This window comes from Musca autumnalis, unplaced genomic scaffold, assembly GCF_047663935.1.
Source record: "Musca autumnalis isolate F117 unplaced genomic scaffold, ASM4766393v1 scaffold_4, whole genome shotgun sequence".
Lineage (NCBI taxonomy): Eukaryota > Metazoa > Arthropoda > Insecta > Diptera > Muscidae > Musca > Musca autumnalis.
The window spans coordinates 175,588,130-175,660,218 of NW_027411977.1; the positions used below are offsets into that span (position 1 = coordinate 175,588,130).

General features: G+C 34.6%; 1 protein-coding gene across 13 annotated transcripts; it reads left to right on the forward strand.

The window, feature by feature from the left end:
* Positions 1-6,565: 6,565 nt before the first annotated feature.
* On the forward strand, positions 6,566-55,419 carry LOC141402391 (uncharacterized). 13 transcript variants are annotated; one of them, XM_073983499.1, is made up of 6 exons: positions 6,566-6,656; positions 11,681-12,632; positions 39,381-39,928; positions 45,222-48,174; positions 48,233-48,386; positions 55,159-55,419. In XM_073983499.1, the coding sequence occupies exons 2-6, from the start codon at positions 12,245-12,247 to the stop codon at positions 55,226-55,228; spliced, it is 4,113 nt and encodes a 1,370-aa protein (XP_073839600.1). In that variant the 5' UTR covers positions 6,566-6,656; positions 11,681-12,244; the 3' UTR covers positions 55,229-55,419. The 13 variants fall into 13 exon arrangements, with proteins under 13 accessions (XP_073839600.1, XP_073839605.1, XP_073839614.1 ...); XM_073983504.1 differs by lacking the exon at positions 55,159-55,419 and adding an exon at positions 52,258-52,639; XM_073983503.1 differs by lacking the exon at positions 6,566-6,656 and adding an exon at positions 6,658-6,745.
* Positions 55,420-72,089: the final 16,670 nt, after the last annotated feature.

Genomic DNA, 72,089 nt, shown 5'->3' on the forward strand with positions numbered 1-72,089 from the left:
CACAAAATGGACGAAAAACCGAAGAAAAAGTCGAACACTGACAACACTAAATTAAAAACTGTGAAAAGACGAAAATTGATTTTTTATGTTTTTTTCTGACATTGCTGCCGGATCTACCATTTTTCCGTTCCTTTACTTTTCTGGTAAAAATGTTCATGAGAGAGCAATTTTGACACTTTTCTCTTTTAACACTCTTACCATTAAAAAAGTAAAGGAACAAAGCTCATGTTTAACCCGGAAAAGGTCCCTAACCCCAAAAAGTTGTAAAGCTGGAAGAAATTTTTAAGAGAGTGAAGAGAGTTTTACTACTTTCTGCTCGACAAATTTCGTTGTGTAAAAAGTGGAAAATCTGTCAAACTGCTGATTTGACATTTATTTGACAATTAAGGCAAAAGGAAAAAAGAAAACTACGCGCTTTGTCAAAGCAACATAAAAAGAAATAAAATAAAATGAAATAATAACAAGTAAAAAAGTATCAGTCGGCTTTGCCGACAGAGATATACCCTCAGCCTGTGCAAATTGAAACACTTTTTTTCACAAAAAACTTATGTATTTAGGGGGTTTCAAAATTTTGGTCTGGTATGAACCGACAAAAATGTTGATTAGGATTAAAGTTCAAAAATTTTGCTGAAAAGGTACTTAAAGGAATGGACCGACATAGACCATGGGGTGCCATAGGGGGTTTTTACACCCTTCGGGCTGTTTTCTCAAGAAGTATGGACTTGCCCCTGAAACAACTTTTACCATCGTAATTGAGGCAGCGAATATAAGTTGCTTCAACAAAAATCAAAGTGATTCAATAGCAGGTCTTAAAGTGAACTTATCCAAAATTTTGTGTGGGAGGTACGGGATGGAGTGGACAAATATAGTCCATATTCGAACCTGATCTATATCTGGTAGATATTATGAGAATGTGCAAAATATGGACCAAATCGGTCACTCCCATCAAGTGTTATCGTGCCCACAAATTTTCCGAATATTTTTGAACTTTTGTGGGGTAGGTACCTGAAGGAGTGGACCGATATGGCTTATCTGCGAACTTAAACTAAGTTTGGAAACAATATTAAGAAGGCCAAATTTTGGCCGGAACCGGCATTTCCGTTCGAGAATTATCTTGCGCTTCCACCCATAAACATGCTGTCATAGGGTTTGTTTTTCAACTTTCAGGCTATTTTTTCAGGAAGTATGGACTTGCCCCTGAGGAAACTTGTACCTTCGTATAGGGGACAGTGAATACAAGATGGTAAAACAAAAACCAAGGCGATTCGAGAACAGGTCCTAAACTGAACTTTTCCGAAATTTTGTGTGGGAGGTACTCGAAGGAGTTTACCGATTGAGTCCATATTCGAACCTCATCTAAGTCTGGTAGAAATTTCATAATGTGCAAAGTATGGACCAAATCGGTTACTCCCTTTAAGAGTTATCGTACGCACAAATTTTCCGAGCATTTTCGAACTTCTGTGGGGGAGGTACCAGAAGGAGTGGACCGATATAATCCATCTTTGAACTTGAACTAAGTTTGGACAAAATATTACGAAAGCCAAATTTTGGACCGATTCGGCAGATCCGTTCGAAAGTTATCTTGCGCTCCAACCACTGCACACGGTGTCATAGGGTTTTTTGACACTTTCAGGCTATTTTCTCAGGAAGTATGGACTTGCCCCTAATGAAACTTACAGCGTCGTATAGAGGACAGCGAATACAACTTGCGTAAACAAAAATCAAAGCGATTCGAGACCAGGTCCTAAACTGAACTTTTCCGAAATTTTGTGTGGGAGGTACCCGAAGGAGTGGACTGATTGAGTCCATATTGGAACCTAATCTAAGTTTGGTAGAAATTACACGATGTGCAAAGTATGGACCAAATCGGTTATTCCCTACAAGAGTTATCGTGCGCACAAGTTTTGCGACAATTTTTGAACATTTGTGGGGGAGGTACCTGAAGGAGTGGACCTATAGGGCCCATCTTCGAACTTAAATCGAATCTGGACAAAATATTTCGATACCCAAAATTTGAACCGAATCGATTGATCCGTTCGAGAGTTATCGTGCGCACCAGCCAGCCAGACAGACAGACAGACGGACGGACATTGCTAGATCTACTCAAAATTGTCTGAAACGCATATCGTACAAACATACTTGGGGTCTAAAACCATTATTTCGATGAGGCACATTTTTGGCCGTATCAAAGTGTAAATACCCTCTTTAGCCTATAGGCTGAGGGTATAAAAAATTAAACCAGTGAAATAAAAAATAAAAAACAGTAACATTTATTTTGTTTGTTATTTTTTTAAGCAGCCATGTTTGTTTTTTGACATTGCTACCAGATCTACTATTTTTCCGTTTCTTTACTTTTGTGCAAAACTTGTTACGTGAGAGCAATTTTCACAGTTTTCTGAGAGAAGAGAGAACTTCCCTCTTTTGCTACTTTTACTATTTAAAAAGTAAAGGAAAAGAGCTTACCCTTACTAGGCGTCTACACAAGACAGTATGAGGTGGTGATTATTAGCGTGGGTACCTGCCTTGCCTTGACGGCTCAACACCACGGTGTTCTAAGCACCAGGTTGATTACAGGCGACCAACCAATGCCCCTTGCACCATAAAGTGTTTGGCCCTGTTCACCACCTTGGTTTGGTTTCAAAACCATATTCCATGGTACAATAATTCATAGGTAGGCCAGGTATGAGAATCGCCAAAAAAGTACAACCCTGTCGCTATGGCTTAAAACGTCAAAATTGTTTTGATGAATGATAACGGATGAGTAAACAAAGAAGAAGAACAAAATGTTGAAATGAAAACAAAACCGAGTTGAATTTTTTGATCAATAATAAATATCAACTCTGCATGTCAACACAGATTAAGCCATAACAAAAAAATTGTAATCAGCTGTTAGCTGTGGCCTACCTAAGAATTATTGTACCATGCCATATTCGATCCAAATCACAACTTTTGATGTAGTGTTTTGAATTGAATTAAAGGCACTTTTCGGATTTCATTTTTACCCTGCGTTTACACATGACAGGACAGTTGACTTCATGTATTGATTGTCAAAATCCCAAAACTTGCCTGTGTGACGTAGGCGTCCCGACAACGGCAAAAACAGTTGTAAAATTATGAATGAAAATCATCGATTTCTTTTTGTTTTCCGTTCACATATTTTGTTTTTGTTCATGTTTCTCACTTTTTTACAAAAATGTCAAAAATTTATTAACCCGACTGTCTATGAAAAAATGATGGACAGCTGGAAGACAGCCGACAAATGTATGTCTGTATGTGTGTTCGTTTACTCATAATTTGTACGAATTGTTACTGGATGTTGTTCGTTTACTCTACAGTACAATGCAAAAGACCTTAGCCAATTACAAGAAGTTACTGAACTTGTACATATTTGTACAAATTGTTGAGTAAACGAACACACCATGTGTTAGTAAATCAGGGTTGTATTTGAAGACAAACTGTCTGGTGTAAACGCCTAGTTAGTCAATCTAATGGTCTGTTCCTTTACTTTTGAAAATGGTAAATCCGGCAAAATTAGTAAAAGTTGTAAACTGCTGCCATATGAATTGTATGGTTTCTGACGTAAAGGAACGCTTTTCGAGTAAAAAGTGGTAAAACTTGAAGATTCTTGCAAGGAACAGAGCATAAAGATGCAATAAAAATGCAAGCCATTGCGGAATATCCCAAAATAAATAAAATGCATTTATTATTTGTGTAAAACAAGAACTCAAAGAACTTTATTATATTTATTATATAATCACAATTTTATTATATAAGCACAAATTTAAAAAAAAAATTCATTAAATTCAATCACAATTGAGCTTACTTCCTCCGTTCTCAATTTAATACAAGAGCATCTGAGGTTTTTTATTTTGCCTTCCCATCACTAGTTCAGCCTTCGACATGGACTCCAACTCCGCTCCATTAAAAATTTCCGTCTCGTGAATTACCGCAAAAATGTTCGCAACTTAAGTTTTTATTTCTTTATTTTATAACAAATTCTCCGAAATGTATACACTCTTGTTTGTCTTTTGAAGAAATGTGTAGGGATCTCCACAGCAACTGCTTATAAAATGTATCGAACGGAGTGCATTTTTCATAACTCTGTTGGACTACATCGAAAGATGTTGTGAGATCATAACTCCAATTGCACAACTTCCAATTTTTTTTTGCTGGGGATTATATGCAAGGGAATTGAAATTTGCATGGTTTAATAAGAAAGGTTAGCTAAAGCTTTCTGTGAATTTAAATTTTTTCTTTCGACCGTTCCTAAAACTTCAAAACAAAATGCACAATCTGGGTATGTGTGTGTGCTGTTTGAAAAATATGCCAAACAATTTTAAAAACAATCGAATTCAATGGTTTTTAAAATTGTGTTTAGAACATTTGTATGGAAGAAATTCGTTAGCTTTGCATTGAAACACACATTTTATAATATCCACAACTCGATTATGTAGAGAAACCTTGACATTTCATTCATTTTTCGCGTTTTTTATAAAATGCTCAAAAATGGTATCGTAAACAAACCCACTTGTTGCATTTGAGTTTACTAATTTTGACGTTTTAGGAATTCAGGAAAAACAAGGGTTCTATAGATTGTTTTCATTTAAATCTACCTCTTTACTTATACCATGGAAATTTGTATTTTAAACGTCAATTCGTGCAAACGGAGTTTTAACCTTCTTTATGCGGATTTATTTGAATTGGAATTGATATTTGAAATCAAATGAATTTATTAAATCCGGTTAAAAGTAAACGTACTATTACAGCCAGTTTCTGTATGTCGAAAGAAGAATGTGAGCGAATGAAACACGCCCGAACTTTAGTTTTCGAAATAATTTTACCTTTGCTTTTGCTTCAAAACAAAAAACAAATTTGAAAAACACACAAGAGTTTGGACGTGTTTCTTTCGCACACATTCTTCTTTCGACATACAGAAACAGGCTGTTAGGTTTAATTTTAACCAAGGCATATTTACATAAGGTAGAAGCGACAATCAGCTGTTTTCTTACTTGTAAACTTAATTTTCAAAATGTAATAGGGTCTACTCATGAAATTTGAAACTTCGAAATTTGCTACCATAAAATACTGATTTTCATCCTAAACGTGTAATAAAAATGACCTACGACAATTCTGAATGCTTTATATCTACATTTTGATTCAAATTTGTTCTATTTTAGAGGATTTTCAAAATGTATTTATGTTTTACTAAGAAAATTTTTGGAACGACCCTATTATTCAATATTTTCTTTGACAATTAACTTTCAATAACAACAATGTTGTTTTTGTAAATTTGTTAGTTGTTGTAATTCATGCATATACCTTATGCTACGCATGGTACAAACACACAGGTAGCCGCATCGGCAATTGTTGGCAACATAAGATGTCAAAATTTGACATCAATTCAATGCAATTGACACATTATTGCTCTGTTCCTTTACTTTTGAAAATGGTAAAACCGGCAAAAGTAGTAAAAGTTGTAAACTGCTCCCATATGAATTGAATGGTGTCTGAAGTAAAGGAACGCTTTTCGAGTAAAAAATGGTAAAACTTGAAGATTCTTGCACGTAAAGGAACAGAGCTTATGTTACCATCAGCTGGCATGATAATGCTACCTGTATTATTGTACCATGATGCTACGTTTATGCTAATACTATGTTTACATTTACGAAGCCCACACGATTTCATCTGTCAATTCCTTTGCGTATACGTCAAATGAAAACTCATCTGGAATCGATTGGATTTCATTTGACGTTTGAGCAATGGAATTGACAGTTGAAATCGAGTGGATTTCGAAAATGTAAACATAGTATAAGTTTACATTTACGAAATCCACTCGATTTCAACTGTCAATTCCATAGCTCAAACGTCAAATGAAATCTCATCTGGATTTCATTTGACGTTTAACCTATGTATTTGACAGTTGAAATCGAGTGGATTTCGTAAATGTAAACCAAGCATTATATTTACGACATCCACTCGATTTCAACTGTCAAATCCATTGATTTCAGATGAGTTTTCATTTGAGGTATATGCAAAGGAACTGACAGTTGAAATCGAGTGGATTTCGTAAATGTAAACAAAGCATATATAAGCTGTGTTCCAGAACTAAAAAGTTTTTAAAATTTTTACGACTTTTACACATTTTACTCCAAAAACCGTTCCCGTACACAAAAAAGTTGTAAAATGTTCACTTCTCTTTAAACAAAAATGGCGCTAAATGACGCTCTCCTTAAAAACTTTTTACACGACAAATTTGGGCGAGTAAAAAAATAGTAACATGGTTGCCGGCGTCTGATTGGCTGATACGCCGACTTTGACATTTGTTCCAGTTTTTTTTTACGTATTTTCCATTTTTCCGTTCCCGAACTATTTCAAAAAACTTGTGTGTGACAACAAATTTTTTGCAGTTCTCTCTTTTACGAGTTTTACTATTAAAATGTACGGGAACGAAGCTATAAATTTGCTTGGTTTTAACGGTAAATTACATAGTTGCCAGATAGAATTTGTGAAAATACGTTCAAAGAAGAATGCGATACGAAAGTACGAATGGGTATAAAAAGGAACTAAGTTGGGAATGAGAATGTTGATAGAATAGAAGCAGCAGAACTGTCAAGTTAGAAAAAAATCAACTTCATAATTTTGCGAGCGAATTAATGGTGGGTGTTTTCTTTTCCAACATAAATTGAAAATAAGAATTTTGTGAAAAAAAACAACAAATCAAAAAATATGTTTATACAATAATGTGGTGAATAATATTACTGGAATGGAAGAAGAAAATTTTTATAGTAATCTACCAAAATGAAAAAAATTGCAAATCAAGTGCAATAGACGACAAAGGAGCGACAAATACCTTCACAACAAAAATTAACAAATTGTGATGACTGAGAGCTAAAGAATCCAACCATTGCCAAGTGAAGTGTTCTGTTCTTCATATGGTATTTATTGTGTGAATGTGCAAAATCCAAAATCAGTATTCTGTATGTTTGTGTGTGATGACTTTTGTGCAAGTGGAAAGTGTATACAGAGTGGACACATCCAAAAAACAGAAACGATGGTGGTTGAAAACTTCTATGTTGACAGGAGGATACTACATTTACTGTCCGCGATGACATCTGTTTGGTGACGAACTTTTTTCCATGTAATGTGTGCGATTCTCTGTTCAAGGTGGAAGCACCTGTAAACACCTGCTATGCAGACTTTTTGAAATAAACAAAAATATATAAGATGGTGACAGAAAGTTTTGCAAAATGTCATTAATAAAAATACATTTATTTAGAAAGTTTTTAATTGTTAACAAAGTATTAATTACATATTAGTTAATACATTTTCGGTCAGTAATTATCTGTGGACAGAAAGTGTTTTTCCTTGTCTTTCACACGTTGGAAAAATTCTCATTTATTTTTTATCTTATTGGATTTGTGAATATTTCCTAAGAGCAAAATAAAGAGAATGAGAGAGAGAGAGAGGGAGAGAGAGCAATAGGAACATAATTTAGTTAGTGCTGTACAAAGTTATCCGGTTATTGTGAACATATATGGCATATATTATATGCTATGTTCCAGAACCTGAAAACTGTAAGACTCTGGTACGCAAAGGAAAACAACTTTGATTTTGGAACAAGACGGGAATACACGTGCACAACAGCCTATCTCGTGAAGAATGGACTTCCCCCAGACGACATACGTATATATATTTGTGTTCAGGACAACGAGAATACTTGTGGTAAAAATGTCAAAGAAATCGGGTGTGCGCGTGTATACCCGTCTTAAGCCAAAGCACTATATCTTGGGATGTATAGACTTTCTAACTTTCACCATGTAAGCATTTCGCAGAGCATACTGATAAATCTGTCAAATTTTTCATTGTGTTTTATTTGTAAAAAACGACCTAACCCGTTAAAAGGGATCCAAAACAATTCTTTGTGCCCATCACAAGTGCTATGGAATAGGGATTAGAGGACAAAGCCTACCCCCAAGGATCACGGTTAAGTTCGAAATCAGAATGCTACTACCTTCGTTTAAGACTGGGACGGTAGGTAGCGTTTTCGACGTCATCCGCGAAGGACTTTGGAAAGACATTCGACCCTAGCTGTTTAAGTATCTGTACTGGAAAAATCTTTGTCCCTGTTGCATTACTCAGTTCGGCATTCTGACAATTTTGAATATTTTTCCATCGCGTTGCACGTATGTTCGCGGACTATATTGGCGCCGCATAGCTTACCACAACAAGGTTCCTTTATCTGCACCCCAAGTGCTGCCGGCTTGGGACTTGAGGATCTTGTTCCTACATCTGAGCATGTCGCAGATATCTGGGGCATGCCCCAGAATTTTGTGGTCGGAATTCTGCTACCATAGACCATGACATTCAACTCTGTTCTCACATCTGCCGTCCATGTGGAGGAGAGAGTGATCGTAGATTTAGTGGCGAATATTTGCCTATCGCGTGGAAAATGGGAAGATCAGTCAGATAGGAGTTCAGACTTTCAAAAATGATATCCCATATCTGACGCCAAGGTCGTACAATCATCCTCATACCTACGTTACGTTTTCAATGTCGTCTGGAGGTCGGAGTACAGGAGAGTTAGAGGTTAAACAATTCCGGAGATATAACCCACCTTGAGGAACTCTCTGTTTCACTATACGAGACCTAGACTTCTTGTTGCGGAATTCTAGGTACGACTAGCGTCCATAAATAACATTGATTTCCCAACGTTTCAATCTTGGCCGCAGGGAAGTCTGCTTGATGTCCTCAAACAGTGTGGAGTGCCTGATAAGTCAAGCGCCACCATCACTGTTCTATCACGCTGCTTGCTCTGGTTGAGTCTTCGACTAATATGTGTGGCGATGGCGTGCAGCGCAGTTCTCGTGCTGTGCTGCTTTCGGAACCCATGCTCATGATCGGCAACTAGATATCTATTTCCGACACCGGGAAAAACTAAAGCCTCAAGGGTCTTTTCTACGGACAACAAAAGCGAAATCGGTCTGTGCGATTCACTGACATCCTTGTCTGGCTTCAGTAGCCGGAAACGATGTGGGTTGCTAGCGACAGGTTGAGAAATTTAGTGATATACTCGACATCCAGCATATCTAGCTGTTTCAGTATTACTGTGGAGATTCCATCAGGGCCCAACGCTTTAGATTCAGCAGTCACATTTATTCTTGATATCTTCGCCCTGTATCTACAGGGGTGTTCGACAAACTGTTGATTGAAAAAATTTGCGCACCTCCTCGGATCAGTCAGCGTAACGTAGCCAAATGTGACAGAGGTCCTATCTTTCATCTTTCCAAGGTTCGAGAGTGATTTAACCGTTGCACACAATTCACTAATTCCGGCTGCAATGTTGCAACTCTTCAGATGATTTAACCACTTGTTCCGCTTATGCTTACAGACCAACCTGTAAATTTCCAGTGTCAGCTTCCCGACCCTGGGGTCACTGGGGTTGGCACGACCAAGCTCATCACGCCTCTTCGGGTAGTCCACCAGCAGACTAGCGGCTGCAGCAGTTATGATTCATCCCTATGAGATGATGATGATGAGACTTACCTATTTGTTTGAGGTCATGCAGGGCTGTGGAGTCGAAGTCTAGCAAATGTTGCTGGAGTCGGTGTCGTGAAGAAAGCTCGACTCCGACTCGTGGCAAAATTTTTCTATATTTATAAAAAAGGTAAAAAAGTATCTATCGGCCTTGCCGACACCTTCACATTTTATTTAAGATTCGACGAAAATTATGATACATATTGTGTAGGAGGTACCCGAAGAAGTCGATATATAGTCCATATTATAACCTGATCCATGTCTCGTGGAAATATTACGATGTGCAAATTATGGACCAAATCTGTTACTGCCCTCGAGAGTTATGGTGCGCACCATTTCAGTTAAAAGTTTTGAACTGTTGTGGGGGAGGTATCCAAAGAAGGAGTGGACCGATATGGCCCATCCTAGAACTTGATTTAAGTTTACGCAAAATATTCCGACTGTCAAATTTTGGATTGAATTGGTTTATCCGTTAGAGCGTTATCGTGTTCTGCATCCACTACACATGTTGCCTTAACGGATTTTTACAGCTTTCCGGCCATTTTCTCTGGATGTATGGACTTACCATCGTAATGGGCGCGGCGATTACAAGTTGTTACAGCACAAAATCAAAACGATTCGGGAGATGGTCTTAAACTGTATCTTTCCGAAGTTTTGGGTGGGGGGGACCTCGAAGGAGAGGACCGATATAGTTCATATTCGAACTTGATCTGTCGCTGGTAGAAATATTACGATGCGCATAGGGACCAAAGCGGTTAGTCCCTTCGATCACAGATAATATTGATGTTGAAGAATTTATCCGAATGTTCGCTAGTCTTTCTAAGAACGGAGTGAAACTGGAGACGAGATGTTTTAGCCTCCAGCTAACTTCAAACCCACAACTAAACCATTACTTTATGTTGTGTCGCTGTTTACGTTCCTCCACACTTCCTGTAAGGCGAGACAATAATCATTTTTGGTTTCAGGTATTTAAGGGAATCATTTGCTCCAACAATTTCATTTTGTTAATTATTTGCGATGTACCCCATTCTTTCTGAAAACAAGTTTTTTGATGAAATACTTTCCCACTTTGCTCCGAATACTTGATGCATTGAACCGTTTGTTAAACAGCACTAATTTCAAATCAAATAAGAATTTTTTTCCCAACAAAATTCTCTTTCGCTCTTACACTCGCTTTGTCGGAGAGTCGTTTATGTTATTGGCTTTGACACAACACAAAAACTTGGCTAAAACGATTTGGCTATAGTTGCTTGTCGACCACTATAGTTTCACACTCAAGTGCCTTATATCGATAGTGACGCATACATACGGTACAACGAACGGACCACGGTCGGCTAACAAAGGTGCGGATAAATAAATACGTTAACAAGAATAGAATAATAAAAGAAAGAAAAAACAACAAACAGAACGTCGTCAAATGCTAAGTTCATTATCATTGTAACACACACATTCACTCACATACTACTTGAGTATGTAGATGCCAATCAAATACAAGAATGAGCCAGAAAAGCAGTTTCTTAAAAGAAAATTCCCCAAAAAATCAATTTTTGTGAATTCGGAAATAAAAATAACGTGAAGAAAAAAACGCGAAAACAAATAAAAAGCGAAAATTTGTGTTGTGCGTACAAATGTGATGAGTTTCATGATTTTAGCCAGTTTAGTGCCCTTGGTCGCGATATAGTACATTTGTGCCGATCGAGATCGATTCGCAACGACAACAACGACGACGACTCATTGAAATCGTAAAGAATAACGGACAGATATTGCCAGTCAGCCTGTCTTGTTTTGTGGCCTGCGGTGGCCCCTCAACGTGTTTGCGCTGTTTAATGTTAAATCAGCACACATGATATGGTGGTTAATGGATTAAGAATTCGTCGAATTCAAAAGCCTTGAATGAATAAAAACACAAATATTTTTTGATTTGTTGTTGTTTTATATGAAAATGAATATGTGTATAATTAATACAAATTATTATCGTAATAATAAGTGAAATCGAAATAGAATTGTTAATGTTGATGGTCGTTACGCCAAATGTGTTTTTTTCATTCCTTCTCAATTGAACTGAACTGTGAATGCAATTTTTGCCAAAGTGTTGCATTAACCTTTTGTTGTTATTAACGAGTTTTTAATTTCTAAATGGTTCCAGCACATTTCCTATTTCCGGTCCAACTAAGGAGTTATGAATAACAACAATCACTACTAAAGCGACATCTATGAATGGCTATGCCAGGCTAATGGTTCCTAACAACTAAAAAGCCTGCTAGCCGCAATGTTGCTGGACGAAATGTTGCATAAACATTGAAGGACCATTGGAAACTTGTTGCCAGAAATTCTAGACAACAACCCACTGCACTCAAACGGATTGTGCTAAACAAAAAATAAAACAAAACGAACGAATTGGATACATTTAAGCATAACAAAAATCATATCAGAATAAACATAAATTTATTTGGCGAAAAATATAACCCAATAAAGAAGGAAGAAAAATTTATGGATTTGTGGCAAACCAAAGTGATATAACCATAACTGCAACCAAATTACTAATTAGAATAACAAACGCACAAAGGATATTTTTGTTGTAGCTTTGGTCACGTCAAACCCTTGACACCTTAACATTTTTACACACACGCGCTTTACACATTCTCAAAGAGGCCAACACCAAATTCCATAGACTAGTGGTATCTTTTACCATTAAAAAACATCAAAAACTATGACATCATATGCCACGTTACGCGATAATTTAAAGTCGCGTGAGGAAGACCTTACATTAAATTCAGCAACACCTTCAACACCACCACGAGAAGATTTGGCCACAGCGGCACTCATCAAGAAAATGGCTGCACCCCTGACACCAGATTCCTTTTCGGAAAGTGAACGCGAAAAAATGGACTCAACGCCAGAGAATATAAAAAAGATCGATGATGTCATTAATGATCAGCATCTCCATAACTCAAATCAACAAGCGGGCGGCGGTGGTTTGTCACCCCGTTCAGAACGTTATACTTCAAGCTTCGTTCCAATTGGCCTGGCCGCAGCTGTAGATGACTCAAATGCTAAACTGTGTCTTGCCAAACCACCAGTCTGCATAAGTCCAAAAGGTAAAAAAACAAAACTACCTATATATGCAAATCAGTTGTACTCACAACTGTTGTTATAGCTCTTGTTGTTGTTGTCGTTTGAGACATTTAAATAACACCACTTTTTCTAACAAATTTATTATAATATATTTCGTGTGTTTTGCTGTTCCTGTTCATTTGTTGCTATTGCCAATTTCAAAGTTGGCTTTTTGTAACTGTTGAATATTGTGTCGACTATTTGTTTTGTTTTATTTTTTTCTAATGTTAATTATCTATGCATGCCACACATACAATCCCACCATTGTCAGTTGTCAGTCTTTTTGTTACTGTTCAAGTTGGAATTCCATCCAATCCTTTTTTCTTTGTGTCTTAAAACTGTCATTGTGAAATTGAAAGGGCTTATAGTTTTGTTATTGTTTTTTTTTTTCAATACGGTAGGTAGTTTATGTGATTGGGAATTTTCTGGTTTGTTTTTTTTTTTTCTTATTAATTTATTAATACATTAGAATTAGTTATAAAGATACCGGTTTTAAAATATTGATTATTTAGGTCATATCACGTTGCAGAGTTATTCTGAAGATTTATGGACGTAACTATTTACTCTTTTTTATATAGGAGGAATAATTAATGTTATAGAGGTGCAGTTCTAAGGAAAGTAATGTGTATATTTAACAATAGAATGTTCAATTGTGGGGAAATAAGATGACAAATTTTTTTTTAGCGATTTTATTACAATATTTATTTTATTTATTTATTTTAATTCACATATGCCTAATGTCAGATTTGGTGGAAAAACGTTGAAATTAATTTCGCGAAAGGCAGAAAAGACTATAGTATTTTTTTATGTTTTTATCCCCGGAAGGCGTTGACCAAAATTAGTAATGGTCAGTCCTATCCAACTATAATCTAGTATACATTTAGTTAGGTTTAAAGATGCGCATCCATCTAATAGTATACGTAACTGTAGACTGTTGGTTCACTGTGTTCATCATGGATAGGTTAGAGATGGTGAAGATGATGATGACGTTGATGAAGTATGATAGGATGAGGTAAAGATGACTATCAGGTGGAGATAATAGTGTTAAGAGTTATTGCTCAATGGGTTGAGGACGAAGAAAGCTATGAAGTGGAGATTATGATGAGGCTTGTGGTTATTGCTCGTTGGTTTGGAGATCAAGAAGAGTATTAGTAGATTACTAGATTGTAGCAGTATTGGTAGTTGATTGATTGCCTTGCTGGAAGTAGAAAGAAGGACCTATGCCAAGTCAGGATAAGTGCTTGACAAAGTTAAGTAGGATAATTGGATCTATTAGATAGGAGGTGATAGTAACTATCTCAACCCTACCTAGCAGGGGGGGTAAACATCGCTACAGAAAAGTTGTGTTAAAAATCACCACAAATCTCTACTGACTAAGACCAAAAACACTACGAAAATGTGTAAAAACGACAGAAATTATTAACTGTTACACAGAAAGAAAGAAATTTAAAAAATCGCACATATGTACATGTTTTATCCATTTTTCAATCACTACACTATCTGGTCTCTTAATGTATGAATATTTCACTCGCTGCACAATATACTATATTTCGTTTGCTTGAAAAGTGATGATAATAAACAATGTTGCGTAAAAATCGCTACAACCGCTACATTAAACAGCCAAATTCGCTACTACAGCGATTTAAAATAAAAAATCGCTAGAACTCCGTAAAAGTGTATTTTGTACTTCAAAAATCACCACAAGTAGCGGGAAAACCACCAAATTGTCATCCATGCTACCTAGTATTCGGTGTATTCTTGTTTGCAACAAGGGACGCCTATAAAGTAGATGTTCCTAAGTCTCTATCTCCTCTGCATCTTTACATAGCTTGCAGTAGTCAATGTCACTATCATCCCATTATTGAGTTAGATATCTCACACTGCAGTGACCCGTTATAAGTCCCACCGTGATTTTCTGGTTCTACGGCGAGAGACCACAGGCCAGATTGCTTTGGATGTCCAGGTTCCAGTAGACATCTTTGATGGCCGGACGGCATCATCAACTGGTAGGACTTGGAGCCGCCTCAATCTAGTTCATCTGCTACTTTGTTTCCCATTATATTACTATTACCCGGATCCCAACATAGTTTAACAATTTTGCATAAGACATGCTGAGCTTTCTGTGACTTGAGAGCCTTGAGGGCCGCTTGACTATCGACATATAGTCACCGGTCCTGTAAGATTACCTTGAAGTCCTTTCTGCAGCTTTCCTGATAGCAAGAATCTCGGCCTAAAAGACGCGGCAGCTATCATTAAGCTTGTATGAGTCTTTAATTAATGGATTCTCTCAGTAGACGCCGGCGCCAGTGCCTTTTTCCATGATGGAACCGTGTGTGTATATTACCATACCGTTCAAAGGAGAAATGACTTTAGCCCATCAAACCTGAGGCGGAAATATGCACAATCCTGTAATCTAATTCAAGCTGACTGTCAATATTGCCGCTTGAAACTGGATTAGGATACCCAAAAAGGTTGGAGATCCAAATTAACGTTCAAGGCGGCCATAGGGATGCTTTTAATTTAGACCGTAATGAATAATGACGCAATCTTTTGTACACTTGATAGTTTGGGCAGTAACTCTTTGTTCCCAAGTGCTTGCCACCAAACAAGTCCCCCGTGGGTTAGAATTGGTAAGATGTATGATTTTCGGTCTCTATCCCTTGCATTTCTCGATAGAGTTCTTACAGATTGCAACGAGTCCTTTCTTCGTTCGATCCACCCTTTTCCATATCAAGCGATGATCCAGGATAGTTCCGAGGTATTTTGTTTTCGTAGAAAGTTCAAGACTGGTTTCTGGAAATCGGGCATTTTGCGTTCCCTTGTGAATAGTACAAGTTCCAAATTCCGGATTAACTGCAGTATATACATACTTGTTTTTAATAGTTGAATAAGTGACCCCACATATCTATTTTTATTAAAATCTTTTAAACTTATTTTGTGTTATTTGATTTTAAATCTCTATAAAAACAAATTTACTCTAAAAGCAGACAATAAGTACTGTTTATTTCATTTGTATTTGTTTACATAAGGTAACTGAACTTATTTATTAATAAAAATGGCAACGATAAGATTATCAGTAAATAATAATTAAGAGCAAGTTAAAGCGATAACAAACTATAGAAATAAATATAATATGGGCTGTTGAACAATAAGCAATTTATTGATATGCATCGAATCCAGAATCGTTATGGCAAAAGTTAAAAATGTTGTAGCTGAAAAATTAGATTTTTGTATTGCAATTGAAGGTGATTTGAAAATTTGCAAGTTTTTGAGAATATTTCCATATTTTGAGCATTTGCTGTCTGTCTATATTCCTATTTATTAGGTATTCATGTGTTAATAATGGTGTGTCAAACATGTAATCAATACTGACTATCGAAGACCAAAAGCCTGAAACTAAATTAAGATTTCTAGAGGTTGGAAATTCAGGATTACGTTTAAGGCGGTAATCGGTATTGATGAAATTACTTGCACAATTGATAGTTTGGACAGTAACGCTTTTTTTTCAAGTGCCTGCCACCAAACAAGTCAACTGTAGGTTAAGATGGGCATCACAGTGGCTACATACAGCCAGTGTATGGCTTGTTGTCTCAGTCTCCAACTTTTCCCGATTGAGTTCTTGAGTATAATAAGTCCTTTCCTTTGCCTACTCCTCACAAAATTGCTTTTCTATGTCAAAAGGTGGTCCAAGATTGTACCGATGTATTTTGCTTCCGGAGAAAGTGTCAATGACCCTCCGTCCAAAATTAGAAGCTGGAAATCGGGAATTTTGTGTTTCCAAGACCATTCTTCTGGGCCTAGCTTGAAAGTTGTGCAAAAGAACTTGCAAAGGGTCAGACACGTAGAAATTTGAAACTTATCAGCACTACCATAGGCCATCACCTAGTTTTCAGCCGGTCGAAACATACAAGAATTTCAGTCTCATTTCAGAAACTCCCCTCGCATCATGCATTGTACCTCTGTTAACAGTTATCCTAATTCTTTCCACTAGGATACAGAAAAATGCTTGTTGTGCTGAGAGCAAAACCTCCAATGTGAAGTTTAAATTCTCTATTTTCTTCTCAACGTCTCCAACCACCTCATGTAAGGCTATTTCCACTTATTTGCCCTTCTCCTAATTTTCGTATAGAAGAAATACTATGACGCACGAGTTTGAACTAAATCGACAACTTTTTTCGACAGTTATCGCGCTCACATTTGAAGACTAATTAAACAGAATACCATTAGGAGGTATTATGCAATGCGGGGGCAATCAGCCCGAATGGTTAAAGACTTTCTTCAATTGAGATGTGATTTATGTGAGATTTAGATCAGATTTATAAATCCGAGTGGAAATTGAAGTTGGAATATTATGCCTTATTCGCTTGGCTAAAGCTTTGGATAATAATTGTTATTTATATAAAAATAACTTCTAGCACTATCAATGTCGCTAATCAGTCCGATATAAGCTACAGGAACATCCATTGCATTGTGATTAATATATCTGGATGCTCATAACTCGGATGATAACTTCAATGTGTTGTAGAAAATATAAAATGTATTTGTATGACTTTGCCATTTACTTATTTTATGCAGTGTCAGTTTGTTCAACAAATTATTTATGGGTTAGTAAAATATTTTGGAAGTCCCAAATTAAATGCACGATTTTTTAGCAAACAATGATGTAATGACTGTCAATTATTTTGCGAATAACATAGTGACTAATGCATTTTATTTAACACATTTTTTATTTTAAAGACGATCGAGTACAAATTTGTACAATTAAACAAAATTTTGTTTAAATACATTTTGTTCACATAAATTAAACAAATTTAGTTAGAATGCATTTTTTTTGCAAAAATAAACTTTGTAATTAACAAACTATTAATGGTTTCTTCTCAAAAAATAAGTTAAGAAACTTGAAAAGAGCAACGCACTCGCATTCATATTTATCGCACAAATAAATCACTTATTGCTTCCATATTATTCATTCTATTGATGCCGTTTAAGCTAATAACCACAATTGTCCCCGCTTTTTATTTAAATATGCGTATATCACCATCACTGCGACCACCACCATGTACGGACACAATCGTTTTTTATTTGTTTATATTGTTGTTTGGATTCGTATATCTCCTATTACTTAATATGGTTCACATACTCAGCTTGGAATAAGGTAATCGGCCAGAGCCAACGAACGACATTCATTACCGCCACTTGTTTCATTCTAAGTAAGCGACAAACAAACAGACACAGATGTGCTGCTTACCTGACAGGTTTTATTGTTTCGTTGTTGCATCTTTTTTCATGCGTACAATTTTGGTCACATAGTGGTGGTGGTGATTACATTAGGATGTCAGAAATGATTTGATATGTTATTTAAAAATATGGTTAGCGTGGATCGAATCTACAAGTACTGGAATTTTAATAATAAAAATACATGTTGCCCAACGGAGACTTCTATAATATCAATAAGTGATGTCCGATTCAATTTAAGGTTAGTGGTCTGTTGTGTACAATCGGTTTTTCCATACCATGATTTGTTCTTAGATAAAAGAAGTATAAAAGCATAAAAATCTCTTCTAAAATAAGTCCATTTAAAATGACTCAGAATTTTGAAGACAAGATTTTTATACCCTCAGTCATTAGGCTATATATACTTTGATACAACCAAAATTGTGCCCCATCCAAATAACGGTTTTAGAAGTAGGTATATTTGGACGAAATCTGTTGCAGACAATTTGTAGTCTTTCTGACTGGTGCGTACGATAACTCTCGAACGGATCAACCGATTTGTTATCGTAATTTTTAGTACAAACTTAGTTTAAATTCGAATAGCCAGCTTGTAAAGCCCAAGGTTTTTTGGCTCAAGTGACTCCCAAAATAACCTCAACAACAGGTTGCAGCACTCTAATACATTAAAAAAATAAAGCCGTACGAACATTCACTGAGTTGTCACTTTTTGTTGGTATTTTTTATTTTGTTGTTATTGTTCGTTGTACGTAGAGTTTGTTTTTTGCCGATTCCAACTTAGTCATAACATAAAAATGTTTTTGTTATTGCCATCCCCCTTCACTTCCTCCCCTCCCTCCATTATTTGAGTACAGCTATTGTTTGTTACTGGTTGGCTAAATGCTACATTTGGACTTGTTATTTGCATTAGCACAGTTGGTCAACAGGGGTCGACTTGATCGTTGACGCAAGATCGTTCATTGTGACGACCATTTGTGACCCATTTCCTTCATGGTATGGCAAACAATTTTGTTTGCTATACTCTGTTTAGCCTTTCGCAGCGAATTAACCAATAAAAAATTGTGAATGAATGACAGGAAGTCGAAGTGAAATGTTAACAAAAGAATTTCAGAATTTTATGGAAATAGTATATGGCCATTATAATACTGTGACCATTTGTATGTTATTCGTATGTTCGTCGTGTTGCTATGCGCCACTGCACCTTTATGTGAACTGTATGTAATTTATCTGAGCAAAGTATATTAATTTGTTATTAATGAGTAACGCACGTGCATTTTAGAGATACAAAATGCAACCAGAGATAGGCGTATGTACTCATAATATGTTTATTTGTAGTTGGTATACTTGAAATAGTTTAAATTAGGGTTTAGATTGAGTAGCTGTTTCAGGAAAAAATATAAGGTACAGTAGGCTGCAAAGGTTGATTGTTTCTATATACCGGTCCAGTTTGATTTTGACGTCCTTGGCCACCTCTATTATACGGGTTTATAATTCATTCGACCACAATGAATAATTACATTGCAAAATAAATAATTGCTTCAATCATTTATCATCACTTAAACTTCCCATTAAGTACTTAATTGTTATAATACAAAAATGCCCTGTAGGAAATGCCGATAGTAAATCACTAAATAAAAACCTGTCGGCATCAACGAAAATGGGTGATGAGAACGATAACTTATGAATTGAGTATCCCATTTGTCCGAAACTTGGCACATCGCAAAATTTGTTCCAAACGTACATCAAGTTCCCAGGAGGTCTATATTACGCCTAAGTGCGCCTTTCGCTTAAATGTTTTTAAAGGTTTTTTCGAGGATTCCTTGATAATGATCTAAAAGCTCAAAAACATTCTACAGAGACCAACTAAAATAGCTGGGTGGCACGATAACTATGAAGAAATGACTCCCAAAATTAGTCCTTCTCCGAAAAATTACAACACTTTTGCGCTGTAACCCAGTTTAATGTAATTTCTCGGATCGTTGGCTGAGGGTATATCTCGGTCTGCAAAGCCTACTGATACTTTTTTACTTATTTGATAACAAACCATTATTGGGAACAACATTTAACCAAAGTCATAGAACTGTAAAGACTGGAAAAGATGCATAATGCACAAATGTTTATGAAACAAAGTATATAAACATTTTACCAACAACAGGGGTATGTTAATGATAAAAAGCTCATTAAAGCGCAATTCGGCTTATACAAATTGCAGGGAAGCAAAGATTTGGGCTCAGGATTGTATTCCATAGCAGTTTCCAGTTCATTGAGTATGAATTTAGCGGTTAAAATCGCCTGAAATGGTTAACTTGCTTAACAGAGCTCGTAACAACAGAGCTTAACTCCATCTATTGACAAATGTTAACAATTGAGTTGTCCAATCTTAATGAATTTACATCTTGAGTGTGGTGAAATTGAAAATAAATTCACATCAAAAGTTCTAAAAATAGAAAATGTTTTTTTTGCTTATTTGCCGACTACTAGTGGCCATAGAATAACGAGATTGGTTTGTAGTTGATGTAACAATCTGGGTCTGGTTCCTCTGTGCAGATTAAAAAAATCTGCAATCTGAACTGGCCGCGTCAATAAGGGTTCTTTCGTACGGGATTGACCCGAAACCGTAGTGTTTCGGCATGCGGCTGCCAACCCAGGATCAAACCTATGCTTCTACTTAGGTTTCAATCTGCTACAATAATATAAATAATACGGAGAGAGGTGAGTGGGTTCAGCTAGGCAATTAAATAAATGCAGAGTATCGTGCTGTCCAAATCAACATGCAGGGTATGTGTCGGTTATCGTACCACCAATTCGCACCCATCAATTCTAACTGGGCTCAAACCACACGCCTTTTCAGCTAGCCTTTTTTTGCTGCGATAGATGGATGATGGTCTCCAGGTACGCCATTCACCTGTACCTTTGTACTGCCTGCGCAACTGTATCATTGTGAATGCTATTCAAACCTTTGGACCTCTCCCTCCAGCCTTTCCACGAGACCGCGGGGGCAAGGATGCGCTTTGCTGGGGGAATGTTTTGTAGCCCCAAAGAAGATCAAACACCAAATTTCACCCATTTCGGTATGATAATGTGGCTAAAAAACAGTCAAAATACTAAATGTCGAGAGGTACCGGTTTATGGGGGCTATATAAAAAAGTGGACCTATACAGACAAATTTCTGGGGGAAAGTTTTGTAGCCCCAAAAAATATCAAACACCAAGTTTCACCCATTTCTGTTAGATAATGAAACTGTTTAAATATCGGAAATCAGGTGTACCGTTCTATGAGTGCTATATCAAAAGGTGGACCGATAAGCCCATACCAAACATCCTGAATCTTGATTTGATTTCAACAGACCGGCGGACGGACATGGTTATATCGACTTAGAATTTTATGCTGATCAGGAATGTATATGGAGATTTCTAAGTAAATTGGACACTTTTTAAGATGAGGTTTTTGATTTCAATCTGCTACAACAATATAAATAATAAGAGGTGAGTGGGTTCAGCTAGACAATTAAATAAATGCAGAGTACCGTGCGGTCCAAATCAACATGTAGGATATGTGTCGGTTATCGTACCACCAATTCGCACCCATCAATTCTAACTGAGCTCAAACCACACGCCTTTTCAGCTAGCGTTTTTCTGCTGTTATGGATGATGGTCTTCGGTTTGCTGGGAGAATGTTTTGTAGCCCCAAAGAAGATCAAACACCAAATTTCACCCATTTCGGTATGATAATGTGGCTAAAAAACATTCAAAATACTAAATGTCGAGAGGTACCGGTTTATGGGGGGCTATATAAAAAGTGGACCTATACAGACAAATTTCTGGGGGAAAGTTTTGTAGTATTTAACTACGATTAATTACAAAATTTTTAAGTCCTATTTTTACAATTCGATAACCACTACAAAGGTTTCGAATGATTACTATTTTTTTTCTTGAAATTTTAAAAATTTTTCAATAAAATTTTTTTTGGTTGGCGTAGTCGTAGACGCTGTCGTAGGCGTACGCGTAAGTTACATTTTTTATATGATGAAAAATTATATAGAACGAAAATTTTTGTCTTTTATTGCATGTTATATCCTTCAAAAACTAAAGAAATACATTCGTAATTCTCAGAACGGATTTCTTGGTTCAAATATAATATTTATATTTTTCGATACGACAGATCGGTATTACTTATGGCGTAATACGAAAAATCGGTATTACGTATGACATTAAAATACGAGGAAAAGGTCGTGACCGATTTTGTTAACGACAGCATATAAAAATAAAAACAAATCAATTTCAAAAGAATTTTTTGGCACTGTGCAGCAGCATTTTTGGGGGGTGGAAAATTTCATATGGAGATGAAAGCCCTTGATGAATATACTAAGAACCCAAAAGGAAATTTTCGCCATAGGTCAAGTTTCTGAGATATCGCGCGATGAAGTTTTTAATTTTTTCCCTATAATACTTGGGAAAATAGCTCCATATCTCCGTTTGGCGTTGTTGTTCCTCCGTTTTGAGGTGACTTTCTCCAATTTAAAAATGGTTTAGCTGTTATTGTACCAGCCGGACAATAAACTAACTAATCATTCCAATCACACCAACAAATAGGACAATTTTTGTGATTAATCGCAGTTTACTACAAAAAATTTCAAGAAAATCGAAGAGTACAAATTGATAAAAATTGATTTTAAATTGTAAATGGCGAAAATTGCATCCAAGCCCACTGTGCATTTTTTTTCTATTTTTTATTAGATAGCTGAACAAAAAATTAAAAAAAAAGATTTTTTCTATTTGGACCAATATTACAGAATTTCTTAGAATTTCTTTGCACATTCATATCTCTGGAACCGTTAGTAAAAAAAATCTCAAAAAATAAAGAAAATCCAAAACCTCATCTTGAAAAAGTGTCCGATTTCACTCAGAAATCCCCATATACTTTATAGGTTTTCCGACGAATATTTCGATGACGGAATGACAAATTTTATTATACCCTCCATATTACGGTGGAGGGTATAATTGTAAAGATTTCCTTCTTTTCTCAACGTTTTTCATCTCAATTGGCAAGGATTGTTTCTAGGTATTTCCTTCAGATGATAGATTTTAGATAAATCCGTCTAGTATTTGGGGTACAAATTAGCTACACTTTCGATTTCTGGGAAACAAGTTTTGTTTTTGTGAAAAAGGCTGCACAGATGTTTTGCCATAAGTTCTCTACAATATTGACAACAATGTTAACCATGGGCATAATTTGTGAAGGTTTTATTTTACAAAAAGTGACGGTGCATTTACTCCTCTCGTTTGTTCCTTACTATTTGTGCTATTTAAAAATAAGTCATAAAGCCTCTATTTCCCTATTGTAAGTCCCTCTTACAAAGTGTTATGTTGCCGCTTTTAGCCCGTGGGAAAAACTCTAATATTTCATACCAAAACAAAAGGCATATTTAAATCTTTGAAATTGCATACTTATTTTCTTTCATAGTAAGACATGATGAAGACGCTTGTTAGCGAACATTACCTATATTATTCCCTGTAAACATTTATCTTGTTTCCTCTTTAAATCTGATTACGTATGACGGCAAAATGCGTGTAAACGTTGTAACTTACCTTTAGTATGTCAATTGGTCTTGGCCACACAACATTATAATCTCTTGTTTTGTTTTTGTGTTTTTACTCCTCTGAAGGTCGTTCACAAATGTTGAATGGTCACGAAACCTTACACATTTCCCACAACTAATTTTAATAAATAAAAGAATGAAGAAAAGTGGCATAGATAATAACTTTGTATGCTACGTTGTGTGTTATATTTTTGCTTTTGCAAAGCAGTAAGAAGAAATTGTATCCTTACATTAATGAAATTGGCACTCGAGTTAATAATTAATGTTATGACAATCCCTATATCACGGAGTCTAGAATATACTATGTACAAATTGTAAATAGTAATCGTAAACTGCTTAATCGAAACTTGCCTTAAATACAGAGCACGAAAATTTACTTCAAATAAATCGAGATGGAGCAATTAACACCATATTGGGCGCCAATGTAAACGTCTTAGAGGAAAAGGTATTTGTTTTTCCCATAATCACGAATTGTTTAAAAATTTGAAAGCTTTGATCTGGATAAATTTTTTGTGTGTTTTCATTCAATCACAATCTACGTTATTTTCGTTTCATTTTATAATAAACTTCTTCGGACTACTTCAATCTGTTTGTTTCTATACTTGGTGTTGTGCTTTTGGCGGACGACCTTATTCATTAACATGTACACAACTAATTTGTCACATCACGTTCCCATTTTTTTTTTTACAAATTTTGGTCATCATAAATTCTCTTGACACTAATTTCGCTATGCGGTTGAATTTCCTTATTTATTATTTGAAATAAAAAGTAGAAACAAAATTGTGCGTAGCCGTTAACAACTAAACGAGAATTAACACTTCTACATAAAATCGATGAAAATAGGGACCATGACACCGACCCGACATGAGATACTTACGATAATAGTAAAAACAAGTACCTATTCATAAGGCCTTATTTGCGAAATTGTTCAATAATCTGTACGGAAATTCGGAAGGTACATCCTATTTTCATATGACATTATTTCCAAAGAAGAAGAAACAATTTCCCTTTCGAATTTCCCAAGGATTTTCAATTCGATTTCGTTCCGACATATGTCAACCAATCCATCTTCGAGTAGACAAGATACTTCTCAAATATGGGTTCAACCCGATTTAGTTTTAGGTTCTAACGAATGAATGAATGATGACACTAACGGATACATTGATCATTAAATACAAATCTCTAAAGAATAAAATTTAACCCACAGATTGCAATAGGATTGTGGCGTTTCATTTTGAGTCGCATTTTTTGGAAATGAATGACCTTCATCAGTTGAAGTCTTAGATTCGAATAGATTTACTAGATTAAAAAAAATATATTGTATATTCCTATTTAAGTACAGTTGAACCTTGATTATCCGTGAATCGATTATCCGGGAACCTCCATTATCCGTGATAGAAAAGAAATGTTGGACTTTTTTCCATTTCTTCTATTTTTCGTTATAAGCTTCATTGCCCGGGAGTAAAAACACACTTTCCAATTAATCTGATTAATCAAAAAAAGGTAATGAAACGAGAACTCGAAATTCTCCCGTATTACACAATTTGTGTATTTATGGTATCACAAAAACCATGGGGCAAAGTCAATTCAGATGAATCTGATGATGATGATATTATGTATCCTTTTAAAATTTGGTGGATTACCGTAACAAATTTAATAAAAATTGCAGATTTTCATATTATTGTACAATAATATGTAATTTTTACTTAAAAATATGTTCAAAAACTGCATAAAAGCATTGCCTCCATTATCCGGGAAAATCGATTATCCGTAATGCCTCCGGTCCCGACCATCACGGATAATCGAGGTCCGACTGTATACATAATAGCCGTTCTACCACACATGACTAGTAAATTGTCACATCGCGTCGCTTTGTTGAAAATTTTGGTGGTATTATTCTCTTTAGTTGCTTATATAAGGGGACAAAAGAAGTAAATAGATGTGAATGGTTCAAATAAAGAATAATACATTTAAATATCGCACCTGTTCAACAAAAGGGTAGTAACTCAAAATTTTCTACTTTTCAGTAGAGACAAAAAACGATTTATGTTAATGTTAAAGGTTTAATACACAAAAAAAACTATGCCATCGTAAAGATATATTTTTTACTACACTACAGCACTGGATTTCTTTTCATTTCATTAAGTATTTGGTCATATTTCTAACCATTTTTTGAGTTACTACCATTTTGTTGAAACAAATGTTTGTTTTAGTAGAGAAATTATTTCGACTTGTGCCCCTTTAACTGAAAAAATGGGCGGCGATTGATAACATAAATAGGGAACAATTCAAAATACTACTCTTTTGCTGAAAAAATCGCGATGTAAATGCCTAAAACATGTGGGCGCAACTTGAAATAAGTCTCTTTTGTCGATACAGAGTAGTTATTCTAAAGAGATGACAATTGACATATCGGTATTTTTTGACGAAAGAGTAGACAAAACAATGGGAATTTTTTACAGTGGGTGGAGTTGATTATTATGTATCTTTTTTTAATGAAAAGTGAAAATTTCAAAATTTTGAGTTACTACCCTTTTGTTGAACAGGTGCGATATGTGTACATGAAGATACTTAGAATTATCAGTCATGTAAATGTTTCCATATATGTTTTAAGGGGTTACAATGAGGAAAGGATCGAAGTCGGGCAAGGCCGACTGCCACGACATCAATATCATTTGGCGAAATTTTTTCTAGACCATGTTGAGTCACATTTTCCAAATTTCATTGGAATGTCCACCCAATTTTGTTTTTGGGTCGTCAACTACAAGAAATCGGGCGAACATATATTGGAGCTATATCCGAATCTTAACCGCATTGAAAATACTTTGGCGAACTTATTTCTAGTAAAAATTCTGTCACACATTTAACATTTCATCAAAATTGGACATACATAGCGAGATTGGTGCACCAAATACCTCAAATGGGGCGAAAATATATATTTGAGCTATAACCAAATCTGAACCGATTTTAATATAATTCGACAAACTTATTTCTAGTCCGAATTCGGTGACATTTTCCAAATTGTATCAAAATTGGACATAATTTGCGTGTTTGGTGCACCAAATACCCCTAATCGGGCGAAAATATATATGGGGGCTATATCCAAATCTGAACCGATTTTTACCATACACACGAAAAAAAATTGTCAAACATTCGACAGTGATTGTCGTTTTCGAAAGTTGTGCCGAAAATTCGAATAAATCTGTACATATGTAGTCTCTTTTTTTCTATAACGTATTAATTCTTCGTCGCCAGTAGCTACGTTGTAGAAAATTATGCTTCAATTTGAGATAGACACATCAACAAAATCAAATGAACAAATTTCATGTTGACCAGCTTTATTAACGATTTAATATACATCTTTTATTTTGAGTATCAGTGTTCTAACTTCAAACAAGATGATACACGAAATATTTATATAAACTATCTCTAAATTATAAATTAAATATTATTGTATTTTTTTCTTTATAACTGTATGTTTAAAGTTCAATGGCCTTGTCTTTTAAGGAACACATTTTACCAATCATATTGATGTAAATACATATATAACATTGAAAATGTTTTCCTATATTTGTAATGTATGGCTTGGTATTAAATACCGTATTCCATAAAAATAAGTTGGTCCGTTTTATATCGCTGCTCCTATTGGTAAAGACAACTCATTGTCTTAATAAGGTAAGTCACAGTGTTTTAAAAAGATTTAGTCTCCAATGTTTTATGGATAGGGACCTAAACCTAATTCCGGACCATAATGTAATATTTTAAGTACAATTGGTTTTTAAACATTAAGTTTTTATCAAAAGATATGTTCATATATGTATAGATAAGCAATGATTCGTCATTTGGAATATTACATTTCAGCAAAGTTGATATTGGAAATACCTGTTCATCGGTTTTACGTGACTATTTGTTGTCTATTTATGTTGGATGATAGCATAGTGTGTCTGCCTGTTTGTACTGTTTTCAATGGAGCATTAAACCATAGCAAATTGTTAATAATTGTCTTTGATTTTGTTACGTTAGCTAACGCAATTAACAACAAGTAACCACCATGAGAAGACGTTAATAAACTGTGACTACATAACAACTAACCAATATCGCCAATATTTGTGTATGTATTTTTGTTGGGTTGTTGTCGTTTAAAAACAGGTTGTGACGTTAAAATACATATATTGCGGATTGTTTTTTACAATTTCCTTAAGATAATATGAATCAATATATATTTTTAAGGAATATAATTGTATGCGATTTTTTATGGACAATAATTTGTGACCGAAACGGGCGAAACCGCTATATGAGTGGATAATCATTTTATTATTTTATCCTCTGAAAACAAAATACCAAAATATGGATTATTATCATTCCTCCTTTTAAAAAACAAAGTAGTCCTCATAGATAATTTACTTTTAATTCTAACACAACCCGTGTGGCCCCATCAAATCATTCTGTGTGGAATAGGGTTATGACTTTTTTACAACCTCATATCCCTGTGTCAAAGCATGATGAGCTTCTACATAAGATTACATAAAATCTTGAAAAGTTTTTAAAGCTTTTATTTTTCAGAATTTTAGACAATATTTTGAAGTCACTATAAGCAGATATTTAACTGTAAACAAGGTATAGGGACACACGAAATAAGCGAAATGACATAACCATTGGTTTCTCACTATTTTATCGTCGTATTATTACATACGAGTATATATCATTTTATATTATATATAACATTATTTCATATATCATAAAAATTAAAAGTGGTTTGTGAGGGACCTTTTTCAATATTTATGTATATGAAATAAAAGTTATTTTAGTCATTAAGGTCATTCATTCGTGCAACAGGAAATATTTTTTTGAGATTTTTTTTTGCTTAAGTCTGGAGTATTCCCCCATTGGCTTAACTTCATCATTACTTTTTTTCATTTCATAGTATTTTTCATTATTCTCACTACAGGAAATAATTTTTGAGAAAAAATGTCAAAAAGTCATAACCCTAGTGTGGACCTAGACACAAATAAGACACATATGTAGTCGGCTTGTTGGATTACACATTCAACGCTTTTAAAAGAGTATTAAGTGTAAAATATTTAGTTTTGTCCCTAATACCATTTTCAGACTAAAGCATTTTTACAATTTCTTTTTCCACCTTTTTCGATGTTATATTGGTCACTATTCTACTAATACTATTGTTGTTGTTATTGTATGCGAATTTTATTTCACTTTCCATTGAAAATGTTTTTTCTTGAACTTTAGCCTTCACTTTTATTTTCTTATATAGCAACGTTTGTTTCTATGTGAGAAGGAAATTGATAGGATTATTGAGGTTTGTTTGAATAGCATATTTGGCATCGAAAGGTTTGCAGGAATATGATACAGAGAAGCAAGGTTGTGAAAAAGTTATTACCCCAACTTTTGATATAGACCTCATATTTTCGGTATTTTCAATGTTTTCGCCGCATTATCCTACGGAAATGGCTAACATTTGATATACGTATAGTAAAGTGGGGCGATTTGAAAATCTTAAGGGGCGCTTCGGCTTTTTGATTCCTGTGATTGTACTGAGCAAAACAGGCCACTAGTCTAAAAGTCTATGTGAAAATCGAGCCTCCCGATTTTCACTTGAAGTTTTTTTATCAGACTTTTGTCACGTTTTTTTTTTTTTTTTGATATTTTGGCATATAACAGCCAAACCATTGAGAATTTTGATCCAATACTAAGACAAAAATTGTAGCCAAGACAATAATTAAGAACTCTATAGTACATCGCAAAAGCATTTTTGAACATTGTTGAATCCTTTATTTGTTGTTTTATTGTCATATATGTATTTATAAAATTCTGGAATTTTATCCCCACCGGCGTATGATTTATAACAATTATTTTATTTATGATATGGTAGTTATACGCAAGGGGGTATTACTATAATTAATTCACCTTATTTCAGATGCAAGTTCATTGTTTTGCTTCTAACTTTTATAATTTTTCATCGATTTCATTCATCCAAAGACCATTGTAATCTTGACTTTGTAAACTAGGGAAACCTATAGAGAACATATCAAATCCGTATATAGGAAGATTGTATTTTGGCCGACGAAAAAAAAACCCAGTTGTTCAAGTCAAAATCGGGAAGCTCGATTTTCACCGTATATATATGGTCTCGTGGACTTTTTTTGCTCAGTACAATTTCAAGAATCAGAAACGCAAAGCGTCCATTAAGATTTTTTCCCTTCAATACAAATCGCCCCATCTTAACGTATAGTCTTCTTTGGGGGTATAACACCTTCCAGATAGATGTATAAAATCTCTTCATAAAAACAGTATACACATATTTCTTTGCATCACTGTACATTTATGAAAACGTCCATTATTAAGGAAGCTTTATAATGCAATAAAGACTCTTAATATGGGTCAAAATTAAATACATACTCGAAATAATAAAAGTCAATGAAACCTAGTTAAATGCATTCGGCGTTATCAACAATAAGTAATCTTCATCTCAGTCATTTTTATTTGTATAAATATAAGTAGAAGAAGAATACTTAAAATATGTTTGTATTGATGTGTCCGATTCGTACAGATTATCGGGTATATGACTAAGGTGGAAAAAATAAAGATCTACTTTAATCAAATCACTGCTTAACGATGTGTGAATGTGAAGTTCAATGCACACTATGTGCTATTTTTCTTCCTCCTAAATATCTTCAAAAGAAGCGGTGAATCTTGTACATTAAAGGGAATATTTCGAATAACAAATTTAGTACTAACATAATGTAATAAAATTTAAAATTTATTGTAAAACTGTTCCTATTTATAAAGCGAAAAATTGAAAAAATTACATAACTTTAAGATTCTTGCAGGTTCTGCAACAAAGTTTTAAAATAAACTTTCTTATTTTTTGTTGCTTTTTTGCTTTATAAATGTGTAGATGCAATTATATATGCATTTATGTGTGAAACCCTCATAAAGTTTGAGGGCATTGTTTGCCCATTAAAGCTTTTAACTCTTTTATATTTTTTTTAAATATTTACCAAACCTTCTCGTCTTTTAATATCTTTGTGATAAGCAGTTTACATAGAATGTCATAATATTTGCTTTAACGGTAACTTAAATGTGAACGCTAGATGAGGTGGTATGGTATACAGCGGTACTACCATGTAATGATTTCATTATTAACAGGAGAAGAGAGCATGAACATAAAGCTTTAGATTATTGAAATAACAAGTAAAAAAATATCAGTTGAAATACAGACTATGACTGTACAAAACTAAATAGCATTTTCTAAGTTGACAATAGAAGTTTTGTAAGTTTCCTGCGTACATTTGTAGACGTATGTAATTATACCCTACACCACTATGTGGGGAGGGTATTATAAGTTGGTCTTGGTCAAAAAGTTTGTAACGCATCGAAATAATGGTCGTAGATCCATACTTATATACATCAAAATGTATGTCTCGACGAGCTGAGTCAATCCGGCAATGTGTGTATGTCCGTCCGTCTGTACATCTAAACCTTGTAATCACGCTACAGGTCGCAATTTTGTCGGATCGTCACCAAATTTTGGTGGTTAATAGGGCTCCAAGATAGCATATTGGGTTTGATGATGATCGAATAATATTCAATAGTCGGAATGTGCAAAAAACTTATGTGGACAAAAATGCAAAGTTTTATTGTTATGTGAACATCTCCGCTTTTAGTAGTCGTATTCCAAAAGGGAAGCCCGTCAATGGAAGAGAAAAATATCACCTTTATTATGATGAAACATCCCACTTTCCCATTTTTTTATTTGAATTGTAGTGACGAATACCTCAGCTTTGGTTGGATGTATTGCAACAATGAAGATATTCTGAGCTTTAAAATGTTCCGAATTGCATTACCAAAATTGGTGAAATGGTTGTAATGTTGAAAAAAAAAATTGGGATATCCCAATTTCCAATTTATGGAAATTTATTTCCATGTCAGATATTTCTGCTTCTGTTGGACATATTTCAAGGAGGGAGCTTGATGATGAAACTAAACACTCTGAGCTTTAAATTAAAACAAAATGTGGCATTTATGGTAAATTTTCAAAGTTATTGCAAAAGGCTCTAAGCTATCACAATTTTAATATTTTGAAGTTTTTACTTTAATGACAAATACCTCTACTTTTATTTGGTGTATTAAAGACACGTAAAATGCTAATCAAGAAGACCAGGAAAGCTTTCAATCAGTACCAAGTAGATGTCGACAGTAGTCAAATATAAACTTAAATATTAATTATTTTGGTTCAGTTCGCCTTAAGTCCCTTTTTATAAAAGCCAGATAGGTTAAAACTTTAGTATCTCCCTTAAGTAATTTTTATAAAAGCCAGATAGTCGGTCCCGTCCCGACTATAGCCTTTGCTCACTTGTTTTACTTATATATGCAATCAAAATAGTCTACACAAAAAACCACAGACCCTTTTATATTGCAAAAATACGAATTTTGGGAATTCGGTCATTTCAGGAAGCATGGACATGCCCACGAAAAAAATATATCATTGTAATGAATGAATATATCATTGTAAAGAACATTTTATTTGTTGTTTGTGCATCTTGGAAATTGATTTAAGTTTGAGAGAATTATTACCACGTTTTACGGTTGGAACAATTGTCAGTATCTCCTTTCGCCAGTTATCGTACCCACCGGCCATTTTAGTTAGCCACAGTGGAACTTTTAAATCGTTTGGGCCATTGTGTTTGACGGCATGAACTTGCACATGAAAAACATTATATCACTGTAAATAGAACCACGGTCAAATTTTAAAAAAGATCTTCGCACACACCTAAAACAGCACTTAAGTGTTCTCGGCGCGGCATTCTGACAAGTTTGAATATTATTCCATTATATGTGATCAACAAGGTTTCTTTATCTGCACCCTAGTGCTGCCGGCTAGGGACTTAAGGTCCTTGTTCCTACTTTTCTGTTTGTCGCAGATAGCTGTGGCATGCGAGGACGACGTGAACGTGCTGTCGAATGTGAACCCTAGAATTTTTGGGTAGTTTGTGGTCGGAATTCTGCAATCATCGATCACGACATGCAATCTCTACCTGCGCCGTTCATGTGGTGAACAGAGTGGCCGTAGATTTAGTGGCGGATATCTGCATATTCCTCGTGTGGAAAAATATGGTAAGGTCGGTTAAATAGGAGTTCAGTCTTTCATAGATGACTTCAGGGAAGGTAACTGACACCAGGATCGTGCAATCATCCGCATACGTTAAGATCTCGATGCCGTCCGGAGGGGCGGAATACAGGAGAGCTAGAGGTTAAATAGTTCACCCCACCGTGGGGAACTGTTTCACTCACGAGGTTTGGACTTCTTGTTCCTGAATTCCACGTACGACTGGCCTCCACACATACAATTGATTATTCAATGTTTCAGACTTGGCCTGAGGGTTGTCTACTCAATGTCCTTAAACAGCGTGGAGTGCCTGACAGTATCAAAGGCTTTTGATAAGTCGAGCGCCACCATCATTGTTCTTATTATCCTGGCTTATCCTGGTTGAGTCCTCGGCAAATATGCGTGGAGATGGCGTGCTGTGCTGCTTACGGAATTCATGCTGATAATCGGCAACTGGATAACTATTTCTGACGCTAGGGAGGACTAAGGCCTCAAGGGCCTTTGCTACGGGCCACAAAAAACTAAATCGGCATGTCACTCCCGGGGGTGCTGGACAAACTGTCGATTGAAATAAATTGTGCGCCTCTTCAAGTTATTTCAATCGACAGTTTGTCGAGCAGCACGTGAGTGACAGGGCGAAGAGAAGAGGACTATTCAAGTAAAAGTCAGCTTCCACTAACAATTGTTATAAAATATCAAGTAAACATACACACATAATGTATTCGAAATTATGTAGTTGTTTTTAACACTTAAACATTCTAAGTGATCTATAAATATTACACATATACGATAGATATTTCAAAATCTTACTTAAATTTTAGCACAATGTTAATTACATTTTTTAACATTCATCAACAAAATGTGTGTCTTTATTTGAAACAATTTGCCTCTAATTGACATTCATATGACGATGTTGTAAAACACAATGTTCAGCTGTATATATATGTATGAATTTTTGAAATATATACATTTGTTATAACACATGTGTATATTTAAAGAAATACTGTCTCATTTATATTGTTTTTTGTTTGTTGTTGCATTACAAGAACAATCTGGCTATTTTTAATCAAATGATTTACTTGTACGCAACAAATTTATTTTGTAGGCCGGCCAAGGTTTTGTTTATTTTTAGTTTGATGGAATATATTTCAACAATATTTTCAAATATGTTTTATTTAAGCTTTTAATTTATAGACTATTAAATATTTTATCTCATTAAGGGATTTATGACAGGTACAATCGGTTCCAGATTATTGTAACTTAGGCAAATGAAAAGGTAATGGGTTTAACAAGACCCGTTGTTGTTTTCTTATTCTATTAGAATACAGTGTATTTATTCACTTTTCATAATATTCTTTGCACAAAAAGACACTTAAAAGATTGCAGTTTATAAAAATAAAATATTTTATTTTTGAAAAAAAAAAAAAATAATGGGTACATTGCATAAATTATTTTTTAGAAACCTTGGCAGAGCCTTAATAGTTTCTTTCAAAAAATGCATTCTCTCCATTTCATCCAAACACCCAATAGTAGTACACAAAACTAGTAGACAAGTTGAGATATAAAAGAATACTGGATAAAAATAAAATAAATATATGAAACTGACACTCATTGTCTGAGAATAGAGCCATATATGAAAATCACCCATAGCTTCATTTATCTTGTTATTGTGACTAACAGCAAGTTTGCAAAACAACAAAAATGTATCTGTGTGTGATTCAGTTATCTGGTTTAAGAATAGAAAAGCTAAGTTGTTCAGTTGTTGCCGTAGCTTCTTCTTGTTCATATCAATTTCTTCGCTTTAAAAATTTATATTTTATTTATCACTTTGATTAAACAATTAAGTTCTAAACGGTCATTGCGGTCAAATGAAAAAGAAAAATAATGTTTCATAAACTAAAAGGTATACAAAATAAAAGTTTTTACATGGCTTAAGATAAACTTGAAAACAAAAAAAAAAAAAAAATATTATTCTTCTAAAACGTTACTGCACGCAAAATCAATACTTATTGGCCAGTTGTGAATCATCAGTAGTGAGAATAAAAAAGAGTTTTGTGGCAAAATAACTATTATGTCAACATGTATACATATATAGAATTTTTGTACTAAAATTATTCTAGTGCAAATAACAGATTTTGTGTATCAAAGACATACTACATATTTGTACATCTCAGTACAGTAATTTGTTAGGCATTGTTGTTAGCTTGCAAGTATCCAATTTCACATATCCGCTTGTGTTTCATTGTCAAATTCAATGCCAGACGAAAATTTGAGTTTTTGGGAGAGCGGAGGCAAAGGAATTTCCTTAAAAATGTTCAACACGTAGCACAAGAATAAGCTCTTATTGGAACTTAATGAAAGCTTTTGTGGTTTGTCTTTCCTAAAGTAAAATACATTCTTTAAATTTCGAAATTAATTGATAACCCCTAGTCGTGCAGCCCAAAAGACTTCGTTTTTCATTTCTTTTCAAGAAGACGACCAGTCCTTTTTACCAGTAACCTGAAAAGCGCATCTTGATAAACATTTAATAATTTTTTGATGAAAACTACTGTTTAGTTTTGTGACAAATGACCGCCTACGAAACACTGCTAAAAAGCACAAAAGTAATAGCGGATTTTATTCTCATATAAAATAAAAATATTTAAAAATGTCTTACTTGTTATGAGAAAATTTATGCATAAATCGTTAACAGCATCTTAACATCACCGTCAGTCTATCTTTTAGTTGCAGTTTTATTAAACTTTTTTCATAAAAACTTGTTTTTTCATGGCCTCCATTCTTTTATTCTATTTATTTTTCCCATTTTTCTACCACAAAACAAAGCTACGACATAAAATAAAACTCACAACATAGTGTTCTACATCCTTGTAAAAGTTCAGTGCAATGTTTACAATACTTTTAGGTCGAGCAAATTAACAATTGTTAATTTATATGTTGCAAGCGCCAAATTTTCTTTTGTTCGTTCTGTCTGTCTTGTCTGAATACCGAAAAAAACTCCAAATATAATTACAAATGAATTTTTAATAACATAAACATCGTCATTGCGAAACAACGTGAAAATGTCGGAAGATTCAGACTATCTGTACGCATTGGAAATGCGAAAACGTCTCAATGCCTTGGAAGGAGAAGGTGATAGTGACATCGAGGAAATTGATTTTAAAAAACCACCAGCAAAGAACTTTAGCATCAAAAACAAAAAACCACTACAGATCAAACGTAGTAATCCACATTCGAATTTGGATGAAGAATTCCTGAATCGCACCCAGAACCTGGTGCATCCTCAATGGAAAACACTCGATCCAACACCAGATATTTTCTCATTGTTTGGGCAGTTTGATACGAAATTTTTCCAAGGGCGTTTGAAATGTGTCACCTTGGAGTGGAGTAAACGTATGTACAGCTGTGCTGGCATTTGTTACTCGCGTCGTAATCGCTTGGCATGGATATTACCATACGTCTAAGTGAACCACTGCTAACGTTAAGGACTCGCAAGGATTTGGTTGAGACAATGTTGCAATTGTTAGGGTTAACCCTGTGGTAAATCAAACTTTCATGTATTTTGTTGTTGTGGTATTGTAAACAGTTGTAGATCTATAATATTAACAATATGTATAAGATCTACTTTACCACCATGAGTGAATACCGCTAATGTTGCAAATATATTTTTTGGTTTGATTCCAAAAATTAGAAAAAAATATTTGAAGTTCTCCAACTATTTCGCTAAAATCCCATACGATAAATAATGTACTCTACTAAAACTACATCAAGAAATGTGGTTTACCATCGCAAAAGCTTAGTGGCATTCTTTTATAACTTATAACGATAGGAAATTAAGAATAATATTCAACTTACAACAGTCAGAAAATATGAAAATTTAGCAGCCTTTGTGTGCCGTCACAATGCCAAAAACCTTAAAGTGGGTAAATGTGCGCAATGTGCATACGATTTTGATGCGCATACGGTTTCATTGCCGCCGATCAAAATCACGTCAATATACATCTATTTCAAACAGATTCTTTAAGAACCGCGGATGTGCCTCCACATTCCATTTTTGGTAAAAACCCATATTACTCGCGAATCTCTGTAATTTATGACACTCGTTTTCGCACATATTATAATCGCGTATAAAGGATTCCATTTATGTAAAAAATATTAAAGAAAATCGCTGTTTAATACGCGGATTTGTCAAAATAAATTCTTGCTGATTTTCCTATTTCCAAGGTATCTACATATATCCGCGGTTTTAGTGTGGGTGGATTCGATCGCGGAAGGTCTCATGAGATCCGTCGCGTAAAAAAATTAATCAAAGGAAATTGAATGGCACTTGGAGTCTTTAGACTCCAATTACTAGGATGCTGTAAGGAGCATACTCATGAGATATGCATTAAACGACGTAAAATCACGAGTTCTATAACCCTATTATGAGTTTTGAATATTATCTTGTTGTGCGTCCGAATTATTAAAAAAATTCAAAAAACCCCGAAATTTCGGCTTCAAAATGTCAGCATCAATTTTAGTCGGATGCAGTGGATATATCGAAAAATGATACACTAGTATCACAAGCTTAAAGAAGCTTCGTGGGACTTAGTGCATAATGAATTGTAAAACTGTTACATTTGAATAAAATAAATATATTGTCCATGGAGTATTTTTTGAGTCTTTCTTTGGCCATAGGTCTATAAAATGTAAGGTTAAGCCAGAAATCGAAAGGGAGCATAAAAAAACTTGTTGGCTTCAACCCATTTTTGCCTATTTTTCTACATTGACGCCAACACAACTTCCACGTAAATTAATTTTAATGGTCGACCTTATGGGATTCCTCCTAAAACACTTCATTTTAAAGAATTTCAGTCATGCTATATAGAATATGTTAACAGTTCGCGAATTCCGAATGGGTGAAACTCGGATTCATCGATTGTAAAACATTTTGGTTTTTGCCATATACTTTTCAGGGTCGTGGATGAATATTTTAATGCGTTTCAGACGGAAAAACAAACCTGTCATACAAACAAAACTCAGCAAAATTGTTTTTTCACAACGGTGCACAGTGGTCAATATATAATTCAGATAGGTTTCTGAAATTTTGAACAAACTCAAATTTTGCACCACATTTTCGAAGCAAGATAGCTGTAATTTGGTACTTAGGGTTCCTAGTAGTCACAAAACATTTCCACCAAAAATTGTGGACATAGGTCCACGTTTTGATATAGTCCCCATTTAATCGTACCCCGATTTAAGTTATTTTTAATATCATGAAATATTTCAATATGGATCTATATTTCGATGTAGCCCAAATTTTTTTTGTTTAAATCTGATGTAGCAACGTTTTTTGTATTTGATAGTGAATAACTGAGTGAATATTTACAACAAATGAAAAGTAAAAACAAAATTTTAGTCAGCAGAAAATATTTCGCAATTTTATAGTTTGATTTTTTGACTTTTGCCCTGCTAGATCAGTGTGCGGCGTCGAATACCCAGAGAATGAAATAAAATTGTCGAAGAAACGGGAATATTATTGTCCAGTCTATAAAAACTATTGTTGGATATGACAAAAACTATTGTTATAATTAACAAAAACTATTGTTGTAATTGACAAAAACGATTGTTGGAGTCACAATACTACATACGGAATTTAACAATATCTTTACAGTACATATTTTGCATATAGTTAGACCAAACGAAACTTTCTTTTGATCTGGCATTTTACTTGCAACTTCAAAATATAACCTACATGCGCATTATCAACAATATAAAAAAAGTTTAATGGTAGCCACCGGTCTCTCTTTCGGCCAATTCATCTACTATTCATCCATTCGTTAGCCATTCCATTGTGTGTATTTTCACCTAATAACCGTTAACTTTAAGCTGGCTTTAATTATAAATTATTGTTTCTTTCTTTTGTTATTGTTTTATTTGCTTTAATTTCTTATGTTTGTTGGTGTAATTGGTGGCGGCTATGGTTCACGTTGTAAAGTTTTTTGTTTAAAATATGAGATTATATCGACACCTCCAAATAATAGTATGCTAAGTCTAAAAAGTGAGTTTTGCAGGAGAAGCTCTCAAAGTGTGGACATTTTTTTGAACTTCAGTACTATGCTAAGTCAATATTTGTTTATAACTTCTGTTCGGATCGACCGATCATTACCAAAATTTGAAAGAATTTAAGTTAAAGGACGTTCGACACCTCCAAAAAATAGTTTGCTAATTTTGAACATTGAGTTTTGCAGGACAAGCCCTAAAAGTTTGGAAATTTCTTTGACCTTCAGTACTATGCTAAGTCAATATTTGTTTATAACTTCTGTTCGGATTGTTCGATTATTACCAAAATTTGACAGAATTTAAGTTAAAGGACGTTAAATATAAAAATTTAAAGAACTTGAAAACATGCTAAGTCGACTTAGCATACTATTATTTGGAGGCGTCGATATACAGTTGATGTAAAAAAGACTATGCGCAATGGTGCATTTGAGGTGACGCCCCATATAGCAGTAGTGATCGTTGACTGCATTTGCATTGATCATTGATGGTCATTATTCTGTTTCCAGCTGACTTGGTTTCCCTAAAATGTTGGTCATGCAAAGTTTGCATTTATCATATCCGCATAATATAGAATTGGTTGATTAGTGTGAACATTTTGTTTTGGCGTTTACTGTATATGAACACTTACAATATTTCTTTTATTTGTACAAACTAACATTTTACGCTCACACAATAACAACAATAACATTTTCTTTAATTTTAACTCGTCGTTTGTTCATCTTATTTCATTTACAGGAATGTTTGCTGGTAAAAGCGGCAGTGGCAAAGCTACGAAAACAACAACATCAAATTGTGGCAGTGAAGTTGATAACAAACATGATGAAGACGAGGAAAAGTCTAGTACGGATTTGACACGACAACAGCAAACAGTAACAACAGTGGCGGCGGCAGGTAAAGAAGAGGCACGCGTCCAACAAAACGATCAAGACGATAATGATGAGTCAATATCATCATCGAATGGCGGTACTACTATGACAACGTCGGCTAGACAATCGTTGGCTTTTACAATTGACAATTTCAACGATAAGGAATGTGATGCTGCCGTACAAGCAGCCAAATACAAAAGTATGATGGAACGTTTTCAAAATCGACATCGTCGTGGTGCATCCATGTCAAAATTGGAGAATGATGAGTCAGCGGGTAAAGCTCAAACACCTACTCGGCTAACAAGCTCCCAGTCTTCAACACCGCTAACAAACACCAGATCATCTGCCCGTAGCTCGATGACAAGTGAAGAAAATAATGCAAATTCATTGGATTCAGACGCGTCGACAACACAAAAGGTAAATATTTGCAAACTAATTTGTTTATGGAATGGACTGTTGTCGCGAAAAGGTGTGTATCCCAAACAAGTTGATGAGTAATGATGTGTGTTGGGGGCATATATATGTTTATCTTTTAATTATGAGGTTAAGCGCAAAACCGGAGAATAGAGGATTATATTATCCGAAAACAAATTTGATGAGCAATGATGTGTGTTGGGGGCATACACATGTGTATCTTTTAATTATGAGATTATGCGCTAAACCGGAGAATAGAGGATTTTATTATCCAAAAACAATTTGTTTCTTCTGTTTGTTTTCATGGTGTTCCGTTGTATGCAAATTCGCTTTATTTTCATAACTGGTTTTTGGGTAAACAGGTTAATGAAAAGAATAACGCCCAAGGAGTAATTAAATGCAAAAATAGCAACTTTCTACTATGTCCATTAGATTTTGGTCAGTATTAGATGAAATCATCTTTCGAAGATTTCCGATCTTTCCGAATTTGTTGAAAGTGCAAATATTTAAGTTCTTATTTTGAATTTGAGACGTTTAGTGCAATTTTATTAAATGAGCTACTCCAAAGAGGTCTGCCCAAATCGTTGTTGTCCCATTCGTTCTATAAGAATACATATTGGAAAAATTATATACTGTTCGGTAATAGATACGAATCTTCATAGTCTTCTTGGAAGACTGTGACTTAGTCGTTTTTGGAATTACCTTTTGCAGTGCGTGTGGGACTAGTCAACCATCACAGGTTGAGACGAGGTACCATCTTTACATCCATCTTTGAGGTTGTTGAGATAGCCGATGGCTTTGAAACTAATTCGTACTGCCACCTGTACGCTACGGTGTTAAAATGTGGTGGCTACTTCCGTTTGGAGTGTCAGGTTATTTTATGGCCTGCCCCCTTACCATACCAACCACCGGAAAATGATAAAGCCACACCAGTAACATTGGCTCCCAAATTGGGTATTTGTGGTTATTTGTCACTATCAGATATAGGCTCTCCCTCGCCACTAAGTCTCCATTTGATTATACCAAAAATCGAACGGGAGAAACCAAGCCGTCGATCATCTGATAAATCGGGAAGTGCAAGTAAATTATCCACCGATAAAAGTCCAAAGCTTGATGTGAATAATGTAAATTATGAATATGAAAAATTGGAACAAGATATAAGAGATTTCTACACCAAAGAGGTTAAGGACGGAGATGAGGGCTCTGGCCAGGCACCAGAAGAAGCGGAAAAGCGATGTGTGTCCTGTTACATGGGGCCCTCAAGGTAGAAAATTTGGCTGCCTTGGTACTACTCAATCCAGAGTAGTATTCATATGCTGATAGTAAAAAGAAATATTTTATATTTTACCACTTGGGAGCAATGTCATACCTTGGCTTACAAATGTTGGGCTTTGCTGAAGAGGCTGGTGAAACAGCATCATTTCCCGTTAAGGCTGATAAACGTTCCTATTCACAAAGTTGTGTGGTGTGGATAAATCGTGTTAGTTTACAATCCGATGTCCAGAAAGTTTTACGCCATTCCAAAAAGATGTCAGAAAAAACTCAACATTTTTAAAAAGAACTGAATCGCATACGTCGAGCTGCACTCCCGATTGGTTTCATAGAACTGTTGGAGGCAATGGCCACTCTATTCGATAAGAAGGCAATAAATTTAACAGCTCTTAATGCCAATCCAGAATGTATGGTACAACTTAAGCATGCCTCATTGGAGTTAAGGAAACCATCCAATCGTGATTTAAAGGTTTCCATAGTTCCTGTGCCTGTTCAAACTGTTAATCCCACAGCTCAAGGCTGCTCAACAAAGTTGAAAGATTGTTCAAATGTCGAGGAATATGTGAATGAGATAATCAGCTCGGGGCACAAATTAAGTGCTGTTGGACTTAACATAGATGAAGAGTTTATCGGATCAATGTTATTTGCTGGATTACCGGATGAGTATAAACCTATGATTATGGGGATTCAAAGCTAGGGTATAAAAATAACAGGTGACGCTATAAAGCTAAAAATACTGCAAGATGTGAAGAATGAAGCAACTAAAATGGCTCTAGCTGGCAAACATGGGAAAGGACCAAAGTGTTATAATTGCAATCAATATGGCCATATAGCCGCCAAATCCCCCAACAAATCATCCAAGAAAATATTCACAAAGAAAGATGGTGGGAATTCTGCGATGAGAGCGTTTACGGCGCCACAGCCCACATGCGTTCAAGTAAGAAATTTTTCAGTGATCGATATGAAGAAAAAATTCTTTGATAATCATATCAAATAATTCTACAATGCGTGTCGATGGAGTTGGAAATGTCGACATGGTTTCATTGGTGGGACACTCCAAGAATAATTTTAAAGATGTTCTGCACACTCCGGATTTGTATATTAATCTACTGTCTGTTTCAAAATTGTATTTGATGCAAAAGGCTGCAGATTTATCAACAATTGCGGCAATTTCATTGTTATGGGAGATTTTGTTAAATGAATGTTTCGCATGGATTTTTCAAGTAACAAAGCAATGGTTTCTCAAGGTAAGATTGAAGAAGGCAATTTGTGGCACAAGCGAATCGGTCATGTAAAGAATGAAACACTGAAGAAAATGGCATTAGGAGCTGTCATTGCCATTAGCAGCTGTACATTGAGAGATAAGTAAAGAAAATTGTATTCCTTGCTTGAAAGGGAAAATATCAAGAAAACCATTCAACGATACAGGAACTAGCGTCAACCGCACATTAGATTTAATTCATACTGATTTCTGTGGTCCAATGGATACAGATTCCCTTAGCGGTTCCCGATATATATTAACTTTTATAGATGATTACACGCGAAACGTTTTTATATATTATATGAAACGGATGTTTGAAGTTGCTGAAATGTGCGTCGAATTCAAAAAATTTGTCAGGAAGACAGATTAAAACCTTAAGAAGCGACAATGGAGCTGAATACTGTAATGAAAGAATGACACGCAATTTTTTTGAATACGGTATTTATCACCAAACTACGGTACCATATTTGCCTCAGCAAAATGGCATATCTGAAAGAATGAACAGGCCCATTATAGAAAAAACTAGGTGTCTTTTAATTCATTCGTGCTTGCCCAAGAAGTTTTGGGCTGAAGCAGCAAACACTGCAGTTCTTTTAATTAACTTAACACCGACGAAAATGCTCAATGAGATTTCTCCGGAAGAAGCATTTTCAGGTAAGAAGCCCTGTTTAACGTATCTCAGAGTGTTTGGATGTAGAGCCGTGATTCACATCCCTCAGCAAAAACTTAAGAAATTGAATGCAAAGGGAAAATAAGTTATTGTGGCTATTTGTGGCAATTCCACAAAGACGTATCGTTCCTTTGATCCCCGTAGAAACAGCGTTGAATTAAGTAGACATGCCAAGTTTTGGGGGAAATAGCATCTAATGGTTCTAATAATTTGTAATCCGAAACAACTAAAATGATTCGAATTACAAATGGAATAATTCGAATTACAAATGGAATAATTCGAATTTCAAATGGAATAATTCGAATTTCAAATAAAATAATTCAAATTACAAATGGAATAATTAGAATTACAAATGGAATAATTCGAATTAGAAATAGAATAATTCGAATTACAAATAGAATAATTCGAATTACAAATGGAATAGTTCAAATTACAAATGGAATAATTCGAATTACAAGTTAAATAATTCGAATTACAAATGAAATTCTTGAATTACAAATGAAATGTTACAAGTTACAACTAAAATTTTTCGAATTACATCTGAAAAAGGTGTAGAGAGGGGTCCAACGATGCAACTCCTAGCCTATCATGCGGGTTTGAATAGCATTCACAGTGTTAATTATAAGGTGATTCGCTAAAAAATCTCACTCGCAAAAAGCTTTTAAAGTTTTCATATATGAGCCTTTTTGAAACATATAACTCAAAACAAGCTTTAAAGCCACACGACATAACCAAAATGACATAAGCTTTTGTTTTTCCCCAATTGCATCGCCATATCATCACATACATATACATATATCATCTTATATCATATATAACTTTATTACATATATATCAACTGAAGGTGATTTGTTCGTGATCTTTTTCAATATTTAAATGTAATAAATATATAAAAAAAGTAATTTTAGTTATTAATAGGCAAAACGTCATTCATTGATGCAACAGGAAATATTTTTTTGAGAAAAAAACATTACATTTAAAAAAAATTAAAGTGGCTTGTGCGTGACCTTTTTTTTAATAATTAAATTGAATGAACGTTATTTTTCGCATTAATAGGCAAAAGTTCATTCATTTTCGCTACAGGAAATCGTTTTTGAGAAAAAAGGTCAAAATGTCATAACCTTAGTGTCCATAGCTTTCCCCTCTTCAGTCAATCATAAATTATCCTAAATTTTGTCCGAGATGCTATCTTCTTTGAAACTATGGGAAACTTTCTACTCGATGAGGTTGAGGATCACGCTGACCTGTCTGTTTACGCCGTCATTTAAATTGAGTTACAGGCTGTATTTGTTTGGGAATCGTTGCCTTGTTTATATTTGTAATAGCCAGGGAGAGTGAGGTTACTTGAGGAAGTGAAAACTGAGGATGCCATCCATACTTACAACAGTCGAAAGTTTATTTTCACGTTTTTCTTTGGCCTCTTTAGTAAAATTATGAGATGTTTTGTGGAGGGACTAAGGTCAACCGTGGCATATCCTCCTTACCACGGCAGGTAGTTTGAAAATATGTCTGTTACTCGTTGAGGCGCCCACGTAACTTAACACCCCTGGGTTAGGGGATCTCCTTTTAGATAAGAGATCACTAGGTGGATAACCTTTGGGCGTTCACAATTTTCTTAATTCATGACAATGAATGCATTTGAAGTTAGCTTTAAAACAGCTTAAATCGAAAGGTACAGTTATATAGATGCTATGTCATAACTTGAACCGATATAACCCATGCTGTATCCAATGCTCTCTATATACTCGTATGTATGCTACATTTATGCAAATTTTTGACAACTTATCTCCATTAGGAAGAGGATTTCGAATGAATTAGTGATTCCGATCACTGTGCGCCATTCGATATTTCAAAAAATAGCGTCAAATTGTTTTCAATTCCCACGAGTCATCTGGACGCTTCCAGGTGTCTTTGAAACCATTTGGCAATTCAGCAATTAAAAATCACTTTTCTCTAATTAAAAATTGTAAGAAAAGAGATTTTCAAATTCAATAAATCATAAACTACTTTCTACAAATCTATTATTATGCGAATTAACAAATCTAGACCAATGAAACAATTTTCTAATTCGATTTCTTATGTGTATATTACAGGTTAAATTGCGTGTGCGTGATCGCAGCACATCGCGTGTACGCGATGCCTCAAAGCGCCACAGTTGGTCGCCACGTTCAAGCACAAATGAAAATGGTCTCCAAACTCCTCAATCACAGGCTTCATCAACAGCAACAACTGCAACAGCTACTTCAACCAATTCAACAGCACTTCCACGTAAAACAACAACAACGAGAACTGCAAATAAACCGGCCCCAATACAAGTTCCCAAAGGTGCTGCCAATCTTGTAGCCAATCGTACACAATTTACACCAAGATCTACTGCCATGCAATTGGCTTTGAAGCAAATTGATTTTATGTGTCCACAACCGCCACTGGCTGACTTCAAACATCTGAATACTGATGCCGATGATGTCAGTGAAGCAGGCACGTACACTCTGGATGGTGATAATTATACCGAAGAACAAAAGGATATTATGAACATAGATAAATATGGCCAAGCTACACTTCCAACTAGCACAAGTACACCTAAATGCCGTCCTAAAGAACTTGATGCCGTTACTCCTACACCAAAACAACGACAAAGCATCGAATCGAAAAGGTCCAATAATGTATTGGAGGTTAACTATTATCATGAATCGGAAGGTCCAGAACAAATGACAAAGGCTCGAACGAGTACAGCACCATCGGATCTAATAATGGGTTCACACCAATCAGCCGGTGCCTATTTGGAGAAGATCAAATCGAGGGTGTTGCGCAACATGAATGCCACCAAACAAATTGTTGATACCAAACAGGAAATACTAAAGCCAAAGTTGTCGAATGATGATGAAGACAGCGAAGTTGATACGGGATGTTTTACAAGTGTAACAACCAGTGGCGTTCTGGCCAAGCAAAGAACTCTTGATGCCCATCCAAAACTTTCGAGGCACAGTGGTTTGTCAACATCACAAATTGATAGTTCCGAATATGTAAGTAATGAAACTAAGCTAAAAACTTCTGGAACGCCACCATCATTTGCCAGTGGATATACTGACCACCAAAAGGCTGAATACCGTCTCAATGTGTTTACCAATCAGAAGGAAGCATCGCAAAAGTTTGCTGCTACAAGAAATCTTATCGAAACTCCACCGGAGACTCCAACCGGTCCACATCCCAGTTCCAAGTTAAGTGAAGTTGCTGTTCTACAGACGGCTCAGACTAAGCATGATTGGATACAAGAATGGGCTCGTAACGCCAGAGCGAGAAGTTTGGCCAATGATAGGCATAGCACTGGAGCGAGACAATCCAACAATGATATGTTAATGACACGTTCCTACACATGCGCCGACACAGGTAATGATTCGCTTACAGATGACAGTCTTTATAGTGCGAATTGTAAACAACTGAATGCCAAACTGAATCGCACATTGGCAGATCGTTATCGTTTATCCGGTGGCAATGGTGATTGTGATTATGCCAGTGATCCTTCTCTGGCAAGTTCTTGTACAAAGCCACCCAAAAGTCCCACAAAGATTCCATCGCCTCTTCATACACTGGGCAGGGCTCGCAGTGCTAGTCGCACCAGGGCATCATTGCAAAATGTTATGCCTCCCGATGAAGAAGATTATTTGCAGCAAACCGCTACAGCCATAAACAATTTGCAACAGAGTTTGTCTCGCAAGAATTCACTGAAGTCACCCTCACATTCAGCATCACCTCGTGCCCACTCGGCACGATCACATTTCATGTATTCACCCGAAGGTACTGGAGTCGAGTGTAGTCCCCAGCATAGTTTGAACTCACAGCGACAGCAACGCCAAGCCACACAAAACTTGATGACGAGCAGTATTAACGAGCAACAGTTGCAGTTGTTGACCAGCGGAGAATATCTTCTACGGCAGATGCGTATGCGAAAGAATTCCTTTGATGGTAACTTGAATGGTTCACCGCATCGAAGGGTATTGCAAGGTGGGGCACCTCCTCAGATCCAATCACCTACTACTCCCACTGGTGGGGCTAACGATGAATCATTATCGCCATTAAGAAGATCCAGTTCTTTCTCTGCTCGGGTGGCTGCCACTCAAAGAGCTGGCCGACCCAACTTTCAGAACTTATACACTCCTCCAGCGGCTCGTCATAGTTATGGTCTCAGTCCAGCACCACCTCAACAAACTTCAATTCAGCCAGGGAATCCTATCAAGAAATCGGCCAGTAGCAACAATTTCGGTCAAGCCTATAGTGATTACGATGACAACTTACAGTATTACATTAACGACGAAGATGATATGGGTGAGGAATACTATTCTAGTGGTGGGGAAGATAATGTAGAACAAGAACCGGAGTATTATGAAGATGCAGAACCTGAAAACAGCGTTCCCCTCTCGAATACCAGATACAATAAGGCTTTGTTAATGCGTATTGAGCGCAGCAAACAAAAAGTGGCCGGCAAACCTCAATCAGCTCCTCCAACCAAAGCGTCAATGTTATTGGCCGGTGGTGGTGCCATGGCATGTCCAAATACTCCCGAACTGCCACGAAGAAATGCCAAGAGCGCAACAACACGATCCAGTGTGGCCTCACAACGTCAGTCCATGCCACGAGATACTAGTCTAAGTCGCCTAGCACAACAGGTGCCCAACTCATTGGCCTCAGCCAAGAAACAACTATTACAAACAGCTGCCAATGTATCGTCATCCACTGCTACAACACAACGTTCCACATCTAGTCAAAGGGCCACGCCACGCTATTTAGATATTTCGAAATACAAACCCGCCCAAAGTAATCAATTCTTACGTAAAAATGATGCCAAAAGTACTCTTAAGCCACAAACCAATTCGAATGAAATTATGAAACGTAGTCCCAGCAGTTCATCAATGGGTCTTTCGCGCACAGATCCCTCTCGTACCAGTAATCGTTCGGTACGTTCAGCCAGTTCCGCAATGACCAGCAGTGTTACCTCATTAGGTGGTAGTAATGCCAGAGCTTCATCAGCCGTTAGAAGAGACGCCTCAGGTATGTAATAAATTTGATATGAATTTGAGAATGGTTTGCTGACGTCATTTAATTTTAGTATCTAAACAAAAAGAAGCTGAAATGGCAATGTGGAAACGTAGATCCAAATATGATCCCATGAAAGCTGCTGCCGAAGATCGGCGCAAGAAGGAAGAAGCCAAACGTTTGGCCCAAGCCCAACAAATGGGTGTTGTTGATATGCCATCGGAGAGGTAAGATGTCTTGCATTTTTTTCACAGACTCATTCGTATTTGTTGATTGGTTTCATAGTCTGTGTCCATATATAGGATGTATAACTAGAACCATTTGCGATCTTAGCTATTTCCAAAAATACTAAATAATGGTTTTGGTTCTACTAACTGTAACTAAAAAAAGTACAAAACAAATTTAATGAAAATACAAATTGGTTTAATAAATGATTCTTGTCAAAAGGATAGTATAATTTATAACAGAAAACAATATACTTAACATCGATCTAGCAAGCAATTCAATTAAACTGTTATAAGTAAAATAGATTATGTTCTGTATTTATCATATACATACCACATTTTATTGGGTTTTATGGTATTTTTATACGTGTTTTTAAAATGGCTTAATAATGATTGATTTAAACAGATTTCTAGATTTAAAATTTGATTTTCAATCTAAATACAACTATTAGCTTAACAACCTATAGTAAATGAAAGACTCGTGACCTACAATTAATTTTTGTCGTCAAATCAGATAACATGATATCGACAAGATCATATTTACATCGATAATACATACATTTTAAATTATAAAATGTCAACAAAAGCAAATGTAAGTTGTTGTTCGTTTTGTTGCTTAATACGGCTTAGGCTCTAACTCTAGGTCTAGGACTCTGGCCGCTTCGATTGGTTGTAACTACAAATCTACTGGAGTTAGTTTGGCAAGTAGTTGAATAGGTGCTATGTGTATCGCATGTTGGGCAGATGTTTTACACGGCATCATTAATCCTTGCCCTATAGGAATTTATACGGCTACACCAAACTGAACGTAGTTGAGCCAAAAACTATTTTGGTTTGTCGTGGCAGCTGACGCCTTTCAACTTGGATAGATGTGTCTTGTAATCGGAGGACCACATTCACATGATTGTTGTTTCTGGCATCTGCGACTGCATCTGTGTGAATGTTATCCAAACCTGCTTAAAAGGCTTGCTGATCTTGGGGTTCGCTCTTATATCGTGATCATGAAGAGATGCCTGTATGGGGCAGTCCTATCAACCAAGGGGACCTCAAGGGCCTCTGATATGGGTGACAAAAGCGAAATCGGTCTGTACGAATCACCTTTGCTGGCATCCTTGTCTGGCTTTAAAAGCGGGACCACCCTGCACATTTTCCAGATTTCGGGAACTATGTGGGTGGCTAGTGACAAGTTGAGAACTTTAGGGGATACTCGACTCCCGGCTCATCCAGCTGTTTTAGCATTACGTACCATGTAGACACCATCAGGGCCTAACGTAATCCTACGGCAGCTGGTTCTTTCGTACCGTATTGACCCGAAACCATAGTATTACATAGTACATAGTATTTGGCCAGCGGCTGCCAACCCAGCATCAAATCTATGCTTCTACGTTGGTTACATGCTGCTACAACAACACTTTGGATGATTTAGCGTTCTTATTGGAATTCTAAACACCATCCTTTGTAAATTGTGGTGGTTCCATCCTCGGCAGGTAGAGATCTAATACGACGTAGTACTCTTTTCTTCGCCCTATACTCCCCGGGATGCTCGACAAACTGTCGACTGATATAACTATGCTCCTTCTTTCCAGGGTTCGAGAGTGACTAACCCGTTGCCTAAAATTCACAAATTCTGGCTCCAATGTTGCAACTCTTCAGAAGATTTAACCCCTGTTTCATTTATGCTCACCGACCAACCTGTTAACTTTCAGTGTCAGCTCATTGACTCTGGGGTCACTGGGTTTGGCACGATGAAGCTCATCACGCTCATTTGCTAGTCCCGTCGCCTCTGTCGGGAAGTTTGGTCTTACTTCGGGTATTCGACGAGTAGGTATATGGCGAGCGGCTGATGGAGACAATTGTGGGGATATAGTATGACCCAGGAGAAACGACAGGTTGCCAGGTGATGTCATTTGTCAGATAAGATGGATATATCTGTGTGGCGAGCGGCTGATGGAGACAATTGTGGGGATATAGTATGACCCAGGAGAAACGACAGGTTGCCAGGTGATGTCATTTGTCAGATAAGATGGATATATCTGGCGAACTGTGACACTTTAGTCTGGTAGAGGCGTCCTCATTGTCCGTGCAAAACGTAGAGCGATTAATCTGCTCAGTCCGCACTATACCCTCTGGTCGTTTCAGAGGACCGAATGCCAAACTCATTATGAGCATTAAAGTACCCAAGACCGGTTATGAGCTCCTTGCGCTCCAAAGCATCCCTAGATGCTTGATACCGAACTAGAATATCCAGGGGTGAGATATTCAATATATCATTCAATGCTGTATTTTTTTTGCTTCAGTAATGATAACTCCCACAGCTTGTTGCACAATAGCTAACCTGGACAGAGTCGAAGTATTACTTAGAGCATGCATAGATGCCCTGTGCAACCAGTGTATTACATGTGATCTGAAACCCCATGATCCTGAGGATCACAACATGCCTAAGTGTAAATCCCTTAAATTTAAACTTCTAGGAAATTAATAAAATGATAGTTTTCTTTTGAATCGTAGACCCAGAAGTCTCGGAAATGACAACTTCGACAATTCGTGCAAAATTTCAATTCCTTGCCTTGACAGTTGCACAATGCTAAATTTTATATATCGAATCGAATCGCATTTTTAAGAGACCAATTCAAATGGTTCCAAATTATGTGTATTGGCTTATAAGATTAGATTAATATATGCTGTGACAATAGACTGACAGGACAGAAGTGACACTGAGGTACAAAGATTGCCTTCCTGCCTTGAAAAATGTAAGTACTCTAAGTACTCATCCTAACAATGGGTGCAGATTTGCTCTTGTTAAACCTACCTCGACTTTCAAAAGTTTGAACGTCATGACAGATTGATAAAAGCTTTTGAAAAACTTTTACAAACGCAAATGATCATTAGAACTTGGTCAAACGCTTTTACAGTCTGCTTATGTACATATGTATGTCAAAACGAAAATGGATTTGAATGAAAGACCCCCAAACTTTACTTTTCGATATATTATTTCCTTTGCCTTTGCTTCAAAACTAAGAATAAAATTGGAAAAAAAAACAGGAAATTATCGACATACATAAATAAGCAGGCTGTTGTTATTCATTCATATTGAAATTGAACGCTATTAATAACTTGGGTTAAACTTTGTATATGTGTACTAGGTCTAAAAATAAAAAATCTTATTAAATTTCCTAAAAAATAATTTATAAATTATATTTCAATAGAAATACCATAAAATATACAGCCAGTTAATCCTTATATATAAATTCCAATATTGCCATATGTTTTAATATAACTTATTTTTTATTTTACTTAAATCTATTATATTACACATTTAGATTAACAATTCTTAAAATTAGACTGCGAGGGAAACGATGATTATTAAGAAAACATGTTATTAATTTTATTTCGTGGTAAATGTTTAACAATATTATTTTGATATTTAATTTTATTATACATATTACAATAAAGCCTCTAAACCTCCCCCAAATTTATACATAAATATGTTAAGCACCTCTATAAAACATAATAGAATTTCCATTATTTTTTTAATATTGTGCGCTAGATCGAAGACAGATTAAGTAGAGTTGTTTTTCCCTCCGAATTTTAATTTTTGTTCGTTTTCCTCTTTTTATTTTATGAAAATTGAAAATGTACAGTAACCTTTGAAATGTCTTTTTACTGTAATTATTTTTTTTATATGTTTTATATAATTTCTTTTTTCTTATTTTATTTTTATTCTATCTAAAAATATTATTTACACCAACCTGTGTTTTACCACACCACTGTCACCACGAACACAAACAAACCAACAAAAAATATTACACATTATAACTGTTTTATTTTGAAATATTTTTATTATTGTATTGTTGTCGTTGTTACATTTTTATAGACAATCGAGATCTCTTTATCGTCGAGGCCAATTATGACCAGGATTGCTTGTGACAGATCTCTAAACAGAACGCCTTAGATCTGTAACGAAATTAAGCACTATCCTTGAATAAACATAAAGAACAATGAGTTGTTATGGTTGTTGTTAATATTATGGACATCAACAACGATCACGATATTAAAAAATAAAACAAGAACTATAGAATTTATACTTACAACGAATAACGAAAAACATACATATTCCTCCCATTTACACATATACAGTTTAAATGATGAAATTAAATATAATAAAAAAAGAGAAACGAACTCTGCTTATCGAAACGGTGATTGTAACACTAAATGCATCCGATATTGAAGTAATAAATATCATCTACTTATTATGGTATACGGTTTAGTGTTTTACTAATTTACCACTAAATAATATGAAATGCAAATCATATTTATATATAACGTACATACATGCGTCTAACGTAGACAACGTGCAATTACAATATATAATAAATTTATATGATTTGTTAAAAAAAAAAAACAATGACGACGACGACGAATACGTTATAACGACATATATTTCTACTTGGCAGACAGTGTGTCTAATGTGCCTTTGCCAAGTTTCCACATCCTAAAATGACGACGTATCGAATATAAAAGTAACTATTAATATATTTTATTTCTTTTATTTTTCTATGTTTTGTTTCTGTTTTGTGATTTTGTTTGATTTCTGAATTTGAATGTTAATGGCATTTTGAAGAAACTTTAACCTTTTGTTAATGTTTCAATGACTATATTGTTCGATCTATAAGTTTCATTCATTTTCATTTTGTATAAAAATAGAGTTTTCATTTTATCGCCGCTTTATTAACAATTGCTCATTCAAATATAAACATCATATTATTAACGAAAAATAAATTGAAAATGATAATTCACTATTTAATAACAACAATAATTAGTAGATGTTAAAAATAGCGATATTACTACATTTGTATATATTCGCTTTATTGTGTTACAATTTTTTAAGAATTCAGTTGGTTTCTAATTAAAAAAAAAAGAGTTGTTAAATTTGTTAAAACTTCGTAGTACTCATGGTGCAAAAATGAAGGTGATACAAAAATACCAACTGATGTCTTCATTTGCTGTCAAAACATATTTTTAATCAAAAATAAATAACAAATATTCCTCTTTTATAAGGAATATCTTTGTACAACATCTATATTTAAGGTTCGCAAAGAATATTTTACCTTTTTCTTCTACCTTTTGTAGATATTTCGCTCAAAATTTTTTTACAGCAAATGAAGACTACGGCCTGAATTCGCCCGAATTCGCCTTTTGGATCACCTTATTAAATTCGCCTTGGTAGTAAATTGAAATATTGACTTTTCATGTTTATACAAACAGATATTACATAAATATTTGTATACAATATTACTTCTTATGTAAATGGAAAACATTGCGTTTATCATTACCTTAATGATTTAAGCCCATCCATCATCATAAATTAGTGATCTAAATAGTCTTTTTTCTAAAACATACATTTCGATAGACCAATAGGATATTGGTAGTTGTCGCGATTCTAGTTAGAATCTCATATATGTACGTTTTTCAACGGTTAGGTGTAGCCTTCTCCGCCTTTTAAACAGTATGAGTTGTTCTCATGACATAAACAAATTCCTTCCCAATTTTCCTTGTTTTTGTCTTAACACGCGGTCAGTCTTTTTCTTTTCCAATTCCCAAATCTCACAATTTGAAAAGGACTGTTTCTAGCTAGTTTTATATTAAAACAAGTTCGGCTTTCTAAGAACCATCCTGATGCCTTTTTTATTTGAACATAACGTTTAAATATGTCCCATTGTACTAGGTCTTTCCATGTACTATCCTTACACCTGTGATATCAGCCTTAGGCTAACGATGATATATATACACTTTGATATGACCAAAAATGTACCTCATCGAAATAATGGTTTTAGACCCAAGTAGGTTTTCTTAAAATCCAAGTTTAGATCTTTGGCAACACTTTGCGTTCCATGTCGATAAAACCAATACAACAATATACCGCTCTTACTCTCAACCCTACTTTTTAGGTACTTTTTTGTTATTCTCTTTAGCATTGTCTCTATTTGTGACTGAAAAACGAGATAGAAGTTAATTACCGAAATTATAAACATTTTAACTTTACCGATTTTTGTCGGTGACTCGAAAAATGAGTTACAGAATTCCACTACATGTCAAGTACCGGACATTTCCTTACCAACATATTTTGTTATTAATGTATTGTGATTGTACACAACTAAAAATTAAGGCATACTTTTAGGCTTTCTCAAAAGACACATTTAACAACTCTTAACAAATAAAGTAGATTTTGCGCGTTGAAATAATAATAAAGAGTTCGTTTTAAAGCACTTCATAAAAAGGCTCTCAGTGACACAAAGTTTTGAAAAGAAATCATTTGTTCATCATTTGGTATTAGTGACAACTTAATAACACAGCTTACAAGTGCTACTAAATTCGCTGCAAAGTATTGCAAAAGAAAAACTAATGATGAGCTCTACTAACACGACATCCAAATCACACTCTTACATACATACATATTAATATGGGAAAATGCCATCATAATGCCACTTAGCCACATAGTAAATTCATAATAACACCATAGCAAACACATTATTCCTTGACACTAGGACGCACCACAGCTCACAATTCCTTAATACTTAACCCCACACATTTGTTTATGTGCCTTGTTTCGTTTCTTAACATAGTATTAATTATTGAGAATGTATTGATGAAAAAACAAAAACTTAGAGCTGCTTATATGCTGCACCACAACGTCCAGCCTTATGTGATTGTAACTAATGTATTAAACATTATTTCTTTCTATTCTTCTTTTGATTTCTTTTCCAACAATTTATAGCGAAAGATCTTTGGAACAACAATGGTCGATTGAAGAATCTGGAGATTTTGATGAAGATGATTGTGTCTAAGCCCAAGGATACACAAGAAAGAATACATCCCACATACATCAGCAAACATAACAGAAATTCCTGCAATACATATTTTCGAATATGCTTAAAATTGGAAATGAAAATGCTAAGATAAAAAAACTTTATTTTTTGTATAGATTAAGAAACCAGAGAATGAAACAAACATACAACGTGATATAGCTTACCTAAAACAATGAATGAAAATGAAATGAAAAACAAACGTTCCATCATGATGGATTGATCGATCGATCGCAACGTTTGTTCATAACAAAAATCTGATGAAAATTTTGTAAGATTAAATTATATGCAAATAACTAGCGTAGCATATATACAAAATATATTGTTAAATGGAGGAAAGCACATTTGTCCTATTCTACTGTTAGTAACAAAATAGATACATAAAATTATATTTGATAGGAAGTCGTTTTTTTATTATTATAATTTTAACTTCATCTCTGTATATTTTTATATGAATATTAAATATGTATTTTATTTAAATATATATAAATCTAGATTATTTACACATTCGTTGTTTGTAAAACGAATTCTTAACGGAGACCTATTCTTGGATTAGTTACGATTATTTAAATTTGAATTTTCTTTGGAAAATATTCAATATCTTTCTTTAGCATAATAGCTATGCTTATCTTATGACTATTTGGCTTTTAAAACAAATTTAATGCTTAAATATTACAAAACTAAATTAGAAAAGAGATATTGTATATTTTATAACAATTTTCTATTGTTAAGAGCCACAAATAATTGTACTGAGATGCGTTATAACGCATTTTACTTTTCTGAAAGCTAAAACGCCCCATGAAAATGTTGTGAAATCAATTATAATTTAGATTTATATTAATTTTTAGTTACTCTATTCTCTACACATATAAATTAATTTTATTAATATTTAACCGTAAAATGGTACTAATACTCAAAAATAAAATAATTTAATAATAATCAAACCAAAAAAATATCAAGAATTCTTACCATATATGAATATTGAATGTAAAACAAACTATATATTCTTGAGGAAAGTATTTTGAAATTGTGAACAAGAATTGAGTTTTTACGATATGGAATTGTAAGAAATGTTTATTATTTGTTCTTACTGAGTGCTGAATTGTCCCGATCTGATGGGAATTACCAAATTAACAATGGGATCACTGGAAATGTTTTATTCTTAATTAGAGATTGATAATAGGAAATGAAATAAACTGAATAAATTTATAACAAAACAAGTAGAAAAAAAAAAACAAACTTTAATTCAATTGGTAATTTATTCATTTTTGGTTATCTTATTATATTCTTCAAGCAATAAATATGAAAAATATAAACATTTAGTTACAGAATAAAGATGTGTTTTTTTACAATAAATTTTAATTATTGGGTGGTTGTTGATTCACTAAACATTTTAAACAACTTCGTGTCTATACATTTTTTTAACAACAAAATAATTTGTTATGCACCCACCACAGTATGGAGGGTATATTCACTAGGGTTATGACTTTTTTACAACCTTATATCCCTGTATCATAGCGTGATGAGTTTTGCCATTAGATTACATAAAATCTTAATTATAAGGTGATTCGGTGAAAAAACCTCACGCACAAAATGATTTTAAAATTTGAATTTATCAAAATTATGGACAATTTTTTGAAGTCACTGAAAACAGATATATAACTGAAAATAAACTTTAGAGCCACATGAGATAATAAAAATGACATAAAATTTATTTCCCACTATTTTTCTTCAATTTTGAGAATCGTATAAATGTCGTAAACGCTTTTATTCAAAAATATAATTTTTTAACAAAAAACAAAAAATTTAAAAATTTTTCAAAGTGACTTTTTTCGCGACTTTTTTAATATTTGCATGAAATAAACGTTATTATAGTTATTAGTAGGCTTATATTTATTCATTCGTGCAACAAAAAATATTTTTTTGAAAAAAATTTTTTTTTTCATTTCATATATTTTTTCAAAAAATTATTTTTTTTAAAATCGATTTGTGCGTGAACTTTTTTTATATTTCAATGGAATAAACGATAGCATAGTGATTAATAGCCATAAGTTCATTCATCCCTGATACTGGAAATCATTTTTGAGGAAAAATGTCAAAAAGTCATAACCCTAATATTCACCCTTATTACGGTTGGTCGTAGACGTTCAAGTGACGTAGACGTAACGATATGTGATGAAAAATGATATACAACGACAATTTTTGACTTTTATAGCATGTTATATCCTTAAAAAACGAAAGAAATACATTCATAATTCCCAGAACGTATTTCTCGTTTTAAATATAACATTTATTTTTTTTGATACGACAAATCGGTATTACGTATGGCGTAATACGACAAATGGGTATTACGTATGGCGTTGAAATACGAGGAAAGAGTCGTGACCGATTTTGTAAACGACAGCATATTAAAGTCACAAATTCTTATAAATTTCCATGGATTACTCCTGAGTTATCAACTATAAAAAATTCCAAAAATAAACTTTTTCGTAAATATAAAAAGTCAGGTTCTTCAATTGACTACGCCAATTATTCTGTAGCTAGGTCTAAGTATACGCTAGAATCTCGTAGATCATATAATGAGTACCTTAACAAGATTAAAGAAAATTTTAAGTCCAATCCTAAGTCCTTCTATGACTTTGTTAATTTAAAAAGAAAAACACCTTCTAAGCCCTCTTTATTGAAATTCAATAATCAAGAATTTACTAAAAACACAGATATTGCTGAATGTTTTGCAGAATTTTTTGCTACAACTTATTCAAGTGCATCTTGCCAAATTAGAGATACATATCCTTATAAATTATCTCAGATTGATGAAATTTACATGCCTTTCTTACAATACCAAGACGTTTCCAAAAGTCTGCGATGTTTAAAACCCATTAAAAGTCCAGGTCCCGATGGAATACCTAGTTTAATTCTGAATCATTGTTCAGTTGCATTGTCAACCCCTTTAACTCTATTGTTTAACTATTCCCTTAAATTCGGTCATTTCCCCGCAATATGGAAAAAGTCTTATATTGTACCCTTACATAAGTCAGGCAGTCTGACTAATGTATCCAATTATAGAGGAATTGCAAAATTAAGTGCAATTCCTAAATTGTTCGAAAAATTAATTACTTCTGTAATTTCCCATAAAATTCAACCCATGCTAAGTCCATATCAGCATGGTTTTCGTAGTGGTCTTTCGACCATAACAAACCTTATAGAATTCACATCGAATGTAATAAAAGGATTTGTTCGGCATAATCAAACTGACACAATATAAACAGATTTCAGCAAAGCATTTGATAGGGTTAACCATAGGCTTTTGTTGTATAAATTAGATTATATGGGCTTTAATACTAATTTAGTAAGATGGATATCTTCTTATTTACAAAATAGATCACAAACAGTTTTGTTTGATGGATGTGTCTCAAAATCGATTGACGTGCCATCGGGTGTTCCGCAAGGAAGTCACCTCGGACCGGTTCTCTTTCTTTTATTTATAAATGACTTGCCAAACTCAATAATGCATTCTAGATTGCTAATGTACGCTGATGATGTTAAGCTATTCATTACTCATAAATCGGAAAAGCAAGCTGATCTTCTCCAGAGTGATTTAAATAGCCTTTTCAATGGTGTAAAATCAACTGTATGGACTTAAACTTAAAAAAATGTAAACATATGTGTTTTTCCAGATCTTCTTCTTTAATAAGGCAATACAATATTAACGGTTCTCAATTATTAACTGTAGCATCATTTGTTGATCTTGGCCTTTTGATGGATCGAAAATTAAAATTTAATAATCATGTAATTTCTATTGTTAATAAAGCGCATGGAGTTTTAGGATTTATAAAAAGATGGGCCAAAGAATTTTCAGATCCCTATATAACAAAACAACTATTTACGTCACTTGTAAGACCTATATTAGAATATGGTTCTGTTGTATGGGACCCTCAATAGCAATGTATTCTGATAAAATTGAATCAGTGCAGAAACAATTTTTGCTTTTTGCACTGAGAGGTTTACATTGGAATAGCGATTTTGTCTTGCCTTCATATACAAGCAGGTTAAAATTAATTCGATTACCTACATTAAAAAGTAGACGCACAATGTTAAACACTATGATGGTGCATAAAATTTTAATTGGTAATATTCCCTCGGATTTCTTAATATCATCTATTAGAATAAATGTTCCTTGTAGAACAATTAGAAACTATCAACCCTTATTTAGAGATTTCCACCGCACGAATTACTCTATGGGAGATCCTATTAACAAAATGTGTGTAGATTTTAATTCCATGTATTGTAATGTAGACTTCGGCATGAGCCTTGACCTTATAAAATCTAACATAATTTTATTTTTAAATGAATAGTATATAAAATTGTTTTAGTAAGTAACTAACTAGCTGATGAAGTAAATTCTGTAGCTGGTTTTCAATTTCCCTCTCATACCCCATCATGATGCGGATCATGGTGTGTACGCGATCCCTACGTAAAAGGGAGGTCGCCCCCTCGGTCGGCAGGGGTGGGAAAGTGAGGCGTGGAACGTTCGAAAAAATGAAAAAAAAAAAATATAGAACTAGAAACAAAGCAATTTCAAAAGATTTTTTGGCAATGATTATTAAAATATATTGGAAAATAACTATAATAAATACAAACTTTACTACTTTTATTCATTTGCATAAGATAAATTTCGTGTTTTTATCAGATGACAAACTTTCTATTGAAAATCTGTTAGAGTCTTCATATAACGATTCATGCAATGCAAATTTGTCAGTTTTTGTTCAAGAGATGATTTCAAACGAATTGTTTTACAATTAAAAAAAATCATATTTTTAATTTTGTATGAAAAAAATTGTCGTTGTCGTAAATGTTACGTGGTACCAAAAAATATCCCTACGACAACGACTACACCAACGACCACAAAAACGTCTACGCCGAACACTTATTTTGATTGTAAAAACTGTAGGGTTAGCTGTTCTTCTGAATTAAAAGTTTGAAAATGATCTACTAATAATTCTATTAATTTGTGTTACCAAAAAAATTCTTTAAAAATTAAAATTGTTGTTTTTTTTTTTTACAAATACATACAAAATACCAATTAGACGTTACGACACGTCAGTTTGCAATTTTGGATACGACAACGCCAACCGTAATAAGGGTGATTAATTGTTTTTGTTTTTCAAATAAAAAAATATTTTTTTTTTAAATTTTGTATAAGAAAAAAAATTGTCGTCGTAAATTTTACGTGGTACCAAAAATTTCACTACTACGCCAAATGATTATTTTGATTGTAAAAACGATTGGACTGGTTTTTCTTTTGTATTAAACGTTTAAAAATGATATACTAAAAAATCTATTAATTTTTGTTTTTTTTTTAATTATATTTTTCATTTTTAATGCAAATACCAATAATACCAATTAGTCGTTACGACATGTCAACTTGCAATTTTTGATACGACGCCGCCCATTCGTAATTAATTATGGCAATTTATTCCCGAATTTTGGATGAAAATAGCTACTAGCAGTCCTTCTGAAACAATATTAGTTGACTTATCTATATAAATAAAAATAAAATGTCGTTCGTTGGTAATGGCATCAGTTGAGAACGGCTGGACCGATTTGGATAATTCTTTTTTAAATGTTCGTCATAACCCAAAAGAAAATTTGACCACGCCCACTTTTTCAATTCTAATCTTATCTACGAAAACATTAGAATTAATACTTTAAATTGTCACAAATATAATATTGCGCATCTATGTTCTAGGCTAGGCATGCACAAAACAGGCGATTACTCTTAATTGCAGCCATAGTTGACACAACTACAATTTAAAATATACAGATTGTTTTATAAATATTTTTAAACAATATGCAATTTTTCATATTTTAGAATACAAGTAACCAAGCCTTAAAGGCCACCTACTTTAGGGTTATAACTTTTTTGCAATTTTTGCAAATATCAAAAATACCATTGCATAGCCGTGTAGAGCATGAAAAACTACTATCAAATACGGTGTCATTTTTTCTCTATCGCGAAAAAAGTTTCCGCACCAAATGCATTTAAGTTCAATAATGCATTATTTAATTTTATTTGTCATAATGACATATACGCTTTTTGTAATAACTTATTTATAGGTTTACTGGTCATCATCGATAACAATTATCGTTGAGTGGCGTTGCCAGTTGTCAAAATTGATCCACGTATGGCAACTCTCAACTGAAGTTGCGAATCTCAGTTGACGAAGCGGCTGTTTTTCAGCAACCACCAATTTTCAGTTGCAGTGAACATTTTCGAAGAAACAAGAAGTAAAATAGAAGGAAAAATAAACATTTTGTTAACACTTATTGATTCTCTGCATCATTAATTAATTTTGTGTATCAATATGGTGAAAATAACGACAAAGCAACAGTTCGAAATATTAATTGATAAACTGAGTGAAAATCAAAACTTAGCCCGAGGATTTCGGGTTTTGGTGAAACCAAAGCCACAGCGGACGAAGCGTGGAGGTCCATTTCGGACAGTTTAAACAGCCATGGACCTCCAACACGAACACCTGAAGAGTGACAGAGAGTCTCTTTAAAGCAAAGTTGAAAAAGAAAATGGCTCAAAATAAAAGAAACTTCAACGCCACTGGTGGTGGTCCATCGCAAGAAGTGAATTTATCGCCATCCTTTAACGTTTCCACAATGTAAACTACGGCATCCTTTGGCAATCGAAAGTGCGCCTTAAAACTGAAATAATTTACTGATTATACAGATCTTTCCACATGCACATCAACTTACAGTGCAGATGGCAATTCCAATTGATTCGACTTGTCCCTCAAATTTCTTCTAATAGATGCAATGTCCTGTACATTTTCTTCATAATCAAACAATAATTCCACCGAACTTATCATTTTTTGGGACAGCAAATAAAACTTGACGATCCGAAGATTCAATGGCCAGGTTATATTCCAATCTTGGGTTGTTTTCCAAATTTGCTCGAAAACTCAGATATTAAAATATTGTCCAGAATAGACAAAAGAGTTATCCAAAGCGCAAATTATTTTTAAAATATTTTTTTTTTGCGAATAGAGGTCACAAGTTTGAAAAAACACTGATCGATAACATGTTTATCGACCACCCAGTTGAGTTGACATTAATGGTACAACATTTCATCTCAGTCGCGCAGACAACTGACAACGCAACTCAAGTTTAGTGGCAATGCAAGATCGACCCATTAATCTAATTTAAAATCAATTTCAAACCATTCTGGACCAATTTGTTATGAAATAGCGAAATTTTATAGCATTTAATGCACCTTTGACAATATTGCAACTTTTTGTTTTTCTTTATAAACTCGCGAATTTTATGTTGTATTTATTGTACCTATCGGCCAAGAGAATATGTGGTCATTTGCAACGAATTGGCGAAAGTTACAGACTGTTTTTAGTGACTTTGCCTTTGAGAATATTATTTGTTTTCTATAAATTTGTATTCAAACAAAGCAAATTCAATTTTTTAATAAAAAAAAATATCAAAAGGGCTTTAGTAATCGCAGTCGGTGCGGAAACTTTTTCACCGAATCGAATTAAAACACGCGTTTTCGTTATCAGGACAATATTCCGCACATGGTACTGGCGTGGTATTTTTTTTGGTTATATCCCTAACCTAACCTCTCTCGTGCGCTATGCGTTGCTACTGATAGTAGAGTAGCCCAATATGCCGAAATTTTCTCTTCGGTAACAGCCATGGTATGGCTTCCTTGGTGGAGGTCTCTGTTATCCAAGTATGGATTTTACGGCTGTTTGCATGGAGTTAGCAATAGTTTACCACTGTGATGATATGTTGTCGGAATGAGGAGTGATTTAATTAAGCACTAGGCGCAGTTGAGTGGAATATGCTGCGGCTATCTGTTGTGATTGCAGCTTTCTAATGTCCAACTTCCGTATTGTTTCAGTTCATACTTTATTTGCTAAGTTTAATCCCGTGGGTACCATTGCTGCAAGAAGGTGGTGGTCCGAGTCTATGTTTGCTCCTTACATCCAACATGCTCGATGAATGTCCTCCATCTATGACAACGATTCGATTTCCTTTTTTCTGATCGGGAGACAGTATGGTGCCCTAATGAATGTCGAGATGCTTAAATCTGGTACTGCTAACTACAATATTTTTGCCGCTGCGAAGTCTATCAGCCTCATTCCATTGTCAGATGCTTCACTGGACTGAAAACTGAATTTCCCGACTGTTGGGCCTTTCAAATTGTGACATTAAAATCGCCAAGAATAGTTTTAATGTCATGGCCAGGCCAACGGTTTTTTTCTTCAAAGCTCTCGTAAAATTTAACTTTTAGCATGTTCGTCCTTGTCAGTGGTGGCAAGTGAGCGCAAATAAAGCTGTTGTTAAAATGTTTAGCTTTAATCCGAATTTTAGCAAAGTCTTTGATTCGCTGGGTTGAGCTGGAGACCAGATGTTTTAACCTCCGACCAACTACAAATACGCAACCAAACTCACACTTCATGTCATGTCATCTATAATATAGTTCGTCATCTGCATGTGTTGTTTTGAGACCTTGCCCAATTCATCGTATTTCCTGTATGGCAGTCATATCGCCCTTGTAGTTTTCAAATGCATCTAACAATGCGTAAACTGTACCTTCTGATTCGCAAATCAAGGCCCTTAAAACGTTTGCGGCGCACAGTGCGAAATACATATGGGAACTTTAGTGAAACTTTACTCAAAAATTAAAGTACATAGAACTAATGAGATTCTTGTTGAATTCCATTGCTAAGTATCCCATGACTAATGCCTCATATTCAGTTTTGCGATTTACCCCGCGAAACAACTAGAAATGCACTTAAAAGTTGGTCTTTTGTTTTACAATATTTATTTTCTTAAAAAATTGCTTCTAGCTTTGCATAAATAATAGAGTGATACAAGAAAATGGTAAGTTAGTTGACTATAGTTTTTTGTCGTTGTTATAATTCTTGACAATTTTTCAATTATTTGGCGTTTATAGAGTTGTAATATCTACTTTAGTTTGGTTGCAATTCGTTCCCCAAAAATGTGATTTTTTAAAAGCCTACTAATTTTTTTCTTTTTATAATCTTTGGAGGTTTTTAAATGCGTTTCAGTGAGTTGCAGAAGAAATCGCACATTTTCTGAGAGGTAGGATATTTTTCTTTGGGCAAACCAAAAAACAGCTGCAGGTTCCCGCAAGTTTTAGAGATATGCGACTTTTTCAGAAAGTCATTTGAATATTCATATATTCAATATTTTTAAAAATTTGATAGAAGAACCGGCATTAGACGTCAGTGTTGGTTTCGTTTATGCCAAAATGGTTTCACCAATACTAAGAAATATTGCTTTTTATAGTTTGAAGATTATTCTTGCTAATTTCATTCACATTATATAGAAAAAAATGGTCAAATTTGAGCAGTTTTCCCAGGACATCGTAAAATACATAAAACAAATCATAGTTACACCAGATGCTTTTAGGTAATAGACAAAACGTTCAATTTGTAAAATGTGTATTATATGAATGACACTATACTAATAAAAAGTAATTTAAAATAATTAAAATGCAATGTTTTATCTATAAATGCACTAGAAACTAGAAAATATTTTTCGCTTAGCCTCAATAATTATATTTTTCTTCATGATAGAATCTTTTAAATAAAACGTTTGCCGTTTTATTTTGTCACCATTTTTTATTTAAATGCAAGCGTTTTATCTAAAAGATTCCATCATGAAGAAGAATATAATTATTGAGGCTAAGCGAAAAATTATTTTCTAGTTTCTAGTGCATTTATAGATAAAACATTGTATCTTAATTATTTTAAATTACTTTTTATTTTTAACTTTTTAGTAAATTATTTTTTTTTTGACCACTGAGAATCCCATAACCAAATTACAACCAATTTAGGCCGAAAATGCAGATACAAAATTTAAAATGCCTGAAATCGGGTGGTACCGCTATATACACCAAAATCTTGACCTATGTCCAAAATTTTTGGTGGGGAAGTTTCTGTACCATTGGAAACTCCAAATGCCAAAGTACAGCCAATTCGGACTAAAAATGAATATAAAATCCCCAAAATACCTAAAATCGGGTGGTACCGCTAATGGGGGCTATAGGAAATAATGAACACATATTGGTTTTGGATTCATATTCATGTATTGTCATCCAAATCTGAAATGTGTGCAAAGTTTTAGTTCAATTGGTCAACCGCAACTGTGTGAAAAATGAGTTACTAGATTTGAAGTAAACAGACAACTTCTTCTTCTTCTTCTTTATTTGCCAATTCGTTTTCCGAATGTTAGCGACCAATACAATTATAAATAGATTTGTTTTAATAAATACGTATATATACAATATTTGTTTAAAGATTGCTTAGTATGTCTGCAAACGCATTTCTATCTCTAGCCTTTGATAATAGGGTTGTAGTATCTCGGATGCCCGTCCATTCTGTAATATTATCCATCCATGTTGTCTCCTTTCTTCCTCTAACAGGTCTTCCTTCTATCTTTATGTGGATTATATTTTGTAGCAATTTATATTTTTGATTTCGCATTATATGCCCCAGGTATGCAGTCTTTCGTCTTTTTATTACTGAGATAAGTTCTCTTTCGCAGTGCATCCTTCTCAGTACATCGGTATTTGTCATATGGGCTGTCCAGGGAATTTTGAGTACTCTCCTATAAATCCATATCTCAAAAGCTTCCAGTCTTCTTATATCAGCACTTTTAATTGTCCATACTTCCGTTGCATATAATAACACTGACCAGACATATGTTTTGATAAAACGAATCTTTGTTTCAAGATTAATGTCATGACTCGTAAGTACTCTCTTATATTTTGAAAATGCTTCTCTGGCCTGTTCAATTCTGCATCTTATTTCTTGCGAGGACTGCCACTGTTCAGTTATTGTAACTCCCAGGTATTTGAAACTTTTAACTCTGTCAACATAGGTATTGTGAATTTTTAATGTTGTATTATTGTGTTCATTCTTCTTGCTTATAACCATGAATTTGGTTTTGCGGATGTTAATTTTCAGACCGTATTTTTCGCTGTGTATTGCAAGTTTATTCACAAGGTTCTGGAGTCCAGATATACTATGCGCCAGTAAGGTTGTATCATCAGCATATCTTATGTTGTTCAGAAATGTTCCGTTTATATGAATGCCGATTGGGATTTTGTTTATGGATTCATGAAAAATTTTTTCTGAGTAGATATTGAATAGCAAAGGTGACAATATGCACCCTTGTCTCACTCCCTTAGATATGTCAATTCTATCTGTCATTTCCCCGTCCACTTCTATTTGTGCACTTTGATGCCAATATAGACTTTTGATACAATGCACTTCTTTCTGGTCTAGGCCAATGGAGATGAGGATGTCAATCAACTTATCGTGTAACACTGTATCAAAAGCTTTTTCGTAATCTATGAAGCATAGAAATACGTCTTTTTGTGCGTTTTTACATTTCTGGACCAATGTTTGTATAGAAAAAAGTGCTTCTCGGGTTCCCATACCTTCCTTAAATCCAAACTGAGATGTTCCCATGGCTTTTTCGCACTTTGAGTATATTCTGGAGTGAATTATCCGTAGAAAAATTTTTAGGGCATGGCTCATGAGACTTATAAGTCTGTGTTCGTTACAATATTTTGCGTTGCATTTTTTCGGAATGGTAATAAATGTAGATTTTAACCAGTCTTGTGGGTATCGACCTGTATCATATACATGGTTAAATAATTTTGATAAAAGTGCGATGTTTTCGTCATCTATTAATTTAAGGATTTCCGAGGGAATCTCGTCAGGGCCACAAGCTTTCCTATCTCTCAGAGTATTTATTGCTGTTTCAACTTCTCTTCGACTGATGGGATTTCCTGTAAGAGATTGTTGAGTCCGTTGTTCAACAGTTGTTCGATTTTCATCTGTAAAAATTTGTTTTATATAATCTCTCCAAATAGTCTTCTTTTCTTCTGTATCAAACATAGGATCATTATTATCATTATATAGTACTTTTGAATGAGTTTTGCGGTATACACCAGCCATTTCTTTTAACTTTTTATGGAGATTAAAGTCGTCGTGAAGGCTTTTCAATCGTTCAATCTCCTGACATTGCTTATTTATATGATTGTTTTTTGCCATGCGTATAGCGACTTGGATTTCCCTGTTTAGTTCCCAATACAGTTCAAAGTTCTTGTTTTTATGTTTTCGTCTCTCTTCCATCATGTTGAGAATATCCTGTGTCATCCATTCCTTCTGTGTAGATTTTTTGCCGTATCCGAGGGTATTATCTGCTAGGGGTTTGAGCGTAGTCCTTAGTGCGTTCCACAAGTCGTCAATGTTTTCAGTATTTATATTTCTTAGTTCTCGATTTATATTATCTCGAAGATTTGCTTTCAAGGTGGTATTTTCAAGTTTTGCCACATTGAGTTTACGACGGATATTCTTTTTTCTTTTTGCAACAATTTTTGTGCGCAACTGCATCATCAGAAGATTGTGATCTGAAGGAACATCAGCGCCTGGATATGTTGAGCATTTCTTAACCGAGGATCCGAATCTGGCATTAATTAATATAAAATCTATTTGGTTTCTCACAATATTGTCCCTTCTATCCTGTGGCGATTTCCATGTGTATAGTCGTCTTGGGGGAAGGCAGAACATTGTGTTTGTTACCATCATTTTATGTTCTTGACAGAACTGAATTAGTCTATCACCCCTGTCATTTCTTTCGCCTAGGCCATAGTTTCCTGTTACGCCTTGGCACTTTTCTGCTCCTAATTTAGCGTTAAAATCGCCTTGAATTATTGTAATTTCGTGCCTCTTTGTCATTCTTAGTAAGTCTTCAATTTCCTCGTAAAAAGCTTCAATTTCATGATTACCTTTGTCCGCAGTAGGTGCGTATACTTGGATTATGTTCATGTCAATTGGTTTACATTTAATTTTAAGTAGCATAGTCCGATCCGATTTGAAGATAGAACCCTTTACGCATTGCGCTATGTTACTTTTTACTATAATCCCGACACCGTTTCTGTGATTTTCGCTGGAGTTGCCAGAGAAGTATATTTTCATGTTTTGGGAGCTAAATTCGCCGCTTTGTGGCCACCAGGTCTCACTTATTCCGAGTATATCGATGTTTAATCTGTTCATTTCCATAATAGTGTTGGCTAGTTTTCCTGCTTCATAGAGACTCCTTACATTCCATGTAGCAATTCTTAAATGTTGTTTTTTACCTCCGGGGATTCTTAGCACCCTTGTGTTGCCGGAGACTAAGGGCCGTGTATTTATTTCATCATTCATAATTGATAATTGTATAGTTTTTAGGGAGAGAGGTACTTCAGCGGGTTCCCCTTGCCATCTGGAGGGTTTATAGTTTTCCTTCTACATATTCAGCCGCTCCTCCTGGAGTTCAGACGCTGTTTGCCGCCGCCAACTGTTGATCAGACGCTGCTTTTTTTCTTTTTTCTTTTGGTTCGCCCCGCATATTTTATTTTTGCGGTACCCGTCATATCTGATGAGCGTTCCCCTATCCACCACCTGGGGAGGCGTCCGATGGGAGAGAAAAGGAAAAAAATAACTCCACACGGAAAACAGACAACAAAGCAAGTTAAATAAAACATTGTAAAAATAAAAAATCTCAAAAATAAATTTGTTTGATTTTCTTTTGTTTGTGAATGTTTTGGGGAAGGGCGGTTGGGACCAAAGCAAGGATCAATGCTTTAAATTGATTTATTAGAACATTTTCTATTCAAAGAATAAAAATTTTCAAGTAAACTAAGCACGGTTGGCAATAATTACCTAACACCTTCAAAATATCTCAAATGGGGGACCCTTCATATTGGAGCTATAGCTCCTTGGAACCTTTAAAATATGTCATATCGGCCGGTACCGCTCAATGGAGACTATACCAAAACGCGAACAGATATTGACAATATTTTGTACAGATGTTATCCATTCACTGAGACCCCAATATACCAATTTGCAGCTAAATCGGTTGAAAAATTAACCTAATACGTATTTATCCACATACGACCCAAAAATATAGGAAACATTTTTGGAAAATTTTAGTTCCACTAAAGTGCCCATATTTTGCACTGTCAACTTTAGAAAGGCTTGTTTTTCTTTTTCTTTGCTTTTTCATAGCACGGTGTTTTTGGGAGGGTTGTGTTACTAGCCCAATCCAAGCTTTTAACGTTCTTATGGTTGAACGCTAGGGTTATGACTTTTCCTCAAAAATTATTTCCTGTAGTGAGAATGGATGAACTTTTGCCTACTAATGCCTAAAATAACATTCATTCCATGGTTCAATTATTACATGGTGTAAGAAAGAAGGTGATACAATAATATCAACCTATGTATGTCTGCATTTGCTGTCAAAACATATTTTTAATCAAAAATAAATAACAAATATTTCGCTTCTATAAAAAATATCTGTGTACAACATCTTTGTTTAAGCTTCGCGAATAATATTTTAACGTTTTCTTCTAACTTTTGTGGATATTTCGCGTAAAAAAAATTTGACAGCAAATGAAGACTACAACCTAACGTCAACTATTGGATCACCTTGTTAAATTCGCCTTGAATTATTAGAAGGTTGGGCAGGTTCATGTAATTATTAAAAAACAACTCTGATGCCGGTTTGATTATAACTTCAAATGAATAATAACAAATTCAACAGGTTTTGTTTATTTAAAATATTGTTAAATATTTAAATTGAAATGTTTGAAATGAAATATTTTATATATGTATGTATGTATGTGCATATGTCCACGATTTGGTATAGCCCCATATAACGCGGATTTTCGCTTTTAGGAATTTTGAATGTATTAGCCCAATTTGCCCTGGTAATTTAGGATTTGTATTTGCAGAGGTTAAAAAACATTTCTACCAAAAGTTGTTTATAAAGTCCATGTTATGGTATAGCCCCCATATAACGATACCTGCAGATTTTAGTTCAGAAAACTTGACGGTGGAGGATATGAAACGTTCGGCCCGGCCCAATGGACACTGAGCTCACCGTGGTGCCACCTTGGGAGCTACCTTTAACATCCGTTAAGAGTAGTGAGCCGCCATGTATACTCATAACAACGTTATGACATGAGTTGGACATTGCACTGTGGTCAAACTTGTTTGGGAAGTGCGGCCAAAAATACTTCCTGTGTATCAATAAGAAATTTTCAGTAACGGTTAGTTTAGCAACACAAATGAAAAAAAATCAACATAGGTCCAACTTTAGGTATAGCCCCCATAGAACAGTACCCTCTGATTTCTGACAATTTGGGGGTCTTGACAACATCTTTCAATGAATTTGGCTAAAATTTCGCTACCGATATTCCCTAGTGTTAGAAAACATTTTTGCAAAACATTTTTGAATTGTGTCCACGTTTTAATAGGGTCTCCATATAATGGTACCACCCGATTTCCGGAATTTTGAAGGTTTTATATATGTAAATTATTAGTTCGAAATTGCCGAAATGCCACTTAATCATTCCTGGAGGTAGGCTACCCCCAGAAAATTGTCGATTAATGTATGTCTCACCTTTGATGTTGTCCCCATAAATCGGTACTGCACAATATTCGGTATTTTAGGGTTCTAACGGTAATAATCAATCAAAATGGCTGAATTTTCCAATTTTTATATTGAGGACCACATTTTGACGTATCCTTTATATAACTGAACCGCACAATGTCTTTTCTATATATTTAAAAAGCTGAAATGTATCACCTGCCATTTGAAAAAAAGTGACAAAAACACCCTGAAAGGTATCCTTAGTATTTTGGGAACAATTTCCAAAGATGCGGAAATATGCAGCTGATATTTTGAAAATAGAAAATAGAATTAGACTACTACTAATGTTATAAAAAAATTTGGTTGGGGGGAAAGATTGGGAACATAACTAAAACTTTACATGAAATTAAATTATACTGAAGAAATTATATTACAAAAGTCCTTCAGTCAACACACATATTCAATAATGAATCCAAAAAATTAAAAAACACAAAACTGCATAAAAATTAAGTTAATGCCTTGTTTTTCATTATTCCAATTAAGTTTGGTCAACATACAGTTCAATTAATTTGATACTAATAGTTTACTTCAATCTAGCTTTTGCTCTGAATTCACCTCGAAATCCAACCTGTTAAATTTTCTCTTTTTTGATGTTATTCTAAAAGAGAACAGTAATAAGTAATCCATAACAAATTTATTTTAGATAAAGAATGGTAAGAATTGTTTTATGCTGTTAATACAAAATGACATGAACAAAGGACCCGATTATCTTATGATGCAAAAATAGGCTTGGGGAAACAAAACAATCTCCAAAACAACATAAAATCCAACCAAATTAGTGGATTAAAAATCAACATTTTTGTCTGAAAATTGGTAAAATTTTTAATATAGATCTTATAGCGTTCTTCCTGGAAGGCACGTACCGCCAACGTAAGACAAATTTGGAAGAAGATTTCTTCATCTTGCCACTGATACCAATTATGTTAATGTACGTGGTCAGATAACAGAGTTATACGCTAATATATCCATAGAAACCCTATTCTAGAACAGCTGTAGTCAGCAGCCCACCATTTATAGCCTGACACTAGATGGCAGCTGATTTTAATACTGAATAATCCTAAACCCATGAACTACTTTGGAAAATTATTCCCGAGGTGGGCATCATGACTGAAACCTTAGGTCATATTAAGTATATGATCGAATTGGCATTACAAAATACACTAAGCAAATATGCAGCTAACTAGAATTCCACAAAACGCTAAAACACTATCAGGTATCGAATCGATTTGCAATGAAAGACCGTGTTTAGACATTCAAACTAGAAAGAAAATTTATCTTCTAAATTTCTTTTAAAATTTCCTTGTTG

What these genes read in the sequence shown, in the direction of transcription:
- LOC141402391 (XM_073983499.1), top strand. Translation starts at nt 12,245, where the DNA reads ATGACATCATATGCCACGTTACGCGATAATTTAAAGTCGCGTGAGGAA. An exon ending in CGTTAGAAGAGACGCCTCAG is followed by an intron (nt 48,175 to 48,232) that starts GTATGTAATAAA and finishes ATTTAATTTTAG; the next exon opens with TATCTAAACAAAAAGAAGCT. An exon ending in GTTGATATGCCATCGGAGAG is followed by an intron (nt 48,387 to 55,158) that starts GTAAGATGTCTT and finishes AACAATTTATAG; the next exon opens with CGAAAGATCTTTGGAACAAC.